We start from the raw sequence: 72,089 nt of genomic DNA on the forward strand, positions 1-72,089 counted from the left end.
TGAAATCTGATGATTGTGCGAGGAAAGCCGATTTACGTCTAAATGCAGTTTTACATCTAAATGTTGAAACTCGTTCGTAAAATTGCAGAAGACAGTTTGCAGTTATAAATAGAATCAAAATGTAAATGTAAACTGCAAAGAAACTCGTTCGTAAAAGCGCAGAAGACAGTTCGCAGTTATAAACAGATTCAAGACGTAAATGTAAACTGCAATGTAAAGATCGTACGAAAACACCTTTTGACGTCTGAATGCAGATTCGGAAAGATTAGAACTTAGAAACTTGTTCGTAAAAGCGCAGAGAGCAGTAGCTATGTAGGAGGTTTGCAGTAATGATAAAGTGCTAAAAATAAACATAAACCAGAGATTTAGAGTGGTCCGGTCAGTCTTGACCTACTCCACTTTTGGCTTCCTCCACCGGCGAGGTCACTGACGTCAACTAGGGGCCTTCCTTCAATAGGCGAAGGCCAACTGCCCTTTTACAGTTTCTCTCCTTTTGACGGGCTCAGGAGACAACCCTTACAGATCCTTTCTCTCCTCTCTTTACAACTCAAGACTTGAAGAACAGAAAAGAGGAGAACTTTTGGACTTTACACAAATTTGAGCTCTTAGAATCACTGAAAAGATCAAGAATTCGGTGTGGATCTGTATCCCTTCAGTGCTGAATGGGTGGGGTATTTATAGGCCCCAACCCAATTCAAATTTGGAGCTCAAAACGATCAAATCCCGGAATTTCGGGATCAGGCGGTTGCACCTCTTGACTGGAGAGGTTGCACCGCCTGGCAGAGCTCGAAGACCGAGCTCAGGTGGTGCCACCTCTCTGTCAGGGAGGTTGCACCGCCCAGTCTAGCTCGAAGACTGAGCTCAAGCGGTGCGACCTCTCTGTCAGGGAGGTTGCACTGCCCAGTCTAGCTCGAAGACTGAGCTCAGGCGGTGCCGCCTCCTGGCTGGGGAGGTTGCACTGCCCAGTCTCGCTGGGAGGCTTAGCCCAGGCGGTGCCACCTCTTGGCCTAGGCGGTTGCACCTCCTGGTGCAGTCAGGGTCCGAATGGTTAGCTCCATTCGGCCCAATTTCAATCTTTTCAGGGGCCCAATTGCCCCAAGATTAAGCTAATGGGATCACCTCCCATTTTCCAACTTAATCAACGTGCTAACTATGATTAAATCTAAGACAATTTCTGCAGCTTTGCTCCGATGCGTCAATCGCTTCTTCCGGCGAGTTTCCGACGAACTTCCGTCGATCATCCGATGAACCCTCGGTGATTCTTCTGCGGACTTCCGGCAAACTCCTGGACTTTGCGACGATTCACTTGGCGAGTTCCGACGAGCTTCGCTTGGCAAGCTTCTGGACTTCTCGAATCTGTTCTCGCAGAACCTCCGACGACCGTCCGAACTTCCGTCGAACTCTCGAACTCCCAACGTGATCATGATCTTGACTCCGGCGCAACTCCTGCTGCTTGTCTAACTTTCATCGTAGTTAATCCTGCACACTTAAAACAAAACTTCGATCGAGACAATTAATCCTAAGCAATTTAACCAAGTTGTCCGACATGTCATTGGTCCCTCGACGCTTCGTCCGATTCTTCGGCGCATCGTCCTCTCCTGTAGCCTATTGCCCAATCGGCCAGTTGACTCCGCAACTCCGATATCCTTGGCACAATACCCGCTCTTCTTGGCCCGATGCCCGAGTCCACGGCTCGAAGCCTTCTGTCGATACGTCGACCGATCCACTGGCCCGATGTCCAATCTTCTGACATGTTCCTTCGGCACAACATGATTTTCCTGCTTTAATTGTCTCATCCTGATCGAAGCATCCTGCGTCACTCAAAACGCAGATTAAATCATATATCAAGTAGTTTTATCATCAAAATACGAGATTCAACACCTCATCCATCTAATATCCCAAAGATCGTATACCGGGCATGGTGTTGTCAAACCCATACGATTTCTACTCGAGTTTAATCAGATTCTCTCGGAGTGCTCTTTCGCTCTCAATCCGAATGACCCTGGCCAAATATTTGTTTGAGCAAGAATATATGGGACATTTTTTTCATGACACCAAGAGTGGATGATCCTCTATCGACACTCAATAGCCCTCGTAAGGTTGACTACCACTCCCGAAGATCGGTTGTGCTAGATCTGGGACATCCAAACTTATAAATCCGATATCAAAGAATGGAGCACTTATACAGGACATCCTAGGTGTCTCAAATCTAAGGACTAGATACACCTTTGGGACCACAAAATTGATGTTTGATAATAAGGCATCATCAACCATCCAGTATTCCATAAGCAGATCAATCAGTGAACTCATTCCTCAATGAGCACATGTATTGTATCCCTAGTGTCCCCACACGAGCAGCTATGAGATTAGCTGCATCCATCATATGGACGGGTATACAACACAGTAGTCAGTTCGGTTATCTCGATGTCCTCCTCGAGTAACATATGATTGGGATTATTTAGGATCTATGTTTAAAGGCGAATCGATCTCATTATCGTGATCGCATCACGATCCGATTCCCATTGTACAAATCCAAGGACATATATATATATATATATATATATATATATGCAATAGTCAATATAAAGTGATAAAATATCAATTTATAATAAGCAAAACGATTGCGTGTCAAGTCACACGTGCCATCACTTACGTAATTGGCTTGCTAGGCACCTATGTGTCTGATCCCCATCAGACCCCTGTGATGCTCAAAGACAATCTGAGACAACGACTTTATCAGTGAATCTGTAATGTTATCTTCGGATAGAACTCTTTCCATGCTACATCTAACTGTTTCCAATGCTACATCTCCTCGGGTCATGATCTCTCTAATAAGTTGGAATCGCCTCAAAACACTTCTGATGAGACTCGGGTTCCCTCATTTGAGCAATCACCCTGTAGTTGTCATTGTTGAATCTCGTATTTTGATGATGAAACTACTTGATATATGTTTATTATTTAATCTGCATTTTGAGTGACGCAGGATGCTTCGATCAGGATGAGACAATTAAAGCAGGAAAATCATGTTGTGCCGAAGGAACATGTCAGAAGATTGGACGTCGGGCCGGTGGATCGGTCGACGCATCGATAGAAGGTTTCGGGCCATGGACTCGGGCATCGGGCCAAGAAGAGCGGGTATTGTGCCAAGGATATCAAAGTTGTAGAGTCAACTGGCCGATTGGGCAATAGGCTGCAGGAGAGGATGATGCGTCGAAGAATCAGATGAAGCGTCGAGAGACCAATGACATGCCGGACAACTTGGTTAATTGCTTAGGATTTATTGTCTCGATCGAAGTTCTATTTTAATTGTACAGGATTAACTATGATAACGATGAAGACATAAAGCAAAACAAAGTGTCGGAGTCAAGTGCGAAGGATTTGTTGCGAGTTCGAGAGTTCGACGGAAGTCCGAAGGTTCATCGGGAATGCTACCGGAACTAGCCGAGAATGAGTTGGGAGCTTGCCGAAGGGTTTTTCGGAAGCTCGCCGGAAGGTTCGTTGGAAGTTCATGGAGCTCGCCGAGAAAGATCGGAGCTTGCCGAAGAAGCTCGTTGGAACTCGCTAAGATCAAATCGTGAAGTCTAGGAGCTTACCGGGAGTCCGCAGAATGGTTTCCGAGAGTTCATCGGAAGACCGCCGGAAGTTTGCCGGAAGCTCGCCAGAAGAAGTCTTGACTTGCGGACTTTGTAATAGCTTAGACAATGTCTTTAAATTCATAGTTAGCACGTTAATTAGGGTTAGGATTAGGCGTTAATCCTATAACCCAAGTAGGGGCCAATTAGGCCCAAGTTCAGACTGGTTTGGACCAAGTTTGGAGCCAAACCAAGTGAGCTGAAATAGTGAAAGAGGTGGCACCACCAGGGTTGGAGGTGGCACCGCCCAGGAGAGGATCTCCCAGCAAAGCTGGGCGGTGCAATCGCCCCAGGCAGGAGGTGGCACCGCCTGGGCTCAGTCTCCGAGCGAGACTGGGCGGTGCAACCTCCCCTGACAGAGGTAGCACCGCTTGAGCTCGGTCTTCGAGCTCTGGCAGGAGAGGTGCAACCTCCTCAGTTAGGAGGTGGCACCGCCTGGGGCTCAGTCTCCGAGCCAGACTCAGGCGGTGCAACCGCCCCTGATAGAGAGGTGCAACCGCTTGGGCTCAGTCTTCGAGCTCTGCCAAGCGGTGCAACCTCTCCAGTCAGGAGGTGCAACCGCTTGATCCCGGAATTTCAGGATTTGATCGTTTTGAGCTTCAAATTTGAACTGGGTTGGGGCCTATAAATACCCCACCCATTCAGCACAGAAAGAGTAAGATACCTACACCAAAATCTTGATCTTCTTTGTGATTCTTGAGCTCAAAATTGTTGAAAAGCCTTTAAGTTCTCCTCCTTCTGTTCTTCAAAGTCTTGAGTTGTAAAGAGAGGAGAGAAAGGTTCTGTAAGGGTTGTCTCCTGATCCCGTCAAAAAGAGTGAAACTGTAAAAGGGCAGTTGGCATTCGCCTATTGAAGGAATGCCTCTAGTTGACGTCAATGACCTCGTCGGTGGAGGAAGCCAAAAGTGGAGTAGGTCAAGACTGACCGAACCACTCTAAATCTCTGGTTTGCTTTTACTTTGAGCACTTTATCATTACTGCAAACCTCCTACATAGCTACTACCCTCTGCACTTTTACGAACAAGTCTCTAAGTTCTGATCTTTCCGAATATGCATTCAGACGTAAATCGGTGTTTTCGTACAAACTTTACATTGTAGTTTACGTTTACATTCTGATTCCATTTATAATTGCAAACTGTCTTCTGCGCTTTTACGAACAAGTCTCTAAGTTCTGATCTTTCCGAATTTGCATTCAGACGTAAATCGGTGTTTTTGTACAAACTTTACATTGCAGTTTACGTTTACGTTCTGATTCCATTTATAACTGCAAACTATCTTCTGTGCTTTTACGAACGAGTTTCTAAGTTCAGATCTTTCCAAAACTGCATTTAGACGTAAAACTACGTTTAGACGTAATACTATGTTTAAACGTAAACTGCGCAAACTGTGTTTAGACGTAGAACTGCGTTTAGACGCAAACTGCGTTTAGACATAAAACTACGTTTAGACGTAAACTGCGCAACCTACGTTTAGACGTAAAACTGCATTTAAACGTAAACTGCGTAAACAGTGTTTAGACGCAAACTACGTTTAAACGTAAACTGAGTTTAGATGTAAACTGAGTTTAGACACAAACTACGTTCAGACGCAAACTGCGTGCAGACGTAAACTGCGCTTAATCTTAAGTTATCTTAGAATCAGCTTTTACATCGTTACCCGGCATGACTCCCAAATCTATGATGAACTTCTTCATCCAGACTCCCTCTTTTGTTGCCTCTACTACAACAATGTACTCCGCCTCTATGGTCGAATCAGTAGTAGTGTCTTGCTTGAAACTCTTCCAGCACACTGCTCCTCCATTCAAGGTGTACACATATCCCAAATTTGACTTGCTATCATCGACATCAGACTAAAAAATGAAGTTCATGTAGCCTTCAACCCTGAGGCTACTACCTCCATATACTAGTAAAAGATCCTTAGTCCTTCTCAAGTACTTAAGAATATACTTTATTACTTTCCAATGCTCCAAGCCTAGATCCACCTGATACCTACTCGTGACACTCAGAGCATGCGCTATATCAAGCCTGGTACATAGCATGACATACATAATAGACCCTGTTACTAATGCATAGGATATCCTATCCATATTCGCCCTTTCTTCAGGAGTCTTTGAGGACATACTACTAGAAAGCGATATCTCATGTCTTATCGGTATGAGACATCTCTTAGAATTTTTTATGTCAAATCTTTTTACAATGGTGTCTATGTATCTAGACTAGGACAAGCCAAACATCCTCTTGGATCTATCTCTATAGATCTGAATCCCCAAGATATGAGATGCTTCTCCTAAGTCCTTCATGGAGAAGTGTCTAGATAATCAAGCCTTTACTATGGATAGCATTCCTATATTATTCCCAATGATCAAGATATCATCCATATATAACACCAAAAAGGTGATAGCACTCTTACTTACCTTCCTGTACACACAAGGCTCATGTTCGTTCTTAACGAAGTTATAAGATCTGATTGCCTCATCAAATCTTATATTCCAACTTCGAAAAGTTTGCTTTAGTCCATAAATGAATCTAAGCAACCTGCACACCTTATTTGGGTAGTCCTTGGACACGAATCCCTCAGGTTGTATCATATACACTTCCTCCTTGAGGTTCCCATTGAGGAATGCAGTTTTCACATCCATCTGCCAGATCTCATAATCATAGCGTGCTGTAATAGCCAATAGAATTCAGATGAATTTTAACATTACTACGGGTGAGAAGGTTTCGTCATTGTCAACACCTTGCCTTTGACGATACTCCTTAGCCACTAGCCTTCCTTTATAGGTCTCTATCTTTCCATCTACTCCGATCTTTTTCTTAAAGATCCATTTGCAACCGATGAGTACAATACCCTCGGGCGCATCAACTAGGTTCTAAACCTTGTTGGAGTATATGAAATCCATGTCAGAATTCATAGCTTCTTGCCACTTCTCGGAGTCTATACTCATAATAGCCTCATCGTAGTCTTAGGATCAATATCTTCAACATCCTCTCTTCTAATATGTCCCACATATCTCTTAGGAGGATGGGATACTCTGTCGGACCTACGTTAAGTTGGAACTTGTGTAACAGGTACCTGAATAGACTCAGGTTGTAGAGTGGTGCTTGAGCTAGATTCTCCAACCTCGCTCAACTCTATCATGCTCCCACTATCATCGTCAAGAATGTGTTCCTTCTCGAGGAACATCACTCTCTTGGCTACAAAGACCTTTTGGTCCTCGAGATAGAAATAATACCCACAAGTTTCCTTGGGGTATCCCACGAACTTGCACCGCTACGTCTTTGATTATAACTTATCGGTGTTGTGTCTCTTAACATGGGCATGACAGCCCCAAATCTTAACAACCTTAAGATGAGCTTCTTTCCTTTCCATATCTCATATAGTGTAGATACTACCGACTTAATTGGAACTCTGTTCAGAAGGTAAGCTATGGTCTCTAGGGCATATCCCTAAAATGAGAAGGGTAAGTCAGCGAAACTCATCATGGACCGTACCATGTTTAACAATGTATGATTCCTCCTTTCAGACACTCCATTGAGTTGAGATGTATAAGGAGGTGTCCATTGGGATAAAATCCTATGGTCCTTGAGGAACTAGGTAAACTGTGTACTTAAGTACTCACCTCCTCGATCTGATCGAGGAGTCTTGATACTCTTTCTAGTCTGGTTCTTCTCTTCATTCTTATACTCTTTGAATTTCTCAAAGACCTCGGACTTATACTTTATTAAGTACACATATCCATATCTTGAGAAATCATTAATAAAGTTAATGAAGTAGGAGTAACCACCAATGACATGAATTGACATAGGTCCACATACATCACTATGTATGAGTTCCAACAGCTCAGTAGCTTTCTCTCTAATTCCAATAAATGGAGAGTTGGTCAGTTTTCCATAAAGGCAAGGCTCGCAAGTTGCATATGACTCATAGTCGAATGGATCTAAATATTCATTCTTTAACAACTTTTGAATCCTTCCATCGTGGATGTGACCTAGTCTACAATACCATAGGTATGCAATGTTCACCTCATCTCGTTTCCTCTTAGACACACTTACATTCATAATATATGAAGTAGTGTCTAGCATAAACAAATCATTATGCAATGTTCCTTTCGTGATGATCTCATCATCTAATAATATTGAACAACAATTGTTCTCAAAAACTAATTTATATCCACTAACTGTCAAACATGAAATGGAGATAATGTTTTTGATAATAGAAGAAATAAAATAACATGCATCTAATATAATAATAGCTCTACCAGGCAGATGTAGGGTAATCTCACCAATAGCTATTATAGCAACTTTTGCTCCATTGCCTAACTTGAGGTTCATTTCGCCTCTTGCCAATCTCCTATGCCTTGCTAGAACCTGCAATGAATTATAAATATGATAAGCACTACCGGTATCTAATACCTATATGTTATCATAAGAGTTTGACAAATGAAGACTGATCATGAATGTACCTGAAGCTTCTCCAAGCTTTTGTTTCGCCCTCTCTGTAAGGTACTCTTTGTAGTTCCTCTTCCAGTGCCCATCTTTGCCATAGTGGAAGCACTGACCTTTGTCCTTTGTCGGGTCTGTCTTAACAACCTTTATTTTACCTGGTCTGCCCTTGCCTTTGCACTTCTTAAAGGACTTTTCTGCTTTCCTTTTCTTTCTGGTCTCACTAGTGTAGAGAACTGGCTTCTCTTTCTTGATAGTGCTCTCTGCCTCTCTCAACATATTAAGGAGCTCTAGGAGAGTCACCTCAAGCTTGTTTATATTAAAATTCATTATGAATTGTGACAATGAATCTGGTAAGGACTGAAGCATAATGTCTACACACAAGTTATCCTCTAGGACCATTCCTAGACCTGTGAGTTTCTCTATCCACTCAATCATCTTTAGGACATGGTTCTGAACCGGTGTCCCCTAAGTCATCCTAGCACAGAAGAGACTCTTGAATATCTTATATCGCTGAGTCCTTCCCTGTTCCTCAAATAATTTACGGATATATAGGAGAATAGATCTTGTATCCATCTTTTCATGTTGTCTCTATAACTCAGGAGTCATGGAGCCCAACATGTAACACTGAGCAAGAGTGGAGTCATCATTGTACTTCACATAGAGAGCGATCTCATCCTCGCTTGCCCCTTCCTCGGGCGTAGGCATCAAGGACATACATGATTTTCTCTACCGTGAAAATAATTCTCAAGTTGCGGAGCCAATCCGTATAATTTGGACCAGTAAGGCGGTCGACATCAAGTATGCCACGTAAGGGATTTGAAAGTGACATTTTCTGAATATAAAGATGTAGCAGAAATAAATAACATACAGATTTTGTAAAAAATAAATAATCAAGATATGGACTTCTATCTTAATATGCAGCATGTGAAATGGAAGTCTCCAGCAGACTTCTAGTGGGGATCAGGATCCAATCTGCGTCTTAGTGTAACCTTGAGGGACTCGACCAATCATACTAAGCCCAAAAGGTAGGCAACTTTTGCTGTTCATTACTCATTGTGATTCTCGTCCTATTCGGCATCCGAATCACTATGGTCTTGAGGGACTCGACCAACCATGATGTTCGGTTAAGTCAACACCATCGTTATAAGATGAGTCTGATTCGATGATATACCCTCGAGGGACTCGACCAAGCATACCATGTTCTCATGTCATCGGTGACATCTCTATATCGTAGGCAAGATAGCGAATTGCGATATAGGTGAGCCTCGAGGGACTCGACCAACTCAACCTACACCGGGAATCGGTCCCTACCTATAACGATGGAAGGCCACGTGGGTCAATCTAATTGTCTCATGTTTACCGACTTAATATTATCGAGAGAGGGGTTTCTATGATTTGGTCTCCTAATAAGACATGCCACACATATACATATTTAATATATATCTACATCACATGCAAATATATATACATATATAATAGGTGTATACGCAATCACACAAAATGATCATGGATAGCAACCTAATGTGATAAGGCCCGAGCCAATGCGCCTAATCACTCACATCAAGATCTATATATGTAGTAGTGTATCTCTATGGCTTGTGATCATCCATCTCATCCTCGTTGGTTCTGTCGGCATCTCAATGCATCTTCATGCATCGCGATCGTCCGTCTCGTGGGTCCCGCTATCGCTTCCATGCTCCCGTTGCATCTCCTTGTATGATTACAACTTAATTATAGGTATGCAGACCCAACAATAAACGAGAAATAAAAATAGAGGCTCGTAGACCCTAATAATAATAATCACAAGTATACACATCACACGGTCCATGATCATCCGTCCACATATCATACATCATATGTATAAATCATCATGTAGGACTACTAGATAATAATAAAAAATAATAATTAATTAAATATTTTTAATTAATTAATATTTTTTGAATTCAGGGACATGTAGGGAATTTTTTGACTTTTAAGGGATATTTTTATAATTTGAATAAAAGGATAGTATTAGAATTTCTTAAATTTATAGGGGCAAAACTATATTTTTGCCCAAAAAAACCCTAACCCTCTTTCTATCTTTCCCTTGTTGTTGCTGCCATCGCCGCCGCCACCCAACCAGCGACAGCTTGTGCGGTGGAGGGGCGCGGGCCGCCGCCCTTGCGTGTAGGGAAGTGGCAGTCGCCCTTGCGTGCTGGGCAGTGGCCGCCGTGCTTGCGGCCCTACCTACGGGCGCCACTATAGGGGGGCCTGCCTGCACGCGATCGGTCTTGCGGCTGCCACTGCAGGCAGCCTACCTACACGTAGATGGCAACGCTACCATCTGCAATGGCAACAAGGGCAACAACAGTTGCTGCCCTTTCTCGCTTTTGCATCAACGATTTTGATACCAAAAGCTTCTCCAAAACACAACACACACAGTTCAAATCCAATCTATCGCATGAACAACCTAGCTCTGATACCACTGTTAGAAAATCTTGGGGTCAACATCACATGCGTAACGGAAGGACAGAAAAAAAAATCCCTAATTCCCAAAGATATTTGCATCGTCATGCGAAAATTGGTGTGTAAAAATCCATGAAACTTAAAACTGCGTATAGAATAGATTGTGTTACCTAGGGAGATTATATATCCCTGAATTCCTATAGATCTCTAGGAGAGGGTGAAGGAGGTCAATCACCCTCCTCTCTAGTGATGATCCACATAGCAGGGCTGCGACTATGCTCCTCAAAACTCCAGGACTACTTTGAGGTGGAGAGAGAGAGAGTAGAATAGGAGAGACAAGCAAAGGCTCTAGCCCATGAACCATTGAATCCCTCGTATTTATAGAGATCCCCTGTCAACTTAACCCTAATGGATCCTCCCCTATTGGGTATTTAATCTTCATCCAACTACCTAAGCCTCTTAGATTAGTGGATTGTTAGAACCCTTGCATATTCTAAACTTGGGGTTGCTCTCTTTAGGAGATCGGCCTCCTTGGAACTCTATAGGGGTTCCTCCCTCCAAGTTGTTGCTCAAAGGCTGTAGAAAAGATTCATCTATTGCTTAAGAAAAGAGGAGGAATACATGGCTATTTATAGGGCTTCTAAACCCTAACTCCTAATATGACTCCTACTTAAAACTCTTACTTCTAACCAATTCCTAATATGACTCCTACTCAAGACTTCTATTCCCTTACAACTCCTAATTCTTCTCTAAGAAAAAACCTCTTACATGAATGTCCCTCTCAATTAGGACTCTCCTAGCTATAGTCCTAACAGAATGTCCCTCTTCAAATCAGCCTTTTCCTCAAGGCTGAGATTCCATGAACTCAGGGAACCGGGTCTTCAGCTCCTCATATGGCTCCCATGTGGCATCTTCAAGTGGTAGATTATTCCAATGCACTAGTACTTCAGTAGAGGGATGTCGGCGACGCATCACGATCCTGCGATCGAGGATGGCTTGTGGTTGGGCTTGAATAACTCCATCCTCAATTGTGTTGGGCAGTTGGATCTGGGGTGACTCGTGTTCTCCCAACTTGGGCTATAGGCATGATACGTGGAAGACAGGGTGAATTTTGGCATCCTCAGGTAATTTAAGTCTATATGCCACGACTCCAATACGCTCTGTGATCTGATAGGGCCCATAAAAATGTGGGGATAGCTTCATGGAGGCTCGAGTATTGATAGAGAGTTACTTGTATAGTTGTAGGCGAAGATAAACCCAATCTCCCACTGAAAATTCTCTTTCACTTCGTCGTGTGTCGGCTTGCTGCTTCATTCTGGCTTGAGCGGTAGAGAGATTATCTTTTAATAGTTGTAAGAGTTTGTCCCTATCAATCAATTCTTGGTCAACCTGATCTACCTTGGCCGAGCCAATTACATACTTTGGAATCACATGTGCTGGTCAACCATACAATGCTTCATAAGGGGCACATTTTGTAGATGAATGATATGTAGTATTATACCACCATTCGGCCCAGGGAAGCCATTTCGCCCACTCTTTTGGTCGGTCGCTAGCGAAACACCGGAGGTACGTCTCTAAGCACCTATTTACCACCTCTATTTGGCCATCAGTTTATGGATGATACGCTATGCTCATCTTGAGTTTGGTGCCTTGTAACTGAAATAACTCGGTCCAAAATTTACTAGTGAAGATCCTGTCACGATCACTTACGATGGACCTTGGCATCCCATGTAGTTTAACAATATTTTCTATGAAAATCTGGGCAATACTAGCAGCAGTGTAGGGATTTCTCACAGCACAAAAATGAGCATATTTCGTAAGTCGATCAACCACCACGAGAATCGTGCTTTTACCTTTGGAAGATGGCAGCCCTTCAATGAAGTCCATGGAGATGTCAGTCCACACTGAGTCTGGTATAGGTAGTGGTTGTAGCTTCCCTGGATTTGCCACAATTTCACCCTTGTGCTGTTGACATACATCACATTGTGCCACATATTCAGCAATAATTTTTTTCATCCCTCTCCAATAAAAATTTTGCTTCACTCTTTTGTAGGTTCTTAGGAATCCAGAGTGCCCTGCTGAAGGTATGGAGTGCATTTCATGCAAGATGATTGCGATGCAAGGGGAGTCAGGTATAAGCACAATGCGACCTTTGTAGCGTAGATCCCTCGAATCCCAAGTGTAGTGGGCTATTGCACTTGGATCCTCCTCCAATTTTTTTATGATCTTGCTGATCTCTGGATCCTTCTTCCATTCTTCCCTAATGTCCTCGAGGAGACCGGTGGTAGGAAGGGAGATGGCTGAAACCTTAGCTTGTTCAGGTAGCCGTGAGAGTGCATCTGCAACAACGTTTTCTTTCCCCTTTTTGTAAATAATTTCATAATCAAATCCAAGAAGTTTGGTTACCCATTTTTGCTGCTCAGGGGATGATATCTTTTGCTCCAAAAAGTACTTGAGGCTTTTATGGTCAGTTTTAATTTGAAATCGCCGGCCGATCAGGTAGGGTCTCCACCTCGTTACTGCGTGTACAATGGCAAGCATCTCCTTATCATATACTGACATGTTTTGATGGGAGGGAGATAATGCCTTGCTAGTGTATGCGAGTGGTCGACCATTTTGCATGAGAACAGCTCCAATTCCGACTCCAGATGCATCAGCCTCAATGATGAAGGGTCTATTGAAATCTGGTAGCGCAAGCACCATCGTCGTTGTCATGGCTGCTTTAAGTTTGTCGAAGGCAGCAGAGGCTTTGTCCGACCATTGGAAAGCATCTTTTTTTAGTAAAGAAGTGAGTGGTGCACTGATCTTCCCATAGTCCTTAACAAATTTTCGGTAGTAGCCTGTTAGTCCAAGGAACCCCCGTAGTAATTTCACGTTTGTAGGTTTCGGCCAGCCTTGCATTGCCTCAATTTTTGTTGGGTCTACCGCCACTCCTTCTTCTGATATTATATGCCCAAGGTACTCTACTTTTTGCTAGAGAAAGCTGCACTTTGGTTGCTTAACAAAAAGAGTATTCTCCCAAAGGATCGTCAAAACAATCCGTAAATGCTGAAAGTGAGTCTCAAGAGAAGGGCTTTAAACGAGAATATCATCGAAAAATACCAGCACAAATTTACGAAGAAAGCTCCGAAAAATATCGTTCATAAGACTTTGAAAGATTGAAGGAGCATTAGTGAGTCCAAAAGGCATTACCAAGAATTCATAATGGCCATCATGTGTGCGAAATGCAGTTTTTGGAATGTCATCGTCACATACCCGAATTTAGTGGTAACCAGATCGGAGGTCCAACTTCGTGAAGACTCGAGCTCCTTTTAATTCATCAAGAAGTTCATCCACCACTGGTATTGGGTACTTGTCCTTGACGGTGATGCCATTTAAAGCTCGGTAGTCGATGCACATCTGCCAAGTTCCGTCCTTCTTGCGTACAAGTAGCACCGGTGAGGAATAGGGGCTGCAACTTGGCCGAATCACCCCTGTTTCAAGCATCTCCTTTACAATATTTTCAATTCCATCTTTCTAGAGGTGAGGATATCGGTACGGTCGAGTGTTCACTGGTGGCTTGCCCGGAAGGATTGGAATTCGATGGTCATGTTGCCGAGAAGGAGGAAGACCGCGCGGTTCAGCAAATATGTCGGCAAATTCAGTAAGCAATTGGGCAAGATTTTGATCTTCAATTTCTATTTTCTTCCCCTTTGGTTGCTGCTGGAGGTGCATCAAAAAGCCACCATTTACCTTGTGTAAAACTTTCTCCATTCGTTGGGTCGAAATAGTGGTAATGTTGCTTTCGCGCTTCCCGCGTAGGATGATCTGTTTGCCCTTACAGTAGAATTTCATAATTAATTTAGAAAAGTTCCAAGAGACATCACCTAGTGTAGTTAGCCATTCTATACCAAGCACTGCCTCATAGTCATCGATTGGTAGGAGGAAGAAATCGGTGATAATTTCTTGGTCTTGTAGTAATAGTTTCACCTGCGGGCATCTTTGGTCGCACTTTAGGATTCTGCCGTCGGCAACCTTTACATCGAACTTGCTGCAACCTTCAATATGCAGTGCCATCCGAGTAGCAACCTTACTATTCAGGAAGTTATTAGTTCTACCCGTGTCGATGAGAATAGTGATCGGCTGTTGTTTGAGAAGGCCTCCAACTTTCATTGTTTGTGGATTTGAGTAGCCGGCTAGTGCGTGTACCGTAATGTCGGTCGGCTGTGACTCTTCTTCCATATCTTCTTCTTCATGTTCAAGGCTTTCTTCTAAATGTTCAATGACCTCTTCTTCTACTGGTTCAATCATAAGAAGTCTACCTTTTTTACAGCGATGCTCGCGGCTCCACGGCTCGTCTCAATGCCAACATAACCCCTTCGCAGATCGCTCCCGAAGTTCTTCTCTTGTTAACCTTTTCGGTGCAGGGACTCGGTTGATAGTAGGGGGGGCTGAGGGCTTTAGTATTGTAGGTCGTAGAGTGATCCTAGTCCTCCGGGCTTCATGGTTCAATCGCTCCTCTTGAAGTCATGCGAAAGAGATGACTGCCATAAGCGTGTATGGTTGTCGCGCCTTAACTTCTCCCCGGATCTCCGGCTTTAAGCCCTCAATAAAGGTCCCCAATAGTTGTTTTTCAGACCAATCACGAGTTTGATTAGATAATCTTTCAAACCTGGTTTGGTACTCCTGAATGGTGGAGGTTTGTCGGATCTTTGCTAGTTGTCCGTCAATGTTCTCATAATAAGTTGGTCCGAAGCGGATCAGTAGTCCTTTGAATTGTCGCCATGAAAGGGTTCCATAAGTGTGTTCAAACCAGTCAAACCATTGTATGGCATCCTCTTCAAGATGTATAGCTGCAATTTCCACCATGGATGCCTCCGTAGTTTTATGGTACCGAAAATATGGCTTCGCGCGCGAGATCCAACCAATTGGGTCTCCTTCCCATCTAGGGAAGTCCACTCTCATGCGTGAATAGTTGGGGTCGGTCATAGAACCTCCCCTCCCTTGGAAGTCATCTCTTTGGGCATGATTTGATTGGTTAGAGCTCTCTCCTTGATGTGATTTCTTCAGGCTTGGTGGTCGGCCCAAACTGAATTCGGTAAGGAGAGTCCGAATCTTATCCTCCATTCGTGCCTCAAAGGCTTCAAATTTAGCATTGATTGCCTCCTCAGATGCCATAGTATATGACTCCAAATCTGTGATGTTAAGATCTCTCTTTTGTTGACGGGTTAAAGGCATGTATAGGTTTGATAGAAATCAGTGAAAGTTTGTTGCAGAATTGTGTTGTCTTGTAAGAGCAAAATTATCGTCGAAGAAACAGCGGTTTCTCGACGAAATCTCCACAAAAAATTTGAGAGATTTGAGGAGGGAATTGACAGCAATATCTCAGTTTATATGACAGCAAGGATATCTAATTTAATTAAGAAAATTTCGGTAGTAACAGTAAGAAAATTGGTGTAAGTTGCGATAGCAGAATTCTCGTCGAAAAATTTCAACAACTTATGATGAAATTTGCAGCAATATAGGAATGAATTTTTTTTTTTTTGGATTTTCAAATAGGGATAACTAAATTGCAGCAGCAGTAAGGTAGGAAACCAGAACCTATTGTAATTCACAGGGAGATCAAAGGATGATCTGCGGTGGTGGAGATGACGGTGGAATTTGGCGACGATCTTTTAAGCAATTGTGGGAATTGCTTTGGGCGATTGTGGAGGGTTGATGGATGGCAGTGGAAGGGCAGCGAGATGCCAAGAACGCTACTCTGATACTAGGTGTTAGAACCCTTGCAGATTCTAAACTTGGGGTTGATCTCTTTAGGGGATCGGCCTCCTTGGAACTCTATAGGGGTTCCTTCCTCCAAGTTGCTGCTCAAAGGCTGCAGAAAAGATTTATCTATTGCTTAAGAAAAGAGGAGGAATACATGGCTATTTATAGGGCTTCTAAACCCTAACTCCTAATAGGACTCATACTTAAAACTCTTACTTCTAACCAATTCCTAATAGGACTCCTACTCAAGACTCATATTCCCTTACAACTCCTAATTCTTCTCTAAGAAAAAACCTCTTACATGAATGTCCCTCTCAATTAGGACTCTCCTAGCTAGAGTCCTAACAGAATGTCCCTCTCAATTAGGACTCTCCTAGCTAGAGTCCTAACATGGATCTCTATCCAATAATCTTTCATGGGTTCTTATTGGATCTCGTCCAAGGGATCCAATAATTCAGGAGCTTATTGGATATCCAATAAGATAGAGGCTTCGGCGGATATCTCATATCCGAACCTCTACTCATCGCAATGCCTACTATCTACATGTGACCCTCCAGGCCCAATATCGAGCTGGTCGTGAGTCATACTTGTCAGAACTCCTTCTAGCTCAGTGAATTATTATTTCCATAATAATTCACTCGGCTCATCGACTACGGATGTACTAGGCCACTAAGCTGCAATCCCCAAAGGATATAGGGGAATCCAATCCATTGGATATGTCTTTCCTTAGTTACCATGTACCTATAGTCTCTCATCCATCTAATATCTCAAAGATCGTATACCAAGCATGGTGTTGTTAGATCCATACGGTTTCTACTCGAGTCTTGCTATAATTGGATTCTCCCAGAGAACTTTTTCTCTCTCAATCCGAATGACCCTAGCTAGGGATTTGTTTGAGCAAGAACACATGAGATATTTCTCTCATGATACTGAGAGTGGATGATCCTCTATCGACACTCAATAGCCCTCGTAAGGTTGACTACCACTCCCAAAGATCTGCTATGCTAGATCTAGGGCATCCAAACCTATAAGTCTGGTATCAAAGAGTGAAGCACTCATACAAGACATCATTGGTGTCTCAAGTCTAAGGACTAGATACACTACTAGGACCACAGAATCGCTATCTGACAATAAGGCATCATCAATCATCCAGCATTCCATAAGCGAATCAATCAGTAAACTCATTCTCCAATTAGCACCTGCATTGTATCCCTAGTGTCCCCACACAGCAGCTATGAGAGCAGCTACATCTATCATATGGACGGGTATATAACACACTAGTCTATTCTGTTATCTTGATGTCTCACTCGAGTAACCTATGATCGGGATTATTTAGGATCTATGTTTAAAGATGAATCGGTCTCATTATCATGATCTTATCACGATCCGATTCTCATTGCACAAATCCAAGGACATCACAATATATATATGCATATATGCAATAGTCAATATAAAGTGATAAAATATCAAAATATAATAAGCAAAATGACTGTGTGTCAAGTCACACGTGCCATTACTCATGTGATTGACTTGTTGGGCACCTTTGACTAGCAACAGTACCATTCCCGATATATGGTCTCTAGGATATTAGATGAATGAGGGATTATAGATACACGGTAACTAAGGATATATAGGTCCAAAGGACTGGATTCCCTTGTATCATCTAGGAACTGCGGCGTAGTGGCCTAGTACGTCCGTAGTCGATAAGTCGAATGAATTATTATTGAGATAATAATTCACTAAGCCAGAAGAAGTTCTAATAGGTGTGACTCACGACCAGCTCAATATTAGGCCTAGAGGGTCACACACATATGGTAAGTGTTGCGACGAGTAGATGTTCAAATATGAGATATCCGCTGGAACCCCTATCTTATAAGATATCCAATAAGCCCCTGAATTATTAGATCTCATGGATGAGATCCAATAAGAGCTAATAAGAGATTATTGGATAGAGACCCACTAGATAAACTTGGGTAATTTGATGGAGATCCAATACCCAATAAGGTAGGATTCATTAGGGTTAACTGGGGGCCTCTATAAATAGGAGGAAACTAAAGGCCTATAGGCTAGGGCTTCTAAGTTATCACCTCCTATTCTCCTCTCCCCATCTCCTCCTCAGATAGCAGGCCTGGAGATTTGAGGAACATTGTTGCAACCCTATTGTGTGGATCACCACTAGAGAGGAGGATGCTTAACCTCCTTCATCCACTCCTATAGATCTGTAGGGATTTAGGGATATACTATCTCCCTAGGTAACACAACTATCTCACACGTGGTTTTCTATTTCACGTGTTTTGCACACCATTCTACGCACGACGACGAACACGTATTGGGAAATTTGAGATTTTTATTTTATGTTCTTCCACTACGCATGTAATGTCGCTCATATATTTCCCAACAGCTCCTAATTGAGTTAGTGAAATTACTCCCAAAACTAACTCAAATTAAGATCTAACTATGATAATTAAGACTTAAACAATTACAAATCATGAAATCTCAATTGTTCGACACATCATTTGTTCATCTGAACTCCCAACGAACTTCCGACGCATCGTCCGAACCTTTGGTGTATCGCCTGATCCATCGGCATGTTGCCTCAAACATCTGATCTTGGTGCAACATCCGATTCTTCTGACCCGATGCCCGTTTTCTGACTCCGGCCCAATGTTTGATTCTTCTTACTCCAATTATTTTGTCTTTTCATGATCGTAGTTAGTCCTGCATCACTTTTCTCAAAATATAGATTAGATCAAAACTCATCAATTGATTTCATCATCAAAATTCGAGATTCAACAAACACCAAATTAATAAATTGATTAGAAAAATAAATTTCTCAAGAGCAATTATGATTGTAGTCCAAGAAAGCCGATCATAAGCCTTCTCAAGACCAACCTTGATAATGACATAGCCTCCTTAGATCTAAATAAGGAGAATGTAACTTCTCGAGCAATAAGAATATCATCCTAAATATTATAACCCTTGGGGAATGCTAATTATTCTTTAGAAATTATATTAGGCAGTAGAGATTTCATACGATTTGTAAAAAGATATGATAATTTAAATTACATAAGGAAATAGGTCAAAAGTCTAAAATGATATTATTTTTAGTTCTACAAATGAATCCTTATTCGAATTGTTTTCAAAAGTACGAGCCAAGAGTTTAAAATGAGTTTAATGGGTGAACTAACCTTCCCTTTAGGCTTACAAATCAAACAACTTAGTATATTTTTCTTAGTCAAACCAAATATGCATTAAAATTGCTAAAATGGTTTAATATAGATGGTTCAAAAGCTATCAATACTCCTATGAGTACCTCCACTAAATTAGAGATGGACGAAAGTGGAGAAAGCTTTGATCAAAAAACTTATAGGGGTATGATAGGTAGTTTACTCTACCTCACTACAACTAGACCGGATATCATGTTTAGCATAGGACTTTGTGCTAGATTTCAATCTAATCCTAAGCTATCTCATCTTAAAATTATTAAAAGAATTCTTAGATATCTTAAAGGAACCCCTAATCTAGGATTATGGTATCCAAAATCTAAAAACTTTGAATTAATTGCTTATGCTTATGCGGATTTTACTGGATGTAGAGAAGACAGAAAAAGCACATAAAAAATATGTCGATTCTTAGGTCATGCACTTGTCTCTTGGTCTTCCAAGAAACAAAACTTGATTACATTATCTACAACCGAAGTTAAGTATATAACTGCTGGTGCATGTTGTGCACAAGTTATATGGATGAAAAATACATTAGAAGATTATAGAATTCACCTTAAGAACATTCCCATAAAATGTGATAACACAAGTGCAATATGTTTAACAAAAAATCCTATTCAACACTCTAGAACTAAACATATTGACATTATGCATCATTTTATAAGAGATCATATTAATAACCATGATATATCTTTAGAGTTTATTGATACGAAATATCAATTAGCTGATATCTTTACAAAACCTTTAAATGAAGACAATTTGATTTCATTATAAGAGAGTTAGGGATGTTAAACTATTAGAATGCATGAGTTTATTATATATCTTTTCCAGACTTTCTCGATTTTTCGTAAATAAAGCTTTCATGAATTTATTTTATTTTGTAAATAAAGCTTTCACGAAATCTAAAATTTTAATTTACTTGGTATCAAATTTACTTCATACCCTTGCTTCATTACTTAATGATTTTTGATACACTTAGTCTCTTCTCTCGTGGATTTAATTGACAAATATATCTCTCACGGATTTCACTCTTGTGAATTTTTAATGAGAAACATATTTTATTGATGGATATTCATGAATCTTTCCTTCGCTTTTCCTTTCAAGAAGAATCCTATCGTAATAAGTCAAATTTTGCTTGAGACGATTGCCTTTTTGTTGATGACAAAGGGGGAGAAATGTGACAAATTGATGACAACTTGGCATTATGAATGTTTGGCATAATGTGTAAAATGTATCGTATCATAAATGCTTGAATGTATTGCGAATGCTTGAAATGTGATTGGTATCGTCAAATACATCACAAATGCTTGAAAAATATCAAAATGTATCGCACATGCATCGTATATATCGTAGATACTTGAAATGTATCATGAATGCTTGAAACACATCATAATGTGGCATGGATATTTGAAAATGTTTCATTCTTAAAATCATGCTTAATTTCGTATCATTATGATGAGGTATCGAACTCATCATGCTTAATTTCCTATTTACAATTAGTATCATGCCTCAGATTGATGAATTGTCATCTTTTATCAAACTTGAAATTTAAATCTTGCTAAATTTCATATTTGAAATTGATATCATACTTGAAAATGATGATTGTCTATCATCATTCGATGTTGGACTTGACAATGGATGTCATGCCTTGACATCATTTTTATTGTGATAAATATGTGGTATCGTATTTTGAAATGATAAATCATTATTAGTATCATGATGTGCATGTCAATAAGTTTAAATGCATATAACTTATCGATTTGATGCTTGAATTCAAAAGGTCTTGAATTCAAGAGTGTTTCTTTCTCAAGCATGACATATAGATAGGGGGAGTTAAGGTTAACTATGTCATCAATTGATTATTATCATAAAAATAGAGGAGATTATTGAATCTCAGATTTTGATAATGAAATCAATTGGTAAATTGTTTGATCTAATCTATATATTGAAAAAAGTGTGCAGGATTAACTACGATAGCGATTAAGGCATAAAGCAAAATGAAGTGCCGGAGTCAAGATCGAGAATTCTTTGGGAGTTCGAGAGTTCGTCGAGAGTCCAGAGGTTCGTCGAAAGTGCCACTGGAATTGGCAGAGAAGAAGCTCGTCGGAACTAGCCAAGAAGATCATCATGAAGTCTAGGAGCTTGTCGGGAGTCTATTAGAAGATTATCGAGAGATTATCGAAAGTCCGCCCGAAGATCGTCGGAAGAAACCTAGATATATCGAACTTGTTTTGTTTAGTGTATGCCTTAAAAATCATAGTTAGTATATAATTAGGCTTAAGTTTGGGAGTAATCTCATTAAACCTGTTAAGGGCCAACTAGGTCCGTAAATGGATTGGTTTGGGTTGGATTCAAGGCCCAACCAGGTTACCGAACCCTATTTGGTAGTGGCACCGCTAGACTGGGGCGGTGGAACCGCCTAGGGCTCAGTCACCAAGAAGCCTGGGTGGTGGTACCGCCCAGATTGGGCGATGGTACCGTCGATAGTTATTACTACCAAGCAGTGGTACTATCGGTAGTTATTACTACCAAGCGGTGGTACCGTCGATAGTTATTACTGTCGGTGGTACTGTTAGAGCCTAGTCTCCGAGGCTCTATCAAGCGGTAGTATCATCAAATTGGGCAATACCACCCAATGTCAGTGCTGCAAGCGGTGGTACCACTAGTACCTTAGAAACCTGAGATAAGACACTTTTTTGCTCCAATTTTAAAGTCATCGGGGCTTATAAATACCCCACCATTTTTTTCATGAAAGGGCAATCAAAGTGTGAAAAAAATCTTTAAGTGTTGAGGTGTAAAAGTGTTGTAAAAGTGCAAAAAGCTTCCTCCTCTCTCTCTTTATTTTTACAATCATCCAAAAAGAGGTGTGAGGCTTGTAAGGGTTGTCTCCTAAACTCGTGAAAAGAAGAAAGCACTGTAAAGAGATGGTTGGTCTTCGCCTATTGAAAGAAGGCCATTAGTGGATGCCAATGACCTCGACGGAGGAGAACTTCGGAGTGGACGTAGGTTGGATGACCGAACCACTGTAAAATTGGCGTGTTCTTTTCTTGGTGCATACTTTACTTTTGCTACATTCCATTTTAATTTATTGTAAGCTGTCCGATCCCCACTTCTCTACTCACTTACAAACTTATTCAAGTCAAATGACATTTCAATATGATTTTCGTCACACTAAGAGTTTCATTGTACGAAGTTTTTCGAAAGCGATTAAATTTGTTATTTTTATCCACTGCACTAATTAACCCCCCCCCCTCTTAGTGTCGTTCTTGATCCTAACAATAAAGACCTAACTATGATAATTAAGACAAACAATTACAATTCATAAAATCTTAGTTGTCCGACACATCATTTGTTCATCTGAACTTCCGACGAACTTTCTGTGAACTTCCGACACATCGTCCGAACCTTTGGTGTATCACCCAATCCATCGGCATGTTGACTCTCCAACATATGATCTTGGTGCAACATCCGATTCTTTCGACCCGATGCCCGTTTTTTTACTTCGACCTAATGTTTGATTCTTCTTACTCCAATTGTTTTGCCTTTTCATGATCGTGGTTAGTCCTACACTACTTTTCTCAAAACATGGATTAGATCGTAAACTCATCAATTGATTTTATCATCAAAATTCAAGATTCAACAAACACCAAATTAATAAATTAATTAGAAAAATAAATTTCTCAAGAGTAGTTATAATTGTAGTCCAAAGAAAGCCAATCGTAAGCCTTCTCAAGGCCAACCTTAATAATGACATAGGCCTCCTTAGATCTAAATAAGGAGTACGCAACTTCCCGAGCAATAAGAATATCATCTTAAATATTACGACCCTTGAGGAATGCTGATCATTCTTTGGAAATTATATTACACAGTAGAGATTTCATGCGATTCGTAAAAAGATACGATAATTTAAATTACATAAGGAAATAGGTCGAAAGTCTAAAATGGTAGACGAATTTAAGTTGGAATGAAATATATTAATGTTTTGATCCAATCCTTATGCAAAATCGATAAGTTATGAAATTAATTAAACCAAATCAAAGATTATGTTCTAACAACCATGATCAAATTCAACTGTGAAACCATATAATAATTCATTGAATCAGAAGGAGTTTTGACAAGTATGATTCACGGCTAGCTCGATATTGGGCCTAGAGGTTCCATTATAGTAGGATCCATTATGATTAAATTGATAAGAGACCTCTATAAATAGGAGGGAACCAAAGGTTCATAGGTTAGAGGCTTTCTAGGTCGTCATCTCCTATTCTCCTCTTCCCTTCTCCTCCTTAAATAACAGGTTTGGAGATTTGAGGAGCATCATCGTAGCTTTACTGTTTGATTTATTTTCTTCAATTGTTTTACTGTTTTATGATCATGATTAATCCTGCATCATTTTTCTCAAAACATGAATTAGATTGTAAACTCATCAATTGATTTGATCATCAAAATATGAGATTCAACGGACATCAAATTAATAAATTAATTAGAAAAATAAATTTATCAAGAGCAATTATGATTGCAGTCCAAAGAAAGCCAATCGTAAGCCTTCTCAAGGCCAACCTTAATAATGACAGAGACCTCCTTAGACCTAAATAAGGCATGTGCAACTTTTTTTTTTTAGCAATAAGAATATCATTCTAAATACTATGACCCTTGAGAAATGCTGATTATTATTTGAAAATTATATTATGCAGATTTCATGCAATTTGTAAGCAACTAAAAAAAGATATGATAATTTAAATTAGATAAGGAAATAGGTAGAAAGTCTAAAATGGTAGACGAATTCAAGCTGGAATGAAATCTACGAGACTCAATCCTCACATAAAACTAATAAATTATTAAATTAATTAAACGCCACACAAAGTAAATCTTTCAACCGTGAAACCATATGATCGAGGACTCTTGCCATTGCCCATAGATCGAATAGAATCCCAAATCTTCATGCTCAAAAGGCCGAATCAAGGATGCATGGGAACTTGTATGGCATGATAGAGCAAGCACTAGATGGGGTAATAGTAGTGGCAAGCTGGGTTCACAAATGTCTATAAAAATCAACAAAATGAGACCTGATTTATGGATGTTGGGCAATAATAACTTTAGAACCAACCTTAATAGAGTTGATGAGATTTTGCCTTACTCCTAAAAGAAATGAGATTATGATAGTACCGTATGTTATGATCACCATCATCGATCGATCCAATGGCCTTTGGCCAAAACCCACAATTTGAGATTAATTTGTTTGAGAATAAAATTCAATCTTTTATGAATGACATGAAAGATAAATGGCTTCAACAGTAAGGTCAGATTGGGAGTCTTTAAATTTAAAGTTAGATATTAGAAGACTCTCGACCTCAATAGCGTGCTGGTCCAAATTCTCAAACTGCTATCAAAATGGACAAGGTGGTTAAGGGAAGTTCAATTGGCACTTAAGACCTCATGGAACCCATAGTTTTCAATCCATAAGTTATGGAAACGAAAAGGATGCATCTTATTCTGTTGACTTGAAACAATCGAGAACCTAAAAGGAGCATGATCAAAACAACACCAACTAAGATGTTTAACAGAAGAAAGATTAGACAGATTAAGCCAATTGACATTAGCAAACACACGATCTAATCCTAATGAAGATGAAGGAGGGCAAGAATCAAACACTCACCTATGTTGGATTGGAACCGAGACAACGCTAGCAACTGAGGTAGACGCACGTGCCTTGCACCCTCTGGGATTCTTTGTTCCTGACAGCCGAGGCTACCGTCATCACGCTTACCTCCACCGCACCCTTGTTACGAGAAAGTTGCTTGTGAACAGTGGAACGGAACATCCACAATAGCCTCATCTGGATTGCCAACCACTGAAGGCAACTCCTCACTCGCAGCGTTTCACCAAAGCAAGGAAGAAAAGTGCTTAGCTATGAAATTAATTTTCGAATAAATCAAGAATCAAAACTTGATCCTTAAAGCACAAAGACTCCCTTTTACATCATTGATACCTTGAGATCTGTATATGCTGCCCTGCACCATAGTACCACTTTTGCTATCCTATTTTACATCTCATTACTATCTTTCGTGTCCCTTCACAAAAAATACCCTAAAAGAAGTTTGAAATGCTAATTAATTACAACCTACCATTAGGATTTTGACGCAGTCGTCAACACAGAACTGGATGAAGGTGCCTTTGGAGACCCAATTATTTTGACTAGAGATTCAAAGCCCGAGGATCGAAACATTATTCAGTAAATTTCATATAAACTTCAAAGAAGTTTGATTGTTAAAATCCATTTATTCTTAGGAAAACAAACATAAATATAATAAATAAAGAGACAGAGATGCTCTTTTAACAATCGAAAAAGGACAACAAAAGGTTCCAATATGGGTGACCAATTGTTAAATTAATTAGAACTTTTAACCTGACTTTCCAATTTCAATGTGTAACATGATTTAATCTACTTCATTATTTGGCTCAATTATGTAACTCAGTTTATATAGAAATGATAAACCATTAATGACCAATTCGTAGATTACTACTCGCAATCAACTTCTATGCTAAACGATACTTAATATTGATGATCATAATATAAATATTCTATAATGTAAATTGATAAATTACGTACGAAGGCAACAAACATAAAACATTTTATATAAGTAGTAAAATTTATTATTTTTGAAAAAAAAATAAAATAAATTAATTAACAAAATAATAATAATAACAAAAATCGTAATATCCATCTGCTTTTCACTAGCATCGAGTTAAAAGTATTACTCGATCCTAATACTCATGTATACATACATCATCGTGGTTAATCTCAAGCAAACTTTACCGTCTATCAAACTAACTTTCTAGAGGAGAATTGTATAGAATTTAGGGTCAAACTTTTGGCCAACTATTTCTCATGTGATCCGACCCCATCATCCACACAGGTCGAACCTGTAGTCAATGTGAAGCTTGGAAACAAACTTTTGGCCTAACCGGTGGAAACACTGTGCAGCTTGGAAACAAATGCCTAACCGGTGGAGATAGCTTCAATGATGCCAAAGAGACTTGGCCGCCAGTATATACCCCACATCAACTCGTCTTTGTCCATTGCACCTCTTTTCTATTCTATTTCCTCGGCCGTATCGTGCCAACGCTTTTACGTCCACATTCCATTGTGTCATTTGGTTCTTAGCTCCTTTCGTGGCATCTAAGCGATCCTTCCTTCCACCATGCATGGCACGGACAAGAGATAGACTTCCACATATGATGCCATCAGCATACAACCGTAAGCTTCATCTTTGTCATGTAGTCACTTCCATGCCAACCGCTCGAAGCTTCGTCTACCTCTCCTTGCACTCTATATATACTCCCTCCTCCTACCGGTGCAGCAATGGCCTTCTCTGGTGCAGCAATGGCATCGCTCGGCGGCCTCTCCTTCCTCCTCCTCCCCCTGCTCTTCGTCGTCTCCCATGCAGCCACCTTCGACATCGTCAACCAATGCTCCTTCACTGTCTGGGCCGCCGCCGTCCCCGGGGGCGGCCGCCAGCTCGACCCGAGCCAGACCTGGACCATCAACGTCAATCCCGGCACCACAGGCGGCCGCGTCTGGGCCCGCACCGACTGCTCCTTCGATGGAAGCGGCAGCGGTAGCTGCCAGACAGGCGACTGCGGCGGCCTCCTGGAGTGCCAAGGCTACGGCACGCCGCCCAATACGCTGGCCGAGTTCGCCCTCAACCAGTTCCAGAACATGGACTTCATCGACATCTCCCTCGTCGACGGCTTCAACGTGCCCATGGACTTCAGCCCCACCTCGGGGGACTGCCGGGGCATACGGTGCTCCGCCGACATCAACGGGCAGTGCCCCGCGGAGCTGAGGGCGCCGGGCGGCTGCAACAACCCTTGCACCGTGTTCAAAACTGATGAGTACTGCTGCACATCCGGCAGCTGCGGGCCGACAAACTACTCCATGTTCTTCAAGAACAACTGCCCCGATGCTTACAGCTACCCCAAGGACGACGCAACCAGCACCTTCACCTGCCCCGGTGGGACTAATTACAGGGTTGTCTTCTGCCCTTAATTATCACGTGGGAGGAGAAGGAGGTGACGGCGGACGTACAAAGAATCTACTCGTAGATAAAAGAATAATAAGCCAATTACCCAGTAATAACAACGAATAAGAGGGTGTCTGTATTGACATCCGAATTGATGAGTGCTTTGTTGCACAAGTGATATATCTCATATCCCTATGTTGTACGTCATTTGATGTTATGAAAGTTTCTATAGAAGTCGACAATAGGATCTCTTGTTGGCATCAAACACGAGAAAAATATAATATCACAACATTTAGATCTTGTCATATGGTCTTTTTGGATCTCTCTCGATGATTTGAATTTGTGTTAGATGGATTGCCAGTTCTAGAATAATGTGGCCATCAAGTCAAATAAACATGCAATATATTATAGTACTTCAGGTCATCTGACTCAGGACTTCCAAGAGATCTTGAGGTCCTATTTTGACAAGTTAGGCAGATAGAAAATATGAAGTCATGGATTTTTCATTTAAAGATCTGGATATGATTTTTTATCAACACCAATTAAGCTTTAACATTCTCTCTCCAAATGTTCTGCTTGTTTTTGGGTGAAAGAAAAATCCTGTCATACGTAACAGGAAATTAATTAGATTGAAGCAGGATCTGAACACTTCCATTTGTTCCATGACATATTTCACCACCCAAGAAAAGTTGTGGTTGTCTTGAAGAGTGGTGTCAATTTCCACTAGTTATGAAGCCTTCTCATCAAAAGGACTAGAAATGACTTTGGTAATTTAGATATTGGATTAAGTTTTAGTTTGTGTTTAACAGCCTTTGAAAAAGCCAACGTCAACAGTTTGAGAAGTTTGTGTTTAACAGCCTTTGAAAAAGCCAACGTCAACAGTTTGAAAAAGCCAACGTCAACAGTTTGAGAAGTCTATGTGTTTAACAGCCTTTGAAAAAGCCAACGTCAACAGTTAGATATCGAAGGTTCTTTTTTGTTCTTGGGTTGATCACTAATATTCACAATCATTTTGTATTTATCTTTTATAGTTTAATATAATAGTCAAGTTATTATAAATCTATGTGATCTCAATAACATTAGAACCGATGAAAAAAAGAAAAATTTAGATCTCCAAGATATCAAAAGAGATAAAAAATAATAAACAATTATTCGAAAGAAAAGTTGTGATTGGCATATCAAACTTATGACTTTCCAATAAAAAAGATTTAAATCATGATACCGACATCAAACAACACATGCTATCATTGTCTTACTTTATCAAACACAAAAGAGACCAACAAAAAAAAAAATCCAATATTACAAAATCATTGTCTTCTTCTAATACTTTAATTGAAATGGAATATTATAGAGAGTTTAAGGATTTTAGATGTATAGTTAAAATTCCTTCAAATTTGGCTCGTATTTATATAAGTTTTGAGAAATTTTTTTTAATCATATACTAAAATTACATGATCAAATTAATTATTTAAATATATGATTTATCCTCAAATCATATATTGATTAACGATGTAAGAAATATAAAATTATTATTTTATATTTACCTCTATTGTAATCTTCTATCAATAATAATAATATTTTTTTAGAATTTTCATCGACTCCCTCCAAGAGCATCATCATCATCATCATATTCCTTAGTCCTAATTTCATTTGGTGACAACTACACTTCCTTTGTTATGATATTTTTTATTAGATCAGGAATATTGTGTTGAATCTCGTATTTTGATGATGAAACCACTTGATATGTGTTTATAATTTAAAATGCATTTTGAGTGATGCAGGTCTACTCGATTAGGATTAGAAAGTTAACGCAAGAGGAATTGACGTTGCGCCGGAAGAGATCACGTCAGGATATTGGATGGCTGAACGCTTCGGACGTCGGGCATCGAGCTAAGGAGAGCGAAATTGCGCCAAGGATATCGGGGTTGGGGAGGTCAACCGCCGATTGGGCAACAAGCTGCAAGAGAGGACGATGCACCGAAGAATCGGACGAAGCACCAACCAATGACATGCCGGGCAACAGAATGTCAATTTGCGTTGTAATAATTGTCTAGATCGGAGTTGAGTTTTGGTTTGTGTGTGCAGGATTAACTACGATAACGATGAAGACATAAAGCAAAACAAAGTGCCAGAGTCAAGTGCGAAGGATTCGTTGGGAGTTCGAGAGTTCGACGGAAGTCCAAAGGTTCGTCGGGAATGCTGCCGGAACTAGCCGAGAATGAGTAGGGAGCTTGCCGAAGGGTTTTTCGGAAGCTCGCCGGAAGGTTCGTTGGAAGTTCGCGGAGCTCATCGAGAAAGATCGGAGCTTGCTGAAGAAGATCGTTGGAACTCGCCAAGATCAAATCGTGAAGTCTAGGAGCTTGCCGGGAGTCCGCAAAATGGTTTTCGAGAGTTTATCGGAAGACCGTCGAAAGTTCGCCGGAAGTTCGCCGGAAGCTCGCCGGAAGAAATCTTGACTTACGGACTTTGTAATAGCTTAGAAAATGTCTTTAAATTCATAGTTAGCATGTTAATTAGGGTTAGGATTAGATGTTAATCCTATAACCCAAGTAGGGGCCAATTGGGCCCGAGTTCGGACTGATTTGGGCCAAGTTTAGAGCCCAACCAGTGAGCTGAATTGGACTGGGCGGTGGCACCGCCCAGCACCCGAGAGCTGGGCGGTGGCACCGCTTGGCTGGGCGGTGGCACCGCCAGTCCACTGTCAGTGTCAGACACTAGCAGGCGGTGGCACCGCCGGCCTCGGAAACTAAAGAGAATTCAAATTTTGGAGCCCAAATTTGAATCCTCTTGAGGCCTATAAATACCCCTCATTTCTCAGCAGAGAATACAACCTTTTGAGAAGCTAGAAGTTGAGAAAAGCCTTAGGAAAAGTCTTGTTTTCAATAGCTTGAGTGTTCACCTCCTTTCTATTCATTGAAATCTTTGTAAAAGGGTGAACCACTTGTAAGAGGTTGTAAGAGGGGTGTAAGAAGGAGGTTGATATTCGCCTAGTAAAGGAAGATCATTAGTGGATGCTGGTGGCCTCGACGAAAGAGGAATCGGAGGAGTGGATGTAGGTCATGATTGACCGAACCACTATAAACTACCGTCTTCTCTGGTTTGCATTTTGTTCTTGCCATTTACATACTGCAAACTACTTTACTTAGTCACTATGCTTCCATACGCTTCTAAGTTATTAAGCTTTTCAAGTTCGGTTTTTTTATCGTATGAAAGATTTTGTCAAAACCGACGTTTTAATCCGCTGCACTAATTCACCCCCCCCCTCTTAGTGCCTCTCCGATCCTAACATATTGTTGTCATACAATGGATTGAAATTTTGGTACTAACACGAATAATTTAATTAATTTAGATCAACAATATTTTTCTATTTTCCTTTGGGTTCGAGGATCATTTTAACCTTCTCAATATAGTTCTTGCTTTGAAGAAAAAAATAAAAACCCTTTAATTCATTTGTGAGGTTCCTTTTTATGTTAGTCAATAATAGGTACTTGGATGGTTTGATTGAAAAGATGGTTAATTTTAGGGTGATTTTTTTACACAAATATTCTTATTTTAAGTTTTTATCGAACGGCATCCTCTCATTGATTTTTCTCAAATAATAATATTTAAAATTTAAAATTTTAAAATTATCCCTCTTTTATTCATCTCGTCATGTCATTGACTCTATATCTATTGATACATTTTGCTTCCATAAAAGGAAGAAAGGAAGAGGAATGAAAAAAGATGGAGACATAGAAAAAGAGAGTGGAGCAAAAGGGAAATGAAGAGGAGGAGAAGGAGGTGACGGAAAATAATAGCTGATGGGAGAAGAGAAGAGTAATGGAAAGGGGGTGATGACAGCAACAAGAGGGTGTACAAGAATAAAGGAGTGATCATTCAAGAATTTTTTAGATTTAAAGATACTTCTGGAAAAAAAATTAAAAGTGGTACAAGAAAAATTATCCTAAAGTTTATGATTAATAATAAATTAAATTAAAAAATAATTTTATGAATAATTTTAATATAATTTAATGTGATTAATATCTAGAACAACCTATTCTTACTCTCTCGTTTCCTCAAGTCAACAGTTTGAGAAGTCTATCAGTACCTAGAAAAATTAACTGAAGTTTTTTTTGTTCTTGGGTTGATCACTAATGTTCACAATTAGTTGCATTTATCTTTTATAGTTTAATATAATAGTCATGTTATTATAAATCTATGTGACCTCAATAAGGTTAGAACTAATTAAAAAAAAATTAGATCCCAAAATATGAAGATATCAAAAGGGACAAACATAATTAATTATTCAAAGAAAAAGTTATGATTGGCACATTAAACTTATGACCTTCTAATAAGAAAGATTTAAATCATAATACTGACGTCAAACAAAACATGTTATCATTATTTTACTTTGTCAAACACGAAAGAGACAAGCAAAAAAAAAAAAAAAGAAAAATTCAATATTACAAAGTCATTGTCTTCTTCTAATACTTTAATTGAAATGAAATATAATAGAGAGTTGAAGGGTTTTAGATGTATAGTTAAAAGTCCTTCAAAATTTGGGTCATATTTATATAAGTTTTGTGAATTTTTTTAATTATATACTAAAATTACATAATCAAATTAATTATTTAAGTATATGATTTATCATGAAATCATATATTGATTAAGTATGTAAGAAATATAAAAATATCATTTTATATTTACCTCTATTGTAATCTTCTATCAATTATAATATTTTTTTAAAATTTTTATCGACTCCCTCCAAGAGCATTATCATCATCATATTCCTTAGTTCTAATTCCATTTGGTGACAACTACACTTCTTTTAACATGATATTTTTTATTAGATCAAGAATATTGCTGTCATACAATGGATGCATATCAATAGAAACATATGTACTAATGCCAATAATTTAATTTATTTGGATGGATAATTTTTTTTCCTTTGAGGTTCGAGGATCATTTTAACCTTTTCAATAAATTTTTTCTTGCTTGGAAGAAAAAAATAAAAGCCTTTTACTTCATTTGGGAGGTTCCTTTTTATGCTTGGAGTTGATTGTTCAAAGGATTATGATCAACAATAGGTACTTAAATGGTATGATTGAAAAGAGGGTTAATTTTAGGGTGATTTTTTTACAAAAAAAATTCTTATTTTAAGTTTTTGTCGGACCATATCCTCCCTTTGATTTTTCTCAAATAATAATCTTTAAATTTTAAAATTTCAAAATTACCCCTCTTTTTCTCACCTCGTCGTGTCATCGTCTCTATACCTATCAATACCTTTTGCTTCTATGAAAGGAAAGAAAGGAAGAGGAATGGAGAAGGAAGGAGATGATAAAAATAGAGAGTGAAGGAGAGTAAAATGGGAAATGGGGAGGAGGGGATGGAGGAGAGTATAGGAAAAATTATCCTAAAGTTTATGATTAATAATAAATTAAATTAGAAAACTATTTTATGAATAATTATAATATATTTTAATGTGATTAATATATAGAGCGATCTATTCTTACACTCTCATTTCCAAGTCAAGTCAACAGTTTGAGAAGTCCATCGATATCTAGAAAAATTAACTGAAGTTTCCTTTGTTCTTGGGTTGATAACTAATGTTCACATTGAGTTGTATTTATCTTTTATAGTTTAATATAGTAGTCATGTTATTATAAATCTATGTGATCTCAATAAAGTTAAAATTAATAAAAAAATTTAGATCCCAAAATATGAAGATATCAAAAGAGACAAAAATAACCAATTATTCAAAGGAAAAGTTGTGATTGACACGTCAAACTTATGACCTTCTTGTTAAGATCAGGGGTCGGCACTAAGAGTTGTGAATTAGTGCAGCAGATAAAATCACGTCTTCAAAAATATTTCGTTTCGATAAAATCGATTTCATAAAGTCTTCGTACGATTAAAGCTGATCTCGGAAGATGTTTACTTGAAAGCGCATGTAAACATAGTTAAAGTACAATAAGGAGGAGAGGCAGTTTGCTATAAAAGAATGTTGCTCAAAGTAAATGCAAACTGAGTTTTAGAGTGGTTCGGTCAATGTGACTTATATCCACTTTCGGCTTCGTCCTCCGACGAGGTCACCGGCGTCCACTAGAGGTCTTCTTTCAATAGGCGAAGACCAATCATCTTTTACACCCCTCTTCTCCTTTTCACGGGTTTAGGAGACAACCTTTACAAGCAATCACACTTCTCTTATGGAATTCTAAACATAGAGTAGAGGAGGGAATTTCTAAAGAGATTGCCGTAGTGTTTTCTCACTTTCGAATACTCTGTGCTTATGTCTTTTAAACAGGGGTGAGAGCGGTATTTATAGGCTTCAAGTTGATTCAAACTTGGAGCCTAAAAATATCTCATCTCGGGTTTCCCGGGCACGAGCGGTACCACTGCTTGTGTTGGGCGGTACCACCGCTTAGGGGGCTGTGCTGGGCGGTGCTACTGCTTAGACTAGTAGTACCATTGCCTAGCACCCTGCTAGGGGTGATACAACCACCCAGACTAGCGGTACCATCGCTTGACACAGTCTCGAAGACTGTGCCACAACGGTGTCACCTCTTGGGGCACTATTTGGGCCTCTCATTGGGCCCAACATAGTCCTTACATGGGCCTAGCTAGCCCCTAATTGGGTTGGCCCAAATTCAAACCCAATTACACACTAACTACGAAATCTAAAACAAAATCTGAGCAAGATAAGTCTGGTTTCTTCCAGCGAGCTTCCGGTGATCTTCCAGCGAACTTCCGACTATCTCTTGTCAATGTTCCGGTGGACTCCCGACAAGCTCCTGGACTTCACGATGATCTTCTTGGAGAGTTTCGACGAGCTTCTATAGCAAGCTCCGAGACTTCTCGGCTGGTTCCACTAGAACTTCTGACGAACGTCCAAACTTCTGACGAACTCTCGAACTCCCAAGGAAATCGCATCTTTGACTCTGGGACTTCATTTTGCTTCATGCCTTGCTATTGTAGTTAATCATGCACATATAAAAACATACTTCGATCTTGACAATTAATACTAAGTATTAATCATGTTGTCCGACATGTCATTGGTCCCTCGATGCTTCGTCCGATTCTTCGGCGCATCGTCCTCTCTTACGGCCTATTACCCAATCGGCCAGTTGACTCCGCAACTCCAATATCCTTGGCACAATATTTGCTCTTCTTAGTCTAATGCCCGAATCCATGGCCCGAAGCCTTCTGTCGATATATCGACCGATCCACCGGCTCGACGTCCAATCTTCTAACATGTTTTCCCTTAGCACAACATGATTCTCCTTACTTTAATTGTCTCATTCTGATCGAAGCATTCTGCGTCACTCAAAACGTAGATTAAATCATAAACAATTATCAATTGGTTTCATTATCAAAATACGAGATTCAAGAATCTCCCCCTTTTTTATGATGACAACTAATTGATGACGGAGTTATCCTTTACTCCCGGAGTTTAAACAAACTCCCGGAGTTTAAACAAACTCCCGGAGTTTATACAAACTCCCCCTATCAATATGCCATATTGATAGAACCTTGAATTCAAACTAAATTCAAGTCATTGCAATATTCATCATGAATATTTGCAATACGTCATCATGTATAACATGATCATACTTCTCCCTCTTTGTCATCAACAAAAAGGAGAAGTGTACCTTTCATGTGTTTAGACATAAAAGTTCAAATCATTGCATGAAAAACATAATATCAAGTTTTATCATCATGTAAGATAGCAATTTTGAGATGTTCAAGAAAGCAACTCTTACTTCTTGAAATATACAAGTTTGTAAATTTTGCTAGATGTGCAAGTTACAAGTTCTGCTTCTTGAGATAGACAAGCTAGTGATGTTCAAGATAGCAAGCTCTTTCTTCTCGAAATATGTAACTTAGCACACATTGCTTCTCTTGAGATTTGCAAGCTAGCTAGCAAGCTAGCAAAATTTGCTCCCCCTATGTCATTGTCAAATAGAAGAGAATAACAATACAATAGTGTAATTTATTTCCCTTTACTATAATATTCAAATCATGATAAGGGTTAAGTATCAACCTTATTTCAATATGTTTGTGCATCATTATAGTTTCAATTTACAACATATATAATTTTAAAACTTTATATTTCATTTTTCATGCATGATATCGAAATATAAATCAATCATTATTATAAGCATGTCATGATACTAAAACATTAAAATTTTTAAGCATTTATCAATATTTTGATCATGATACCAAACATTCATCATTTAGAGCATTCATGATACATATTATATGCAATACATCACATACATCATTATAATAAAAAATATAAGTATTATATGCATCATTCCAAATCATAAATATTTCACATCATGATGGTATCAGTTTGTCAAATTTCATACTACCATGCATGATCATAACTTTTCCCTCTTTTATCATTTGTATGTATCGAAATAAACTCATAAATATTTCATGCATTCATATCTTCACATAAAGAATATTAAGAAGAATTAATTGGGTGATGAGATAAATATTTCATGAATACAAGAAATTATACATAAAAATCATATTATGAGAGATAAAATATCAAAGATCGTGAAGATAAATCAAGAGTATCAATAAACATATTATGATTCTTTTTGAATAACTCAAATAGCGAAAAGAAAGAATCCTAGTAGACAATCTTGATTAATAAAAAGAATTTTCAAGTTAAAATTCTGAGAATTCAAGAGAAAGCATGATTTATTTTAACAAATCTCCTCTTAAATAAATAACGAAAAGAATTCTTAGAAGATCATGATATAGATAGAATTCATTCAATCTTGTAGGAGAATAAGATATTAATTCATGCATATAAAATCTCTCAATTCATTACGAATCCTAAAAATTGTAATTAAAAAAATTATGATTCATTTAGGAAATTTTCTTCTTCAGTAAATGACAAGAAGAAACATGGGAGATCAAATAAGAGATCTTGATTCATAAAAGATTTCATGTTATAAATTTTAAAAAATTAAGATAAAACTTATTCAAATTCAAATCATCACATCAAAATCATTTTCAAAAATTCAAAAAAATATAGATAGATTCGTTAATCTCCTTTGGAAAACTCGATAAAGTAAGGAAAAATAAATCTTTCAAGGAGAAACCTATCCTCTTTTTAGTTGTTTCAATTCCTATGATTTATTTCATTTATGCCAAATAAATAAATGCATCAATGTTTAAAATCAAAAAAGCCACTTTCATTACCATAAAAATCGATAATCCATCAATCGCAAGATTCATCATGCATAATTTCGAATTATAAAACCATTAAACATGATTTCAAATCAATATGCTCAAATTTTTATATGAAAACCATCCATCTTGTTTAAAACCGAAAAAGTTGTTGAATCTCGTATTTTGATGATGAAACTACTTGATATATGTTTATGATTTAATCTGCGTTTTGAGTGACGTAGGATGCTTCGATCAGGATGAGACAATTAAAGCAGGAAAATCATGTTGTGCCGAAGGAACATGTCAGAAGATTGGACGTCGGGCTGGTGGTTCGGTCGACGTATCGACAGAAGGCTTCGGGCCGTGGACTCGGGCATCGGGCCAAGAAGAGCGGGTATTGTGCCAAGGATATCGGAGTTGCGGAGTCAACTGGCCGATTGGGTAATAGGCTGCAGAAGAGGACGATGCGCCAAAGAATCGGACGAAGCGTCGAGGGACCAATGACATATCGGACAACTTGGTTAATTGCTTAGGATTAATTATCTCGATCGAAGTTTTGTTTTGTGTGCAGGATTAACTACGATGAGAGTAAGACAAGCAGCAGGTGTTGCGCCGGAGTCAAGATCATGATCACGTTGGGAGTTCGAGAGTTCGACGGAAGTTCGGACGGTCGTCGGAGGTTCAGCGAGAACAGATCCGAGAAGTCCAGAAGCTTGCCAAGCGAAGCTCGTCGGAACTCGCCAAGTGGATCGTCGCAAAGTCCAGGAGTATGCCGGATGTCCGCAGAAGGATCACCGAGGGTTTATCGGATGATCGACGGAAGTTCGCCGGAAACTCGCCGGAAGAAGCGATTGACGCATCGGAGCATAACTGCAGAAGTTGTCTTAGAGTTAATCGTAGTTAGCACGATGATTAAGCTTGAAAATGGGAGGTGATCCCATTAGCTTAATCTTGGGGCAATTGGGCCCCTGAAAAGATTCAAATTGGGCCGAATGGAGCGAACCATTCGGACCCTGATTGCACTAGGCGGTGCAACCGCCTAGGCCAGGAGGTGCAACCGCCTAGGCCAGGAGGTGCAATCGCCAGGGCTGCGAGACTGGGCGGTGCAACCGCCCAGGCCATGTCTTCCAGCGGGACTGGGCGGTGCAACCGCCCCAGCCAAGAGGTGCAACCGCCCAAGGCTCAGTCTCCAAGCGAGACTGGGCGGTGCAACCTCCTCTGTCAAGAGGTAGCACCGCCAGAGCTCAAGTTTCGAGCTCTGGCAGAGAGGTGCATCAGCCTGAGCTCAGTTTCGAGCTCTGCCAGGTGATGCAACCACCGAGCTCAGTCTTCGAGCTCTGGCAGAGAGGTGCATCAGCCTAAGCTCAGTTTCGAGCTCTGCCAGGTGATGCAACCACCGAGCTCAGTCTTCGAGCTCTGGCAGAGAGGCGCATCAGCCTGAGCTCAGTTTCGAGCTCTGCCAGGTGATGCAACCACCGAGCTCAGACTTCGAGCTCTGCCAGGCGGTGCAACCACCGAGCTCAGTCTTCGAGCTCTGGCAGAGAGGTGCAATCGCCTGAGCTCAGTCTTCGAGCTCTGCCAGGCGGTGCCACCTCTCCAGTCAAGAGGTGCAACCGCCTGATCCCGGAATTCCGGGATTTGATCGTTTTGAGCTCCAAATTTGAATTGGGTTGGGGCCTATAAATACCCCACCCATTCAACACTGAAAGGATACAGATCCACACCGAATTCTTGATCTTTTCAGTGATTCTAAGAGCTCAAATTTGTGTAAAGTCCTAAAGTTCTCCTCCTTCTGTTCTTCAAGTCTTGAGTTGTAAAGAGAGGAGAGAAAGGATCTGTCAAGGTTGTCTCCTGAGCCTGTCAAAAGGAGAGAAACTGTAAAAGGGCAGTTAGCCTTCGCCCATTGAAGGAAGGCAGCTAGTTGACATCGGTGACCTCGTCGGAGGAGGAAGCCAAAAGTGGAGTAGGTCAAGACTGACCGAACCACTCTAAATCTCTGGTTTGCTTTTACCTTGAGCACTTTATCATTACTGCAAACCTCCTACATTGCTACTGCCCTCTGCGCCTTTACGAACGAGTTTCTAAGCTCTGATCTTTCAGAATCTGCATTCAAACGTAAATCGTGTTTTCGTACGATCTTCACACTGCAGTTTACGCTTACATTCGGATTCCATTTATAACTGCAAATTGCTTTCTACGTAAAACGCTTTTCAAGATTCAAAACTGCTTTTAGACGCAAAACTACATTTAGACGTAAAATTACGTTTAGACGTAAAACTGCGTTTAGACGCAAAACTGCGTTTAGACGTAAAACTGCGTTTAGACGTAAAACTGCGTTTAGACGCAAAACTGAGTTTAGACGCAAAACTGCGCTTAGATGCAAACTGCACTGTGATTCTGCTTTTATATCGAAATCGTTTTTTATCGGACGAACGCAGCTTTCGTTTTTAAATTGCTGTAAGATTTCCGCTGCACTAATTCACCCCCCCCCCCTCTTAGTGCTCTCGATCCTAACAAAAGTAACATTTCATCATAAATAACTTCAAAGTCTCATGCATAGTATAAAATTATCAAGCATGATTTCATTAAACATAAATCATTTTCAATCAAAATCATGAAATCATCAAGATACACATAATTACTTCTTAAACACATATAGCATGGTTTCATAAGGCATTTTTTTATCAAAATCATTTCATTTGTTTATCACAAAACATGTAATTTTCATGATTATTTTTAAAATTACTATATAAGCATGATTCCTAATTTTTTTGTATTTTTATTTATTAAACATGCAATTTTCAAGAAAAATAATTATTCTAAACTAAATTAAAAGTAATTCATGAAAAGCATTATGTAATTTCAGAATAAATTAAAGGTCTTTTGATTACCTCATCGTCGAAAGCCGTTAAGACATAGTTTGCCATCTTGCCTTTGTTAGGTTGCTCCTCGTCTTTGGATGCACTTGTTTCGTCCAAGATTCCTTCCTTCTTCTTGCGTTTATAGCAAGTAGTTGTGTTCTTTTTGTTCTTTAATTTTTTTTTCATTAAGTTTTTAAATTTATTTATGAGGAGTTCAAGTCTATTGGCTCGACGTCCAATATTCTGACATGTTTTCCCCTAGCACAACATGATTCTCCCTGTTTTAATTGTCTCGTCCTGATCGAAGTATCCTATATCACTAAAAAGCAGATTAAATTATAAATAATTATCAATTGGTTTAATGACTCATCACTTCTAACAAGAGAGATTTAAATCATGATACCAATGTCAAAGTGCATATGTTATCATTGTCTTACTTTGTCAAACACAAAAGAGACAAGCAAAATAATAAAAGAAAAATCCAATATTACAAAGTCATTGTCTTCTTCTAATACTTTAATTGAAATGGAATATGATAGAGAGTTTAAGGGTTTTAGATGTATAGTTAAAAGTCCTTCAAATTTGGCTCAAATTTATATAAGTTTTGAGAATTTTTTTAATCATATACTAAAATTACATAATCAAATTAATTATTTAAATATACAATTTATCCTCAAATCATATATTGATTAAGGATGTAAGAAATATAAAAATTTTATGTTATATTTACCTCTATTGGAATCTTCTATCGATAATAATATTTTTTAGAATTTTCATCGACTCCCTCCAAGAGCATCATCATCATCATCATATTCCTTAGTCCTAATTCCATTTGGTCACAACTACACTTCCTTTATCATGATATTTTTTATTAGATCAAGAGTGCTACTATAATACAATGGACTCACATCAATAGAAACATCGGTACTAACACTAGTAATTTAATTAATTTGGATGGATAATATTTTTTTATTTTTCTTTGGGGTTTGAGAATCATTTTAACATTTTCAATATAGTTTTTCTTGCTTTGAAGAAAAAAATAAAAACCCTTTACATCATTTGGGAGGATTCCTTTTTTGCTCGGAGTTGATTGCACAAAAGGATTACAGCCAACAATAGGTACTTGAATGGTTTGATTGAAAAGAGGGTTAATTTTAAGGTTATTTTTTTACACAAATATTCTTATTTTAAGTTTTTATCAAACAACATCCTCTCTTTGATTTTGGTCAAATAATAATCTTTAAAATTTTAAAATTAAAAAATATCCCTCTTTTCTTTACCTCATTGTGTCGTCGACTCTACGTCGATACCTTTTGCTTCCATGAAAAAGGAAGAAAGGAAGATGAATGGAAAAGGAAGAAGATGATGGAAAAAGAGAGTGGAGGAGAGTAAAACGGGAAAAGAGGAGGGAAATGAGATGACGAAAGAGAATAGATGATGGCGTTAGGAACGAGTCGGCACTAAGGGAGGGGTGAATTATTGTAGCGGAAAGATTACGTTGGTTTAAAAAATCTTCGTTCAATTAAAACCGATTTCGACGAAAATCATTTTGGAGAGATGTTAACTTTGAAATCGTATTTGTAAGCATAATGGAAGTAAAGAAAGTAAGTAGTTTGCAGTGAAGGTAAATAGCAAGAATAGAAATGCAAACCAAGGTTTTATAGTGGTTCGATCGTCGTGACCTACATCCACTTTGTCGATTCCCCTTGTGTCGAGGACACTGGCATCCACGAATGATCTTCCTTTAATAGGCAAAGATCAACCCCGTTCTTATAACTCATTCTCCTTTTGTAGGCTCGGGAGAGAACCTTTACACTCTCTTTTTATAAAGCTTCCCTCACACTCTCCCTTAGAATGATTTATAAACTTCAGGAGGAGGGACTCTATACTTTACAAGGGTTTTCAACTCTAGAAACATAGAGTTTTTATTTACTTTTCTTACTACTCTATGTAGGAATAACTAAGGTATTTATAGAGCCAAAATGACTTCAAAAATGGAGCCAAAATTCAAATCCCCAAAATTTCAAGGTACGGGCAGTACCACCGCTTACAGTCTGACATTAGGCGGTACCACCACCCAGTCTGGTGGTACCACTACCTAGAAGACTGTCTCTAGGCGGTACTACTACCCAGACTGGTGGTACTGCTAGTCATAGGTGCCCAACAAGCCAATCACGTGAGTGATGGCACGTGTGACTTGATATAGAATCTTTTTGCTCATTATATTTTGGCATATATCACTTTATAACTATTGCATATATATATATATATATATATATATATATATATATATATATATATATATATATATATATATATATATTGTGATGTCATTGGATTTATGCAATAGGAATCGGATCGTGATGAGATCACGATAATGAGATCAATTCACCTTTAAACACAGATCCTAAATAATCCCGGTCATAGGTTACTCGAGATGGACATCGTGATAACCGGACAGACTAGTGTGCTGTATACCCGTCTATATGATGGATGCAGATGGTCTCATAGCTTCTCGTGTAGGGACACTAGGGATACAATACAGGTGCTCATTGGAGAATGAGTTCACTGATTGATCCGCTTACGGAATGCTGGATGGTTGATGATGCCTTATTGTCAGACAGCGATTCCGTAGTCCTAGTGGTATATTTGGTCCTTAGACTTGAGATACCAAGGATGTCCTGTATGAGTGCTCCACTCTTTAATACTAGACTTATAGGTTTGGCTGTCCCAGATCTAGTATAGTTGGTCATTAGGAGTGGTAGTTGACCTTACGAGGGCTATTGAGTGTTGATAGAGGATCATCCACTCTCGACGTTATGAGAGGAATATCCCATGTGTTCTTGCTAAGACAAATCCCTGGCCAGGGTCATTCGGGTTGAGAGAGAAAGGTTTCTCTAAGAGAATCTGATTAGAGCGAGACTCGAGTAGAAGCCGTATGGGTCTGACAACACCATGCTCGATATACGGTCTCTAGGATATTAGATGGATGAGGGACTATAGGTACACGATAACCGAGGATAGACATGTCTAATGGATTGGATTCCCCTTATCGTTTGGGGACTACGGCGTGGTGGCCTAGTACGTCCGTAGTCGATGAGTCGAGTGAATTATTACAGAGATAATAATTCACTAAGTTAAAAGGAGTTCTAACAGGTATGACTCACGACCAGCTCGATATTGGGCCTAGAGGGTCACACACATATGGTAGGCATTGTGATGAGTAGAGGTTCAGATATGAGATATCCGACGGAGCCCTTGTCTTATTGGATATCCAATAAGCCCCTGAATTATTGGATCCCATGGACGAGATCCAATAAGAGCCCATGAGAGATTATTGGATAAAGATCCACTAATCTAAAAAGCTTAGGTTATTGGATGCAGATCCAATACCCACTAGGGGAGGATCCATTAGGGTTTGACAGGGCGCCTCTATAAATAGGAGGGATTTAGAGCCTCATAGGCTAGAGCCTTTGCTTGCCTCTCCTATTCTCCTCCCCCTCTCCACCTTAGAGCAGGCTTGGAGTTTTGAGGAGCATCATCGCAACCCTGCTGTGTGGATCACCACTAGAGAGGAGGACGCTGGACCTCCTTCACCCTCTCCTAAAGATCTGCAAGGAAATAGTGATATACGATCTCCCTAGGTAACATAATCTACTCTATATGCAGTTTTCAGTTTCGTGGATTTTGCGCACCAATCTTCGCACAACGATGAACATCTCTTTGGGAATCAGGGATTTTGTTTTTCTTGTTCTTCCGCTGCGCATGCGATATCACCCCCAAGATATCCCAACAAGTACCACCACCTATAGTCTCGGAGACTGTGCCACTACGGTTTCACCTATTTGGTTATTGTTTGGGCCTTTCTCTTGGCCCAAGACAGCCCAAACTTGGCCCAACTATCCACTAATTGGGTTGGCCCAATTCTAATCCCAATTATGTGCTAACTATGAATTTTAAGATATTTACTAAGCTAAACAAAGTCCATAAGTCTAGGTTTCTTCCGGTGAGCTTCCGGCGAACTTCTGACGATCTCTTGATAATGTTCCAGTGGACTCTCGGCAAGCTCCTGGACTTCACGACGATCTTCTTAGTGAGTTCTGATAAGCTTCTTTGGCAAGCTCTTGGAGTTCTCGGTCAATTCTGGCAGAACTTCCGATGAACGTCTGGACTTCCGACGAATGTTCGGAATTTCGATGAACTCTCGAACTCCCAACGAAATCGCGTTCTTGACTCTATGACTTCACTTTACTTTATGCTTTGCTATTGTAGTTAATCATACATATATAAAACATACTTCAATCTAGACAATTATTACTAAGCATGAATCATGTTGTCCAGCATGTCATTGGTCCATCGACGCTTCATCTGATTCTTCAGCGCATCGTCCTCTCTTACGGCTTATTGCTCAATCGGCTAGTTGACCTCTACAACACCGATATCCTTAGCGCAATATCCGCTCTTCTTGTCTCGATGCCTGAATCCATGGCCCAAAGCCTTTTGTCGATACGTCGACCGATCCTCTAGCTCGACGTCCAATCTTCTGATATATTTTCCTCCGGCCCAACATGATTCTTCGTGATTTAATTGTCTCATCTTGATCAATGCATCCTGCATCACTCAAAACGTAGATGAAATCATAAACACTTATCAATTGGTTTCATCATCAAAATCCGAGATTCAACAATCTTCCCCTTTTTGATGATGATAACCAATTGATGACAGAGTTAACCTTAACTCCCAGAGTTCAAACAAACTCCCCCTATCAATATGCCATATTGATAGAACTTGAATTCAAAAATCCAAGCAACATGTTATCATAAAACTTATGCATAACATCATACTTCTCCCCTTTTGTCATCAACAAAAAGGAGAAGTTCAACTATCAAGTGTTTGAGATATAAGTTCAAATCATTATATACTAAACATAATCTCAAGTTTTATCATCATGCAAGCTAGCAATAATTTTGAGTTTTGCTTTGTAAATTTTGCTAGTTGTGCAAGTTAGTATATTTAGTTTCTTGAGATAGGCAAGATAACACTTCTCGGTGATGTTCAAGATAGCAAGTTCTACATCATACAAGTTAGTGAATCTTACAATATTTTAGAACATACAAGCTAGTAAATTTTTTACATCATTTTAAAAAAAATGTAAGCTAGTAATATTTGAGATGTTCAAGATAGACTATTTTTACATCTTCTTGAAATGTGTAACTTAGCAAACATTGCTTCTCTTGAGATTTGCAAAATAGCACTTCTTGCTTCTCTTTTAAGATGAGCAAGCTAGTAATTCTTACTTCACTTTTGAGTTGGGCAATCTAGCAATTTTTGGATATGCAAGCTATAGCAAGTTTTACATTAAGCAAGCTAACATATTTTGCACCATACAAGTTAGCAAATTTTACATAATTTTAGAACAAGTATAGCTAGTTCTTTCTCCCCCTTTGTCTTTGTCAAAAAGAAGGGAAGAAATTAATTTTATAATTTTTTCCCTTTACAATAATTTTCAAATCATGACAAAGGTTAAATAACAAAGATGAAAAATTAAGTCATAAATGTCAAAACAATTTTTCACCATAAATATTTCATCATTGCATGCATCATTATCATAAGTTGAAGTATTGCATGCATAATATCAAATCATCATTTATAATTACATCAATATTTCAATCATAAAAAATGAAAGATCAAGTCTAAAATTCAAGAAATCAAGAGAAACCATGATTCATTTTAACAAATCTTCTCTTAAATAATTAACAAAAAGAATTCTTAGGAGATCATGATATAGATAAAATTCATTTAATCTTGTAGGAGAATAAGATCTCAATTTATGCATATAAAATCTCTCAATTCATTATGAATCATAAAAATTATAATTCCGAAAAATCATGATTCATTTAGATAAAAAGATTGTTGATTCATACATTTGAATAAATATTTTTAAGCCAACATCACTTCAACTCATCATGCATTATTTCAAAATGTAAAATCATCAAATATGATATAAATATTTGTGTTCAAAACCTTCGTTATTACTCCCATGCATGATAATAAAGCATTCATGATACCAAACATTAAATCAACATTTTAAGCATTTATCACTTCATGATTGTTAGTACCAAACATTCATCATTAAATCAACATTTTGATCATTTATTTTCTCTCTAGTAATTGGTAATAAAAACTTAGATAGATTCATTAATCTCTTCTTTTTGAAAAATGTTAAGAAGAAACATAGGAGTTCAAAAACAAGATCTTGATTCGTAGAGAAATCTCATGTATCAAATTTCGAGAAATCAAGATGATGATTCATATAAAAAAATCACAAGTTATAATCAAGAAAAAAGTCATCGTTTATTTTCAAATCATTCAACTTGTTAAATCAACAAAGTCACTTTTAAGAGATTCATAAAAATGACACAAATAGATTCATCAAAATCAATAAAATAGAGAAAAAAAAATTAAAAAAAATATTTTCCTCGTTTTAGTTGTTTCATTTGAAGTTGTTTATTTCATATAAGTATGCTCAAGTTTTTTCGTATGAAAACTATACATCGTGGTTTAGAATCAAAAGAGCAAATCTCATCATAGAAATAATCAAGATAAATAAACCATAAATTACCCAAAAATCATCATTACTTCAAATCATCATGCATAATTAAATATAAAATTATCAAGCATGATACTTATATTATTTCATATAAGCATGCCCTTTTCATTTATGTCAAATCAAAAAAATATCATTTTTAAAACCAAAAAAGTAACTTTCAGGTACAAACCGATAAGCCATAAATCACAAAAATCATCAAGCATAATTTTGAAATATAAATTTATTAAGCATGATCATTATGCATAAAATAAAATCATCAATTATGGTATCAAAACATTTAATATTTTCATTACATCATTAAACATGTAATTTTCATAATCATTTTCAAAATTAGCTAGAAAAAGAAAAGCATGATCCCAATTGATTGCAATAGCTTTTTCTCACTTTTAAACTCTCTATGCTTGTGTGTTTTAAACTCTCTCATGCTTTTCTTTTTCTAGCTAATTTTGAAAATGATTATGAAAATTGCATGTTTAATGATGTAATGAAAATATTAAATACCCCTCTCATCCCTAGTTAAACTCTCTGTGCTTGTGTGTTTTAACTAGGGATGAGAGGGGTATTTATAGGCCTCAAATTGATTCAAACTTAGAGCCTAAAAATGTCTCATCCCGGGTTTCCTGGGTACGAGTGGTACCACCGCTTGCGCTGGGCGGTACCATCGCCAATGTTAATCTGACACTGACACTGCACTGGGCGGTACCACCGCCCAGTCTAGCGGTACCACCGCTTGACACCTGATACTAGGCGGTACAACCGCTTGACAACCTCTCGGAGACTGTATTTGGGCGGTACCACCGCCTGACATAGTCTCGGAGACTGTGCCATGACGGTGCCACCTCTTGGGTCACTATGTGGGCCTTTTCACTTGGCCTAACACAATCCTTACATGGGCCCAACTGGCCCCTAATTGGGTTGGACCAATTCCAATCCCAATTATGTGCTAACTACGAATTCTAAGGCATACACTAAGCTAAATAAGTTCGATGAGTTAAGGTTTCTTCTAGCGAACTTCCGATTATCTCTCAGCAATGTTCCAGTAGACTCTCGACAAGCTCCTGGACTTCACGACGATCTTCTTGGTGAGTTCTAATGAGCTTCTTTGGCAAGCTCCTAGGCTTCTCGGCTAGTTCCGACAAAACGTCTAGACTTCCGACGAACTCTTGAACTCCCAACAAAATCTCGTTCTCGACTCCGAGACTTCATTTTGCTCTATGCCTTGCTATCGTAGTTAATCCTACACACATCAAACACACTTCGATCTAGACAATTATTACTAAACATGAATCATGTTGTCCAGCATATCATTGGTCCATCGACGCTTTGTCTGATTCTTCGACTCATCGCCCTCTCTTGTGGCCTATTGCCCAATCGGCCAATTGACCTCCGCAACTCTGATATCATTGGCACAATATCCGCTCTTCTTGACCCGATGCCCGAAACCATGTCCTGAAGCCTTCTATCGATACATCGACTGATCCTTTAGCTCAATGTCCAATCTTCTGACATGTTTTTCTCTGGCCCAACATGATTCTTCCTGCTTTAATTGTCTCTCCCTAATCGAAGTATCATGCATCACTCAAAACGTAAATCAAATCATAAACACTATCAATTGATTTTATCATCAAAATCTAAGATTCAATAGTAAGTGATCATGATAGAGTCTTCATAGATAGTGAAAATGAGTATGGCGTATCACCCACTAATCGATGGCCAGATTGAAGTGGTGAACAAGTGCTTGGAGACATATCTTAGATGCTTCACTAGTGACCGACCAAAAGAGTGGACAAAGTGGCTTCCTTGGGCCAAGTGGTGGTATAATACAACTTATCATTCATCCACAAAATGTACTCTCTATGAGGCTATGATTAGTCGACCTCCCCCTGTGATCCCAAAATATGTGTTGGGCACCTATAAAGTAGAACAAGTAGATAGGGAACTATAGGACAAAGATAAAATATTGAAGTTGCTAAAAGATAATCTCATTGCAACTCAAGCAAGGATGAAACAGCAATATGATCAACACAAAGGCGAAAGAGAATTTTCAATAGGAGATTGGGTCTTCCTATAGCTCTAGCCATACAAGCAAACATCAATCCAGACCAGAGTATCTATGAAGCTTTCACCTCAGTTCTATGGACCCTACTAAATTTTAGAGCATATCGAAGCGATAGCATATAGATTGGACTTACCCACTAGCTCCCGAATCCATCCAATCTTCCATGTGTCGTGTTTAAAGCTCAAGCTGGGACAAAACAAGATAAAATCCATCCACTAGCATATAGATGGCTTTGGGTAGCTATCTAGCAAATATGACTGTTAGGATCAAGAGCACTAAGAGGGCGGGGGGGGGGGGGGGGGGGGAGGGTGAATTAGTGCACCGGAAAACCTTCTACGATAAAAACTGCGTTCGTTCGTTAAAAGTGATTTCGGTAAGAAAGCCGATTCTAAGATTACTTTAACTTAAGATCAAGCGAGATGACGTTAAAGTAAATCTATGAAGGCAGTTTGCAGTTATAATGAAAATCAGAATATAAGCGCAAACTGAAATACGACGTTCGTACGATAAAAGCGATTTGCGTCTAAATGCCGATTCGGAAAGCATTGAACTTTGAAACACGTTAGTAAAAGCACAGAAGGTAGTAAGCTATTGAGGAGGTTTACAGTAAAGATAAGATGCTCAAAGTAAATGCAAACCGAGATTTAGAGTGGTTCGGTCAATCTTGACCTACTCCACTTTTGGCTTCCTCCACCGACGAGGTCACCGACGTCAACTAGAGGCCTTCCTTCAATAAGCAAAGGCCAACCACCCTTTTACAGTTTCACTCCTTTTGACCGGCTTAGGAGACAACCCTTACAGAATTTTCTCTCCTCTCTTTACAGCTCAGAACTTGGAAGAAAAGAGGGAGAAGAACTCTTGGCCTTTATAACAATTTTGAGCTCTAAAAATCACAGAACAAGATCAAGATTTCGGTTTGTGTTCTATGCTGAATGGGTGGGGTTTTTATAGGCCCCAACCCAGTTCAAATTTGGAGCTCAAAACTGTCAATTCCCGGAATTCTGGGATCAGGCGGTTGCACCTCCTGACTGGAGCGGTTGCACCACCAGGCAGAGCTCGAAGACTGAGCCTCTGGGTGGTGCCACCTCCTGTCAGGGGTGGTTGCACCACTTGCCAGAGCTCGAAGACCGAGCTCAGGCGGTGCAACCTCCTGACTGAGGCGGTTGCACCGCTCAGCCAGTGCTCGGAGGCAGTGCCACCTCTTGTCAAGGGAGGTTGCACCACCCAGTCTTGCTCGGAGATTGAGCCCAGGCGGTGCCACCTCCTGGCTGGGGCGGTTGCACCGCCCAGTCTCGCTCGGAGACTTAGACCAGGCGGTGCTACCTCCTGGCTTGGGCGGTTGCACCTCCTGCTAGAAATCAGGGTCCGAATGGGTTGATCCATTTGGCCCAATTTGGGTTTTTCAGGGGCCCAATTGCCCCAAGATTAAGTTAATGGGATCACCTCCCATTTTCAACTTAATCATTGTGCTAACTACGATTTTTCCTAAGACATTTACTACAACTTGCTCCGGTGCATCAATCGCTTCTTCCAGCGAGCTTCCGACGAACTTTCGTCGATTATCCGATGAACCCTCGATGATGCTCCTACGGACTTCCGGCAAACTCCTAGACTTGCGACGATCCACTTGGCGAGTTCCGATGAGCTTCTTTGGCAAGCTCATAGACTTCTCGGATTTGTTCCTGCAGAACCTGCGACGATTGTCCGAACTTCCGTCGAACTCTCGAACTCCCAATGTGATCATTGTTTTGACTCCGGCGCAACTCTTGCTGCATGTCTTTCTTCTATCGTAGTTAATTCTGCACACTTAAAACAAAACTTCGATCGAGACAATTAATCCTAAGCAATTAACCAAGTTGTCCGGCATGTCATTGGTCCCTCGACGCTTCGTCCGATTCTTCGGTGCATCATCCTCTCCTGCAGCCTATTGCCCAATCGTCCAGTTGACTCCGCAACTCCTATATCCTTGGCACAATACCCGCTCTTCTTGGCCCGATGCCCGAGTCCACGGCTCGAAGCCTTCTGTCGATACGTCGACCGATCCACCGGCCCGACGTCCAATCTTCTGACATGTTCCTCCGGCACAACATGATTTTCCTGCTTTAATTATCTCATCCTGATCGAAGCATCCTGCGTCACTCAAAATGCATATTAAATCACAAACATATATCAAGTGGTTTCATCATCAAAATACGAGATTCAACAATCTCCCCCTTTTTGATGATGACAACTACTTGATGATGGAGTTAACCTTAACTCCCGGAGTTTAAACAAACTCCCCCTATCAATATGCTATATTGATAGAATCTTGAATTCAAACTGAATTCAAATCATTGCAATATTCATCATGAATTCTTGCAACACGTCATCATGAACTTATGCATAAACTTATGCATAACATGTCATGTCATCAACATACTTCTCCCCCTTTGTCATCAACAAAAAGGAGTACCACAATCAAGTGTTTGTGATTGCTTGAAAAACATAATATCAAGTTTTATCATCATGCAAGTTTGTTATTATCAAATATCAACATGTAAAATTGCGATGTAAGCTTTTGATATCATAACGCAAACATTTCAAGTGTTTATCAATTGTAGCATTTCATCACATGGTAAGATATCAACGCGTAAAATTACGATACAAGTTCTTGATATCTTAACGCATGATGTAAACATGGCATAATGCAAATTTGGCAATCATAGTATCAATTCATATATCTCTTGATGATGCAAGCATTGCAAATATGGCAATCATATTAATTCATATATCTCTTGATGATGCAAGCATGACATAATTATAGCATCAGTGTTCATAGCATCAATTCATATATTTCTCCCCCTTTGTCATCAACAAAAAGGAGAACGATATAAGCAAATTTTAAGCATAAGTGCTTGTAATTATTCATGTCATAACTAGGTTCATATCATTTTCCAACAGTGAGTGATAGGATATCAATTATACAAACATCTCAAAGAATACATGACATGGAGATAGCTTTGAAAACTTCTTCCTTTTTATCTATTATTATCTTTTTGCATGAAGGAGGAAGACTATTTGTGATACATGCTATTTGTGAGTTTACTTCGAGTGAAGTTAAAATCGATGAGAGATTAAATCATGCTTCATTTTTACAAGGATCAAGATATGTATGTGAAACAAATCCTTACAAGTAAAAACACTTTCATCTATATTCATCAAATCCATTTCTCAAAAAAATATTTTTCACATGATATGTGTATGAGAGATGTATTTGCTAGTTGATTACATATGTCAAAAATCAATGATATGAACTAAACTTGATATGACATATGCTTTTTAAGTTCGGAAGAGAGTAATGTATCGAGAAAATCTGATTGTTAGGATCAAGAAAATCTGAAAATGAAATTTGACTCTTTCTTGCATTCGGACAAGGTTTTGTTATAGATATTCAATTACAATCATGAAGGTAAGGCATGCTCATCATCATGGTAGTATGATGGCAAGTTTACAATTTTAAGACACGTAAGCTAGTAATTTTGAGATGTTCAAGAAAGCAATTCCTTTTCTTTTGAGAAGTGTAATTATTTTCTTTCTCCTTTTTTTTTGAATTATATGAGCTAGCAAATTAGCTTTCAAGCATGGTTTGCTCTCCCTTTGTCATTGTAAAAAAGAAGGGAAGACCCTTTATGTTAATTTCTAAATTATGACAAAGGTAAATAGCATTGATGAAAATTCAAGTCTTGAATATCAAAACAATTATTTTATCATGAATATTTCATCATTGCATGCATCATTATCATCATATATATTTTTAAAACATATAAACTCATTATTATATGATTCCAAATCATCATTCCTATTATTTCAATCATTGTTTCAATCATCTTTATAGCTTATCATGCACAATATGTCAAACCATCTAACATGATACAAACATTTATTTTCAAAGTATTTATCACTATTTTCATGTATGATAATAAAGTGTTCATGATACCGAACATACAGTATTTAGAGGATTCATGACATTAAATCAACATTTATAATACTTCATTTTAGCAACAACTCAGAATTTTAAATCATGATTCACATCATATGCAATACATCACATCATAATTAAAAAGCTCAAGTATTGCGTGCATCATTGCAAATCATAAATGTTTCATATCATGATGATATCAATTTTGTTAAATTATATCCTACCATGCATGATCATAACTTTTCATTTGTATACATCAAAATAAATTAATGAATATTTCATGTATTCATATCATCATATAAGGAATATCAAGAAGAAAATAATTGGGTGATGAGATAAACCTTTCATGAATACAAAGAATTGCATAAAAATCATATCATGAATACAAGGAATACAGGTCATAATCATTCAAGAGAAAAATCATCATTTATTTTCAATTCATTCAATTTGACAAATCATGATCATGATTTTGATAAAACTCATTTCAAATTTAAATCATCAAAATCATTTTTATGGCTCACAAAATTTATAACATAAATAGATTCATGATTTCATTGATAATATATTTGTCCCCCTTTTTTAAGTGTTTCATCTTAAGTGATCGATTTCATGTAAGCATGCCTTTTCATTTATGTCAAATGAAAACATGCATCAACGTTTAGGATCGTAAAATAAATTTCATCATAAAACCATCAAGACCAATAAGTCACAAAAATAATTATGTATAACTTTAAAATCTCATGCATAAAATCATAAATCATGGTATCCAAACATTTAGTGTTTTTATTACATCATTATGTATCATTGAGTATACAATCATTGACACTTACACTATTTCATATAACCATGCCTATTTCATTTATGTCAAACATGCATCAGTTTTTTAAAGCCACTGTTATTATCATGAAAAACGATAATCCATAATTATCAAGAATCATCATACATAATTTCAAAAATATATACTCATTAATCATAACTTCAAATTAAACATGATTTAATATACTCAAATCGAGAAATAACAATGGACATCATCATGATACACATTATTACTTCTTAACCATGATTTCATATTTTCAATCAAAATCATTTTGTTTGTTTATCATAAAATATGTAATATTATCATTTTCGAAATTACTAGCATGATCATAATTTTTTTTTTAACATTAATTCTAAACAAAAAAGAAAATACATCATGAGAGCATCAAGTAATTTCAAAATAATTCAAGAGAGTTGAGTTACTTACTTTGTAGTCGAAGCCCGTCAAAGCCCAATTTGCCGTTTCACCTTTGGAAGTTCTTGATTCATCCTTGGTTGCCTTCTTCTTCTTTGGCCTATTCCTTCGTTCAAGTTCATCGTCTATTTTAGATTTTTGTTTAATAAACTTATTAAGATTTAGTGTTCGAAGTTCAAGTTCATCATTGTCCTCATCACTTGAGTCATCGCTCAAGTGGTATTCATTTGTCCGGAGTTCCAAATCCTTCCTGTTCTTTGGAAGGTGACTTTGTTTATCATGTTCATCATGTGCATTGTGCACTATTTCATATGTCATCAACGAACCAATTAATTCTTTAAGTGGTAAGTTGTTTAGGTTTTTAGCTTCTTGTATTGCAATTACTTTTGAATCCAACTTCTTAGAAAGAGAACGGAAAATCTTGTTTACGAGTTCAAAATCAGAAAAACATTTTCCAAGAGCTCTTAAATTATTGACGACATCCGTGAAACGGGTGTACATGTCGGCTATAGTCTCGCTTGGTTGCATTCGAAAAATCTCAAAATCATGCAATAAAATGTTAACTTTTGAGTCTTTGACTCTACTAGTTCCCTCGTGCGTGATTTCAAGTGTTCGCTAAATGTCAAAAGCCGTTTCGCACGTAGAAATCCGATTGAACTCATTTTTGTCCAAAGCGCAAAATAAGGCATTCATAGTCTTTGCGTTTAAAGAAAAATACTTCTTCTCCAAATCCGACCATTCGTTCATCGGTTTAGAGGGAAGTTGAAAATCATTTTCAACGATATTCCATAAATCCAAATTCATAGAAATCAAGAAAACTCTCATTCGAGTTTTCCAATAAATGTAGTCCAATTCCTTAAACAACGGTGGACGAAAAACCGATAAGCCCTCTTGAAAGCCATGAAGAGCCATTTCTCTCGGGTGTAAATCCGAAATGAGAAATACCGGGTTCTGATACCAATTGTTAGGATCAAGAGCACTAAGAGGAGGGGGGGTGAATTAGTGCACCGGAAAACCTTCTATGATAAAATATGTGTTCGTTCGTTAAAAGTGATTTCGTTAAGAAAGCCGATTCTAAGATTACTTTAACTTAAGATCAAGCGCGATGACGTTAAAGTAAATCTATGAAGGCAGTTTGCAATTATGATGGAAATCAGAATATAAGCACAAACGGAAATACAACGTTCGTACGATAAAAGCGATTTGCGTCTAAACGCCGATTCGGAAAGCATTGAACTTTGAAACACATTCGTAAAAGCAGAGAAGGCAATAAGCTATTGAGGAGGTTTGCAGTAAAGATAAGATGCTCAAAGTAAATGCAAACCGAGATTTAGAGTGGTTCGGTCAATCTTGACCTACTCCAATTTTGGCTTCCTCCACCGACGAGGTCACCGACGTCAACTAGAGGCCTTCCTTCAATAAGCAAAGGCTAACCACCCTTTTACAGTTTCACTCCTTTTGAAGGGCTTAGGAGACAATCCTTACAGAATTTTCTCTCCTCTCTTTACAGCTCAGAACTTGGAAGAAAAGAGGGAGAAGATCTTTTGGCCTTTACAACAATTTTGAGCTATAAAAATCACAGAACAAAATCAAGATTTTGGTGTGTGTTCTATGCTGAATGGGTGGGGTATTTATAGGCCCCAACCAAGTTCAAATTTGGAGCTCAAAACTGTCAATTCCCAGAATTCCGGGATCAGGCGGTTGCACCTCCTGACTGGAGCGGTTGCACCGCCTGGTAGAGCTCGAAGACTGAGCCTCTAGGCGGTGCCATCTCCTGTCGGGGGTGGTTGCACCTCCTGACAGAGCTCAAAGACCGAGCTCAGGCGGTGCAACCTCCTGACTGAGGTGGTTGCACCGCTCAGCCAGTGCTCGGAGACCGAGCCCAAGCAGTGCCACCTCGTGTCAGGGGAGGTTGCACCGCCCAATCTCGCTCGGAGACTGAGCCCAGGCGGTGCCACCTCCTGGCTGGGGCGGTTGCACCGCCCAGTCTCGCTCGGAGACTTAGCCCACGCGGTGCTACCTCCTGGCTTGGGCGGTTGCACCTCCCGCCAGAAATCAGGGTCCAAATGGGTTGATCCATTCGGCCCAATTTGGGTTTTTCAGGGGCCCAATTGCCCCAAGATTAAGTTAATGGGATCACCTCCCATTTCCAACTTAATCATTGTGCTAACTATGATTTTTCCTAAGATATTTACTGCAACTTGCTCCGGTGCGTCAATCGCTTCTTCCGGCGAGCTTCCGGCGAACTTCCGTCGATCATACGATGAACCCTCTATTGAATCTCGTATTTTGATGATGAAACTACTTGATATATGTTTATGATTTAATCTGTGTTTTGAGTGACGCAAGATGCTTCGATCAGGATGAGATAATTAAAGCAGGAAAATCATGTTGTGCCGGAGGAACATGTTAAAAGATTGGACGTCGGGCCGGTGGATCGGTCGACGTATCAACAAAAGGCTTCGGGCCGTGGACTCGGGCATCAGGCCAAGAAGATCGGGTATTGTGCCAAGGATATCGGAGTTGCGGAGTCAACTGGCCGATTGGGCAATAGGCTGCAGGAGAGGACGATGCGCCGAAAGATCAGACGAAGCGTCGAGGGACCAATGACATGCCGGACAACTTGGTTAATTACCTCGATCGAAGTTTTGTTTTAAGTGTGCAGGATTAACTACTATAGAAGAAAGACATGCAGCAAGAGTTACGCCAGAGTCAAGACAATGATCACGTTGGGAGTTCGATAGTTCGACGGAAGTTCGGACAGTTGTCGGAGGTTCTGCGGGAACAAATCCGAGAAGTCCATAAACTTGCCAAAGAAGCTCGTCGGAACTTGCCAAGTGAATCGTCGCTAGTCCAGGAGTTTGCCGGAAGTCCGCAGGAGCATCACTGAGGGTTTATCGGATGATTGTCGGAAGTTCGCCGGAAGCTCGCTGGAAGAAGCGATTGACGCACCGGAGCAAGTTGCAGTAAATGTCTTAGGAAAAATCGTAGTTAGCACATTGATTAAGTTGGAAATCGGAGGTGATCCCATTAACTTAATCTTGGGGCAATTGGGCCCCTGAAAAATCCAAATTGGGCCGAATGGATCAACCCATTCAAACCCTGATTTCTGCCAAGCGGTTGAACCGCCCAAGGCAGGAGGTTGCACCGCCTGGGCTCAGTCTCCGAGTGAGACTGGGAGGTGCAACCTGTCTAACCAGGCGGTGGCACTGCCTGGGGCTCAGTCTCCGAGCGAGATTGGGCGGTGCAACCTCCCCTGATAGGAGGTGGCACCGCCTGAGCTCGGTCTTCGAGCTTTGCTAGGCGGTGCAACCGCCTCGGTTTGGAGGTGCAACCGCCTGAGCTCTGTCTTCGAGCTCTGGCAGGAGGTGCAACCGTCCCTGACAGGAGGTAGCACCGCCTAGAGGCTCAATCTTCAAGCTCTGCTAGACGGTGCAACCGCTCAAGTCAGGAGGTGCAACCGCCTGATCCCGGAATTCTGGGAATTGATAGTTTTGAGCTCCAAATTTGAACTGGGTTGGGGCCTATAAATACCCCACCCATTCAACACTGAAAGAACATGAACTTACTATGAAATCTTGATGTTTTTATGTGATTCTTAGAGCTCAAAATTGTTGCAAAGGCCAAAAGTTCTTCTCCCTCTTTTCTTCCAAGTTCTGAGTTGTAAAGAGAGGAGAGAAAATTCTGTAAGGGTTGTCTCCTAAGCCCGTCAAAAGGAGTGAAATTGTAAAAGGGTGGTTGACATTCGCTTATTGAAGGAAGGCCTCTAGTTGACATCGGTGACCTCGTCGGTGGAGGAAGCCAAAAGTGGAGTAGGTCAAGATTGACCGAACCACTCTAAATCTCGGTTTGCATTTACTTTGAGCATCTTATCTTTACTGCAAACGTCCTCAATAGCTTACCGCCTTCTGTATTTTTACGAATGTGTTTCAAAGTTCAGTGCTTTCCGAATCGAGGTTTAAGACGCAAATCAGTTTTATCGTACGAACGTCGTATTTCAGTTTGCCCTTACGTTCTGATTTCCATTATAACTGCAAACTAACTTTATATCTTTGCTTTAACTGCATCTCGCCTTATCTCAAGTTAAAGTGGTTTATGAATCAGCTTTTATACCGAAATCGCTTTTATCGTACGAACGTCGTATTTCAGTTTGCGCTTATATTCTGATTTCCATCATAACTGCAAACTGCATTCATATCTTTGCTGCATCTATTCTAGTCAAAAGTTGAAGTGATTTACAAATCGACTTTCTTACCAAAATCACTTCTATCGAACGAAAGCAGTTTTCGATTTTAATCGCAGATGGTTTTCCGCTGCACTAATTCACCCCCCACTCTTAGTGCTCTTGATCTTAACAATTAGTATCAGAGCCCGGTATTTCTCATTTCGGATTTACACCTGAGAGAAATGGCTCATCATGGCTTTCAAGAGGGCTTATCGGTCTTTCATCCACCGTTGTTTAACGGATTGGACTACACTTATTGGAAAACTCGAATGAGAGTTTTCTTGATTTCTATGAATTTGGATTTATGGAATATCATTGAAAATAGTTTTCAACTTCCCTCTAAACCGATGAATGAATGGTTGGATTTGGAGAAGAAGTATTTTTCTTTAAATGCAAAGGCTATGAATGCCTTATTTTGCGATTTGGACAAAAATGAGTTCAATCGGATTTCTACGTGCGAAACAGCTTTTGACATTTGGCGAATACTTGAAATCACGCACGAGGGAACTAGTAGAGTCAAAGACTCGAAAGTTAACATTTTATTGCATGATTTTGAGTTTTTTCGAATGCAACCAAGCGAGACTATAGGCGACATATACACCCGTTTCACGGATGTCGTCAATAGTTTAAGAGCTCTTGTAAAATGTTTTTTGGATTTTGAACTCGTAAACAAGATTTTGCGTTCTCTTTCTAAAAAGTGGGATTCAAAAGTAACTGCAATACAAGAAGCTAAAAACCTAAACAACTTACCACTTGAAGAACTAATTTGTTCATTGATAACATATGAAATGGTGCACAATGCACATGATGAACATGATGAACAAAATCACCTTCCAAAGAACAGGAATGATTTGGAACTCCGGACAAATGAATACCACTTGAGCGATGACTCAAGTGATGAGAACAATGATGAACTTGAACTTCGAACACTAAATCTTAATAAGTTTATTAAATAAAAATCTAAAATAAACAATAAACTTAAATGAAGGAAGAGGCCAAAGAAAAGAACATAAAGTGGGATGAATCGAGCTCCTCCAAAGACGAGGAGAAAATCAAGAAAGGCGAGGTGGCAAACTACGCCTTAACGACATTCAACAATGAGGTAATCAAAACCCCCTTAATTTATTTCGAAATTACATAATGCTCTTCATAATGCATTTTCTTTTTTAGTATAGAATTAATTTTCCTGAAAATTACATGTTTAAAAAAAAATTATGATGGAAATGTAAAATTTATGATCATGCTAGTAGTTCTGAAAATAATCATGAAAAATACATATTTTATGATAAACAAACAAAATAATTTTGATTGAAAATATGAAATCATGCTTGATGATATAATGATGTTTTGATACCATGATTTTATTCTATGCATGAGATTTTAAAAATCGTGTTTATTGGTTTTATAATTATGGATGATGAATCTTGCGATTTTCGATTTTCACGGTAATGAAAGTGCCTTATTTATCTTTGTCATAATAAAACTTGCACTTTCGATTTTAAAACATGCTACATGTTTGGCATAGATAAAATAAAATCATATGAATTAAAACAACTAAAAAGAGAAAAGTATTTTTCTTGAAAATTTATTTTTCTCTACCTTATTGACTTTTTCACTAAGAGATTAATAAAATTATCTATGCCATTTTGAATCTCTTGAAAGTATTGTTGAGATTTTGATGATTTGAATTTAATAGGTTTTATCGAAATCATGATCTTAATTTCCCATGATTTATAACTTGAAATCATTTATGAATCAAGATCACCTACTTTGTGTTCTTATTGAAATTTATTGAAATGAATCGTGATTTCTTGGAATTATAACTTGAGAATTCTCTTTATAAATCAAAATAACTTACTATGATTCTTTCTTTTTGCTATTTGAGTTATCTAAAAAGAATCATAATATGTCTCTTAATATTCATAATTTGTCTACATGATTCGTAAATCTCATTACCAATTCTTCTTGATATTCCTTATGTGATGATATGAATACATGAAATATTCATTAATTTATTTTGATGTATACAAATGAAAAGTTATGATCATGCATGGTAGGATATAATTTGACAAAATTAATACCATCATGATATGAAGCATTTATGATTTGCAATGATGCATGCAATACTTGAGCTTTTTAATTATGATGTGATGTATTGCATATGATGTAAATCATGATTTAAAATGCTATGAGTTGTTACTAAAATGATGTATTATAAATGTTGATTTAATGTCATGAATACTCTAAATGATGAATGTTTGGTATCATGATCAAAATGTTGATAAATAGTTAAAAATTTAAGTATCATGTATAATATGCTCATAATATTGATTGTTTTATGCAGTATCATGCATGAATGAAATATAAGGTTTTTGAAATTGTGCATGTTCGAATTTGAAAATATAATGATGCACAAATAAGATTCAAACCTACCTTTATCATGATTTAAAAATTAATATAAAGGGTCTTCCCTTCTTTTTGCCAATGACATAGGGGGAGAAAGAGTTGCTAATGTGCATATCTCAAAGAGAAAATTGCTAGCTTGCATGTCTTAAAATGTTAAAAATTTTTTTTGCTAGCTTGTATATTGTAAACTTGCTATCGTACTGCCATGATGATGAGCATGTCTTATCTTCATGATTGTATTTGAAAATCAATAGCACAGCCTTGTCCGAATGCATGAAAGTGTTAATTTCATTTTCGGATTCTCTTAACAATTGGATTTTCGAATTATCCTCTTCTAGACTTAATAAGCATATGTCATATCAAGTTTAATTCATATCATTGATTTTTGACATATGGAATCAACTAGCAAATACATCTCTCATACACTTATTATGTGAACAATATTTTGTTTTGAGAAATGGATTTGATGAAATGATTCCTGCTTATAAATTCCTTCTTGAAAAAGGAAGTCATTTTTACATACAAAGATTTGATTCACATACATATATTGATACTTGTAAAAATGAAACGTGCTTTAATATCTTATCAATTTTAACTTCATTCGAGTAAACTCACAAATAGCATGTATCACAAATAGTCTTCCTCCTTCATGCAAAAAGATAATAACAAATAAAAAGGAAGAAGTTTTCAAAGCTATCTCCATGTCATGTTTTCTTTGAGATGTTTGTATAATTGATATCCTATCACTCACTGTTGGAAAATGATATGAACCAAGTTATGACATGAATAATTACAAGCACTTATGCTTAAAATTTGCTTATATCGTTCTCCTTTTTGTTGATGACAAAGGGGGAGAAATATATGAATTGATGCTATGAACACTGATGCTATGATTATGCCATTCTTGCATCATCAAGAGATACATGAATTGATATGATTGCCATATTTGCAATGCTTGCATCATCAAGAGATATATGAATTGATGCTATGATTGCCAAATTTACATTATGCCATGTTTACATCATGCGTTAAGATATCAAGAACTTGTATCGTAATTTTAAGCGTTGATATCTTACCATGTGATGAAATGCTACAATTGATAAACACTTGAAATGTTTGCGTTATGATATCAAAAGCTTACATCGCAATTTTACATGTTGATATTTGATAATAGCAAACTTGCATGATGATAAAACTTGATATTATATTTTTCATGCAATGAGTTGAACCAATATCACAAACACTTGATTGTGGTACTTCTCATTTTTGTTGATGACAAAGGGGGAGAAGTATGTTGATGACATGACATGCTATGCATAAGTTTATGCATAAGTTCATGATGACGTGTTGCAAGTATTCATGATGAATATTGCAATGACTTGAATTTAGTTTGAATTCAAGGTTCTATCAATATGGCATATTGATAGGGGGAGTTTGTTTAAACTCCGGGAGTTAAGTTTAATTCCGTCATCAAGTAGTTGTCATCATAAAAAAGGGGGAGATTGTTGAATCTCGTATTTTGATGATGAAACTACTTGATATATGTTTAAGATTTAATCTACGTTTTGAGTGATGTAGGATGCTTCGATCAGGATGAGACAATTAAAGCAGGAAAATCATGTTGTGCCGGAGGAACATGTTAGAAGATTGGACGTCGGGCCGGTGGATCGGTCGACGTATTGACAAAAGGATTCGGGTCGTGGACTCGGGCATTGGGCCAAGAAGAGCGAGTATTGTGCCAAGGATATCGGAGTTGCGGAGTCAACTGGCCGATTGGGCAATAGGCTGTAGGAGAGGACGATACGCCGAAAGATCGGACGAAGCGTCGAGGGACCAATGACATGCCGGACAACTTGGTTAATTTCTTAGGATTAATTGTCTCGATCGAAGTTTTATTTTAAGTGTGCAGGATTAACTATGATAGAAGAAAGACATGCAGCAAGAGTTGTGCCGGAGTCAAGACAATGATCACGTTGGAAATTCGAGAGTTCGACGGAAGTTCGGACAGTCGTCGGAGGTTCTACGGGAACAAATCCGAGAAGTCCATAAGCTTGCCAAAGAAGCTCGTTGGAACTCACCAAGTGAATCATCGCAAGTCCAGGAGTTTGCCGGAAGTCCGCAGGAGCATCACCGAGGGTTCATCGGATGATCGATGGAAGTTCGCCGGAAGCTCGCCGGAAGAAGCGATTGACGCACCGGAGCAAGTTACAGTAAATGTCTTAGGAAAAATTATAGTTAGCACATTAATTAAGTTGGAAATGGGAGGTGATCCCATTAACTTAATCTTTGGGCAATTGGGCCCCTAAAAATCCCAAATTGGGCCTAATGGATCAACCCATTCGGACCCTGATTTCTGCCAGGCGGTTGAACCGCCCAAGGCAGGAGGTTGCACCGCCTAGGCTCAGTCTCCGAGCGAGACTGGGAGGTGCAACCGCTCCAGCCAGGCGGTGGCACCGCCTGGGGCTCAGTCTCCGAGCGAGACTAGGCGGTGCAACCTCCCTTGATAGGAGGTGGCACCGCATGAGCTCGGTCTTCGAGCTCTGGCAAGCGGTGCAACCGCCTAAGTTAGGAGGTGCAACCGCCTGAGCTCGGTCTTCGAGCTCTGGTAGGAGGTGCAACCGCCCTTGATAGGAGGTAGCATCGCCCAAAGGCTCAATCTTCGAGCTCTGCCAAGCGGTGCAACTGCTCCAATCAGGAGGTGCAACCGCCTGATCCTGGAATTCAAGGAATTGACAGTTTTGAGCTCCAAATTTGAACTGGGTTGGGGCCTATAAATACCCCACCCATTCAGCACTGAAAGAACATGAACTTACACCAAAATCTTGATCTTTTTCTATGATTCTTAGAGCTCAAAATTGTTGTAAAGGCCAAAAGTTCTTCTCCCTCTTTTCTTCCAAGTAATGAGTTGTAAAGAGAGGAGAGAAAATTCTGTAAGGGTTGTCTCCTAAGCCCGTCAAAAGGAGTGAAACTGTAAAAGGGTAGTTGGCCTTCGCCTATTGAAGGAAGGCTTCTAGTTGACATCGGTGACCTTGTCGGTGGAGGAAGCCAAAAGTGTAGTAGGTCAAGATTGACCGAACTACTCTAAATCTCGGTTTGCATTTACTTTGAGCATCTTATCTTTACTGCAAACCTCCTCAATAGCTTACTGCCTTCTGTATTTTTACGAACGTGTTTCAAAGTTCAGTGCTTTCCGAATCGAGGTTTAAGACGCAAATCAGTTTTATCTTACGAACGTCGTATTTCAGTTTGCGCTTACGTTCTGATTTCCATTATAACTGCAAACTGACTTTATATCTTTGCTTTAACTGCATATCACCTTATCTCAAGTTAAAGTGGTTTATGAATCAGCTTTTATACCGAAATCGCTTTTATCGTACGAACGTCATATTTCAGTTTGCGCTTATATTCTGATTTCCATCATAATTGCAAACTGCATTCATATCTTTGCTGCATCTATTCTAGTCAAAAGTTGAAGTGATTTACAAATCGACTTTCTTACCAAAATCACTTCTATCGAACGAAAGCAGTTTTCGATTTTAATCGCAGGTTTTCCGCTGCACTAATTCACCCCCCCCCCCCCCTCTTAGTGCTCTTGATCTTAACACCCTCGGTGATGCTCCTGCGGACTTCCGGCAAACTCCTGGACTTGCGATGATCCACATGGTGAGTTCCGACGAGCTTCTTTGGCAAGCTCATGGACTTCTCGGATTTGTTTCCGCAGAACCTCTGACGATTATCCGAACTTCCGTCGAACTCTCGAACTCCCAACGTGATCATTGTCTTGACTCCGGCACAACTCTTGCTGCATGTCTTTCTTCTATCATAGTTAATCCTGCACACTTAAAACAAAACTTCGATCGAGACAATTAATCCTAAGCAATTAACCATGTTGTCCGGCATGTCATTGGTCCCTCGACGCTTTGTCCGATTCTTCGGCGCATCGTCCTCTCCTACAGCCTATTGCCCAATCGGCCAGTTGACTCCGCAACTCCGATATCCTTGGCACAATACCTACTCTTCTTAGCCCGATGCCCGAGTCTACGGCCCGAAGCCTTCTGTCGATACGTCGACCGATCCACTAGCCCGACGTCCAATCTTCTAACATGTTCCTCCGGCACAACATGATTTTTCTGCTTTAATTGTCTCATCCTGATCGAAGCATCCTGCGTCACTCATAACGCAGATTAAATCACAAACATGTATCAAGTGGTTTCATCATCAAAATACGAGATTCAACAATGACTACCCAAGGAGAACTCCAGACCCAACCGAGTGCCATTATTGATCGACAGATTGTGACTCGACGACGATGACCCACTACTGAAGTGTTAATACAGTGGGTGAACCTACCAGGAGAAGATGCCATTGGGAGAAATATGATAACTTGAAGATCAAATTCCCAGAATTCATGGATCGTTAGCCTTGAGGACAAGGCTAATTTAAAGAGGGCAGGTCTGTTAGGACTCTAGTTAGGAGAGCCATAATTAAAATGGGCATTCATGTAAAACCTACCTAGCTAACTCCTATTAAAGAGGTGAAGAGACCGACTAAAGATAGAATTAGTTCGGAGGTTTCTTCTTAGAGAAGCATTAGGAGTTGCTTAGAAGTAGGAGTCCTATTAGGAATTAGGGTTTAGAAGCCCTATAAATAGTCATATATTCAGTCTCTTTGATAAGAAATAGATGAATCTTTTTCGTAGCCTTTGAGTAGCAACTTGGAGGAAGGAACCCCTATAGAGTTCCAAGGAGGTCGATCCCCTAAAGAGATCAACCCCAAGCTTAAAATCCGTAAGGGTTCTAACACGTTGGTGTGAGCAAGGGTGCCCGCTCGGCGGAGCAACAGCGACTATGAGCAGAACTGCCCGCAGGGGTGGCAAGCCTCGTAGGCTTAGCAGGCCCCGTAGGGGCGGAAGGCCAGTGGGGCAATAATGCTTGCGAGCGTTGCCCCACGAGTAGAATCACCCACGAAGGCCATGGTGCCCGCAGGGGCACCCGCCCGGCGGGGCAACACCACCCGTCGGGGTGCTCGCCCATGGGGGCGCCCACCTGCAAGGGCGGCATCGACCGTAGGCAGGGGTATCGTCCCTGCCCCCCATCGCACAGGGTCACCGTCGGTAGGGTGGCGACGGCTGCAACAAATAAAGGGAGAAAGGGCTTAGAGGACTTTTGGGCAAAAAGATAGTTTTACCCCTCAGAATTTCAAAAATTCAAGGTTCTGTACGTTGTCCAAATTATGAAAATACCCCTTAGAATTCAAAAAATTCCCTATATATCCCTAATTTCAAAAATATTAATTAATTAAAAAATTTAATTGATTATTATTTTTATTATTATCTACTAGTCATACATGATGATTATTTATACATGTGATGTATGATATGTGGACGAATGATCATGGACTTTGTGATATGTGTACTTGTGATTATTATTATTGGGGCCTGCGAGCCTCCATTTTATATTTCGTTTATTGTCGGGCATGTGTGCGTATGATTAAATTATAATCACATGAGAAGATACAATAGGAGCGTGGATGCGATAGTGGGACCCACGATATCGAGACGGACGATCTTGATTCATGGAGATGCGTCGAGATGCCAACAGAACCGACGAGGATGAGATGGACGATCACAAGACATAGAGATGCACCGCTGCACACATAAATCTTGATGTGAGTGATTAGGCCCACTAGCTCGGGCCTGATCACATTAGGCTGTGGTCAATGATCATCTGGTGTAATTGCTCATATGATGTGTGATTATTTATACACATACTAGATATGTATATATATATATATATATATATATATATATTTGCATCCGATATTGATATATATTAAATATATATATTTGTGACACGTTACATTAGGAGACCAAATCAACAAAATCCCCTCTCTCGATAATATTAAATCGATAAACGTGAGACAATTAGATTGACCCATGTGGCCTTCCATCGTTATAGGTAGGGACCGATTCTCGATGTAGGTTGAGTTGGTCGAGTCCCTCGAGGCTTACCTATATCGTGATTCACTATCTTGCCTACGACATAGAGATGTCACTAGTGACTTGAGGACATAGTATGCTTGGTCAAGTAACTCAAGGGTATATCATCGAATCGGACTCATCTTATAACGATAGTGTTGACTTAACCAAACATCATGGTTGATTCGGAGGCCAAATAGGACAAGAATCATAAGGAGTTGTGATCGGCAAGAGTTGTCTACCTTTTGGGCTTAGTGTGATTGGTTGAGTCCCTCAAGGTTACACAAAGACGCTGATTCGATCTCGATCCCCACTAGAAGTCTACCGGAGACTTCCGTTTTATATGTTGAGGGTGTCGCGTGACTCGCCAGTAAAATAGTGAGAGCAGATTAAGATAAAAGTCAATATCTTGATTGTTTATTTCTTACAAAATCTACATGTTATTTATTTCTACTACGTCTTTATTTTCAAAAAAATGTCGCTTTCATATCCATTACATGGCATACTTGATGTCAACAGTCTCATTGGTCCAAATTATACAGATTAGCTCCACAACTTGAGAATTGTTCTCACGGCGGAGAAAATCGTATACGTCCTTGATATAGTGATGTCCACGCACGAGGAAGGGGCTAGCGAGGATGAGATTGCTCGTTACGTAAGTACATAGATGACTCCACTCTTGCTCAATGTTACATGTTGGGCTCCATGACTCCTGAGTTATAGAGACAACATGAAAAGATGGATGCCAAATCCATTCTCCTATATGTCCATAAAGTGTTTGAGGAATAGGGAAGGACTCAACGATATGAGATATCCAAGTGCCTCTTTTGTGCTAGGATGATTGAGGGGACACCGATTCAGAATATGTCCTAAAGATGATTGAGTGAATAGAGAAACTCACAAGTCTATTAATGGTCCTAGAGGATAACCTATGTGTAGATCTTATGTTTCAGTCTCTACCATATTCTTTTTCACAGTTCATAATGAATTTTAATATGAATAAGCTTGAGTTGACTCTCCCTAAGCTCCTCAATATATTGAGGGAGGCATAGAGCACTATCAAGAAAGAGAAGCCAGTTCTCTATACTGGTGAGACCAAAAAGAAAAGGAAAGCAGAAAAGTCCCTTAAGAAAGATAAGGGCAAGGGCAGACCGGATAAAGCAAAAGTTGCTAAGAAAGACCCAACAAAGGACAAAGGCTAGTACTTCCACTACAGCAAAGATGGGCACAGGAAAAAGAAACTGCAAAGAGTACCTTGCAGAGAGGGCGAAACAAATGTTGAATCTCATATTTTGATGATGAAACCACTTGATATATGTTTATGATTTAATCTGCATTTTGAGTGACGCAGGATGCTTCGATTAGGATGAGACAATTAAAGTAGGAAAATCATGTTGTGTCGGAGGAACATGTTAGAAGATTGGACGTCGGGCCGGTGGATCGGTCGACGTATCGACAAAAGGCTTCGGGCCGTGGACTCGGGCATCGGGCCAAGAAGAGCGGGTATTGTGCCAAGGATATCGGAGTTGCGGAGTCAACTGGCCGATTGGGCGATAGGCTGTAGGAGAGGACGATGCGCCGAAGAATCGGACGAAGCGTCGAGGGACCAATGACATGCCGAACAACTTGGTTAATTGCTTAGGATTAATTGTCTCGATCGAAGTTTTGTTTTAAGTGTGCAGGATTAACTACGATAGAAGAAAGACATGCAGCAGGAGTTGCGCCGGAGTCAAGACAATGATCACGTTGGGAGTTCGAGAGTTCGACGGAAGTTCGGACAGTCGTCGGAGGTTTTGCAGGAACAAATCCGAGAAGTCCATGAGCTTGCCAAAGAAGCTCGTCGAAACTCACCAAGTGGATCGTCGCAAGTCCAGGAGTTTGCCGGAAGTCCGCAGGAGCATCACCGAGTGTTCATCGGATGATCGACGGAAGTTCGCTGGAAGCTCGCCGGAAGAAGCGATTGACGCACCGGAGCAAGTTGCAATAAATGTCTTAGGAAAAATCATAGTTAGCACAATGATTAAGTTGGAAATGGGAGGTGATCCCATTAACTTAATCTTGGGGCAATTGGGCCCCTGAAAAACCCAAATTGGGCTGAATGGATCAACCCATTCGGACCCTGATTTCTAGCGGGAGGTGCAACCGCCCAAGCCAGGAGGTAGCACCGCCTGAGCTAAGTCTCCGAGCGAGACTGGGCGGTGTAACCGCCCCAGCCAAGAGGTGGCACCACCTGGGCTCAGTCTCCGAGCGAGACTGGGCAGTGCAACCTCCCCTGATAGGAGGTGGCACCGCTTGGGCTCGGTCTCCGAGCACTGGCTAAGCGGTGCAACCGCCTCAGTCAGGAGGTTGCACCGCCTGAGCTCGGTCTTCGAGCTCTGGCAGGAGGTGCAACCGCCCCTGACAGGAGGTGGCACTACCTAGATGCTTAGTCTTCGAGCTCTGCTAGGCGGTGCAACCGCTCCAGTCAGGAGGTGCAACCGCCTGATCCTGGAATTCCGGGAATTGATAGTTTTGAGCTCCAAATTTGAATTGGGTTGGGGCCTATAAATTTCCCACCCATTCATCACTGAAAGGGTACATAACTTACACCGAAATCTTGATCTTGTTATGTGATTTTTAGAGCTCAAAATTGTTGTAAAGGCCAAAAGTTCTTCTCCCTCTTTTCTTCCAAGTTCTGAGCTGTAAAGAGAGGAGAGAAAATTTTGTAAGGGTTGTCTCCTAAGCCCGTCAAAAGGAGTGAAACTGTAAAAGGGTGGTTGGCCTTCACCTATTGAAGGAAGGCCTCTAGTTGACGTCGATAACCTCGTCAGTGGAGGAAGCCAAAAGTGGAGTAGATCAAGATTGACCGAACCACTCTAAATCTCAGTTTGCATTTACTTTGAGCATATTATCTTTACTGCAAACCTCCTCTAAAGCTTACTGTTTTCTGCGCATATACGATCGGGTATCAAGCTTTGCACTTTCCGAATCAGCGTTTAGATATAAATCTGTTTTTTCGTACGATCATCATATTTCAGTTTGCGTTTACGTTTTGATTTCTATCATAACTGCAAGCTGCCTTTATATCCTTGCTTAAACTGCATCTCGCCTAATTAAGTGATTTATGAATCAGCATTTAGATGTAAATCAGTTTCTTCGTACGAACGTCGTAATTCAGTTTGCGCTTATATTCTGGTTTTCATCATAACTACAAACTGCCTTCATAGATTGACTTTAACGTCATCTCGTTTGATCTTAAGTTAAAGTAATCTTAGAATCGGCTTTCACACCGAAATCGTTTTTATCGTTCGAACGCAGTTTTTATCGTTGAAAGATTTCCGCTGTACTAATTCACCCCCCCCCCCCTCCCTCTTAGTGCTCTTGATCCTAACAACAAAAGCTTGGAGAAGCTTCAGGTACATTCATGATTAGTCTCTAGTTGTCAGATTTTTGTGATGGTGCATTGGTATTGGATACCAGTATTGTTTATCATATCTATCATTTGTTGTAGATTCTAGCAAAGCTGAGGAGATTGGTGAGAGAAATATTACATAATGGTTTGTTTATGCTAGACACTACTCCACATATCATGAATGTAAGTGTGTCCAAGAAGAAATGAGATGAGGTGAACAGTGCATACCTATGGCATTGTAGACTAGGTCACATCCATGAGAGAATGATTCAAAAGTTGCTAAAGAATGGATATCTAGATCAATTCGACTATGAGTCATATACAACTTGTGAGCTTTGTCTTCATGGAAAACTGACCAACTCTCATTTTAGTGGAATTGGAGAGAGAGTCACTGAGCTATTGAAACTCATACATAGTGATGTATGTGGACCCATGTCAGCTCATGCCATAAGTGGTTACTTCTACTTCATTACTTTTACTATTGATTTCTCAAGGTTTGGACATATGTACTTGATGAAGTATAAGTTTGAGACCTTCGAGAAATTCAGGGAGTATAATAATGAAATAGAGAATCATACTGGAAAGAGTATCAAGACTCTTCGATCAGATCGAGGAGGTGAGTACTTGAGCACAAAGTTCACCCAGTTCCTCAAGGACCATGGGATTCTATCCCAATGGATACCTCCTTATATACCTCAACTTAATGGTGTATCTAAAAAGAGAAATCGTACAATGTTAGACATGGTATAGTCCATGATGAGTTTCGCTGACCTACCTATCTCATTCTAAAGATACGCCCTAGAGACCATAGCTTACCTTCTGAACAGAGTTTCAACTAAATCGGTAGTGTTTACACCATATGAGATATAGAAAGAGAAGAAGCCCGATCTTAATGTTGTTAAGATTTGGGGCTGCCCTGCCCATGTTAAAAGATACAGCCCCAATAATTTGGAATTGAGGATGGAGTGGTGCAAGTTCGTAGGATACCCCAAGAAAATTTGTGGGTATTATTTATATCATCCTGAGGACCAAAAGGTCTTTGTAGCCAAGAGAGCAGTGTTCATTGAGAAGGAACACATTTTTGGTAGAGATAGTGGGAGCATGATAGAGTTGAGCAAGGCTGGAGAACCTAGCTCAAGCACCACTCCACAGTCCGAGTCTATTCAGATACCTAGCACATATGTTTTGACTTTACGTAGGTCCGATAGAGTATCTCATCCTCTTGAGAGATATGTGGGACATTTTAGAGGAGAGAATGTTTAGGATATTGATCCTTAGACCTACGAGGAAGTTGTTATGAGTATAGACTCTAAAGAGTGGCAAGAAGCCATGAATTATGAGATAGATTCTCTGTACTCCAAAAAGGTTTAGAACCTAGTTGATGCATCTGAGGGTATTATACACATCGGTTGCAAGTGGATCTTTAAGAAGAAGATCAAAGTAGATAGAAATGTAAGAGACCTACAAAGCAAGGCTAGTGGCTAAGGGGTATCGTCAAAGGCAAGGTGTTGATTATGAGATCTGAAAAATAGACATGAAAATTGTATTCCTCAATGACAACCTCGAGAAGGAGGTGTATATAATATAGCCTGAGGGATTCATGTCCAAGGATAGTCCAGATAAGGTGTGCACGTTGCTTAGATCCATTTATGGACTAAAGCAAGCTTCCCGAAGTTGGAACATAAGATTTGATGAGGCAATCAGATCTTATGACTTCGTTAAGAATAAAGATGAGCCTTGTGTATACAAAAAGGTAAGTGGGAGCACTATCACCTTTTTGGTGTTATATGTGGATGATATCCTGATCATTGAGAATGATGTAGGAATGCTATCCACAATAAAGACTTGGTTATCTAGACACTTCTCTATGAAGGACGTAGGGAAAGCATAATATATCTTGGGGATTCGGATCTATAGAGATAAATCCAAGAGGATGCTTGGCTAATCCCAATCTAGGTACATAGGCACCATTGTCAAAAGGTTTGACATGCAAAATTCTAAAAGAGGTCTTATACCGATGAGACATGGGATATCACTTTCTAAGAGTATGTCCCCAAAGACTCTTGAATAAAGGGCAAATATGGATAGGATACCCTATGCCTTAGCGATAGGGTCTATCATGTATGTCATGCTATGTACCAAGCCTGATATAGCGTATGCTCCGGGTGTCACGAGCAGGTATCAAGCGGATCCAGGCTTGGAGCACTAGAAAGCAGTAAAGTGTATCCTTAAGTACTTGAGAAGGACTAAGGATCTTTTACTAGTATATGGAGTTAGTAGCCGCAGGGTTGAAGGCTACACAGACTCGAGTTTCTAATCTGATGTCGCTGATAGCAAGTTGAATTCAGGGTATGTGTACACTCTAAATGAAGGAGTAGTATGCTAGAAGAGTTCCAAGTAAGATACTACTGTTGACTCGACCACAAAGACGGAGTATATTATTGCATATGAGGTAGCAAAGAAGGGAGTTTGGATGAAGAAGTTTATCACAGATCTGAGAGTCATGCCAGGCAGTGAGGAGTCGATTCCCTAACATTGTGACAACAATAGGGTGATTGCTCAAACAAGGGAACTCGGGTCTTATCAAAAGTGTTCTAAGGAGGTTCCAGCCTATTAGAGAGATCGTGGCCTGAGGAGATATAGCAGTGGAAAGAGTTTCATCCGAAGATAACATTGCAGATCCACTGACAAAGCCAT

The 72,089-nt window shown here is 39.3% G+C and overlaps 1 protein-coding gene across 1 annotated transcript; it reads left to right on the forward strand.

Annotated features, from left to right (window-relative positions):
* The first annotated feature begins 26,833 nt into the window (after positions 1-26,833).
* On the forward strand, positions 26,834-27,753 carry LOC135642421 (protein P21-like). The gene has a single exon (XM_065158559.1). It carries the CDS (start codon positions 26,849-26,851, stop codon positions 27,533-27,535), a length of 687 nt encoding a protein of 228 aa, XP_065014631.1. The 5' UTR covers positions 26,834-26,848; the 3' UTR covers positions 27,536-27,753.
* Positions 27,754-72,089: the final 44,336 nt, after the last annotated feature.

The sequence above is a fragment of the Musa acuminata genome, chromosome BXJ3-7 (genome assembly GCF_036884655.1).
Source record: "Musa acuminata AAA Group cultivar baxijiao chromosome BXJ3-7, Cavendish_Baxijiao_AAA, whole genome shotgun sequence".
Taxonomy (NCBI): domain Eukaryota; kingdom Viridiplantae; phylum Streptophyta; class Magnoliopsida; order Zingiberales; family Musaceae; genus Musa; species Musa acuminata.

Bases quoted from the DNA above. Each gene is read 5' to 3' on its own strand.
- LOC135642421 (XM_065158559.1), top strand. From the start codon at position 26,849: ATGGCCTTCTCTGGTGCAGCAATGGCATCGCTCGGCGGCCTCTCCTTC.